The following is a 72,089-nucleotide window of genomic DNA, read 5'->3' as shown; positions in this document are numbered from 1 at the left end:
AGCAACAGAGCTGAAAATCACTCTCCTTAGTGCTGAGGACTGCTGCTGTTGCCAGCTGTGGTGAACTGCTCTAGTGCAGCGCGACCTGGCGTGCTGTTTGGCAGTGACCGCGGCTGCAACTCGCCGTTGGCTCCGCGCCACTTTTCCCTACAGCTGGCTGCTCAGCACTCAGCAATTGCAGCGAGCCGGTACTGCCCGGCACTTGGCGACAAGTTCGTTGCAGATCGCTGAACTACCTTGAGACACGAAGCTGCGCTGCGTACTGAGTCGATTCACTGAGAACCAGTCCCGCACCTGCACCCATAAATCTATGTACTTCTATTTTTATGACTACTCTGTGAAGTTCACACTTAAACGCCTGGCAGAGTGTTCCTCGAACCACCTTCAGATCATTTCTTTACGATTCCACTCTATAACAGCTCTGATGAACTCTGATTTCTTTTATTTTATTGTGATGATTTCTCCCCACGTAGGCTGGCGATAGTAAAGTATTTTCACATTCAGAGGAGAAAGGTGCTGATTGAAATTTCGTGAAAATACCTCCTCCCAACGAAAAAACCCGTTTGTTTCAATTACTACCATCCCAAGTGGCTTATCATACACGTGACATTCTCTCCCATATTTCGTGGTAATACAAAACGAGTTGCCCTTCTTTGAAATTTTTTGATCTCCTTCGTCAGTACTGACAACGATCCCACTCAGCATAGCCATGCTCTAGCAGAGGACACACATGAGTAGTGCAGGCAGTCTATTTAGTAGACCTGTTACATTTTCTAAAACGTAGTCTTTGGTTTGCTGCTTCACAACATTATCTATGTTATCGAGCCAACTAAAGTTGTTCGTAACTGTAATTCCTAGGTATTTAGTCGATTTGAGAGCCCCTAGATTTGTGTGACTTGTGGAATAGTCGAAATTTAATAGATTTCTTTTTGTGGATGACGTCACACTTTCCCTTACTGAGAAACACGCGCCAGCCACTTCTTGCACCATTCAGATGCCATTCCTAAGACAATCTGCATTTGGTTTTGATCTTCTGATGACTTTACTAGACAGGAAATGACAGCTTCATCTGTAAACAATCTAACAGGGCTGCTCAGATTATTTTCTAAATCGTTTATGTAGATTGGGAACAGCAGAGGTTTTATAACACTTCCTTGGTGAATTCTAGGAAATGTTTTACGCGACGATTTTCTGTCGATTGCTATGCACAGCGTTTAAAAGATAATGAATGTTCATTAAAAGTCCTACTTGCTGGTACCTGTTTGATAAATAGTTGACAGAAGACAATGATAATAATTTTGCTATCAGCATTTAACGATTTGGGAACCACCATGTCCAACAGAACAAATTAAAAATTGAATGAAGACAAGAATAAACGCTGTTCGTAGGGCGTCCTGATGCGAGGATGGATTTCATAATTTTGGCTACATTACTATCCAGGGCCAAACCAATGCATCCATCGTCTTAACCCTACATCGTTCATTATTGAAATAACATCTGTCTATGCAGAGTTTAAGTAGAATTATACCAGTGTCAAGTATTTGCTTGAACTTTCGAAAATCCACGAAAAGTAGTTAACGTTGCTTGTGCTTAAATCTAAGGTTGCAATTCCACGCTCACGAACTGACAATATTCTAATTGCAGATCACTATCAAATTTAAGTGCAGAACAGTATTTGTAAATGTAGACTACGTCTCCTAACCCGAAGTTATTCAGAGTCCTCACACTGAAAATATTTCAAAGTCTTTCTGACTGACACACGGGAAATATTACAAGGCCCAACGCAACTAGACCACCTGAAGCTAATTTTTCCAAGTACTCACAAGCTAAAAATGTCTCAGATCTCTTGATCATCACACGTGAAGTTTTTACATGTCCATGATCAAATACTTAGAAAATATTTTTGATACATACTCACACAAGAGGAGACCTGTTGTGACTCCGTCTGACTCTTGACTGCAAAGTGACCCATGCGAAAACGTGCACCTCTACTTATAACCTCACAATTACATTGGTTAAAGCGCGTACCCTTCCGACTTCCGAACACATACCTAAACTATAAATTTGATCTTATGTATACGTATTATACACGAATTTGTACCCAAATATCATCAGCTTTTAGGTGCTGATCGTAGTCTTTGTGTAAGTTTAATGGTTTAGTGTTTTTCTTCATACGGATGCTATTTTATCTCGTAACATCACCAGTAAATATTGAACAACTAATCTAATTACATTTATTTGGGAATACCTCCCAGATTTCACCATTTTATGTTTCATTTAGAATATACATTCCGGCCTGTAATTTAAACTACGTAATATTCACAGAAGATCTACCATAACGGTATAGAAGTACGCACTGAGCCCTATCTATAGACACTGTTTGTATGAATCGCTTTAGGCTTCAGTGAGTTACTAATTTTTAAAGATAATTTTGTATGTAAAACATTTAACATTAAATAACCTGAAAGCTAAATCCAGCATCGAGTTCGCGCCTTTACTTGTGATTGCTTTCTTTGTCAATGGTTTGGTTTAGTTTTTATTTTGTTTTCCTTTTTCGATTTTTTTTTATTCAGCCCATTTGGCCATGGCGGATACCATCCCACGTCCACTCAAACTTTCAGGATTTTCCAGCCGTGAGGTCAGAGCCTCCGCCAGCTCACCTGCACTCAGGATTTCTCGTACTTTGAGGTCTGCCAGTCATCGCGTCTCAAAGGTGGCGCCACCTAATGACGACAGTGCAAAGCTCGTCCAACTCAACAGGGGCGCCGCAGCTGCCAGAACTCGCTGAGTTGGCTGTCACAACACTCGCCGGTTCGGCTGCTAGCATTGCAACAGGACATACGCGGATCACCTCGTTCGTTGTTAAAGTTTTTTTGGCTCCATTCCTGAGATGTAGGGTCTCAAGGGCTACTACAACCTAACAGTTTTAAAAATCTTCTGGGTACTTATAAAAATACGACTTTCTTGCAGCCAGAATTGTAGATACATTCGATACTTCTTCCGAACCTACTTCTGGAGTAGCAAGTGGGATACTCGAGACATTGCAGAAATGTCCTGTTCTGATAAGTGAAACGGGGTGCTGGGAGCAAGTTTGGAAACAGGCGAGCATCATTTTCGAGATGCTAGCGACTGGAGATTTCTGATAATTAGCAAGTGACACAACTCTGCAATTGGCGGGGAATGAAAGGCCGTAAATTAAGCTAGGTAACAGCAGAGCGGTGGTAGTCTGGAGTGTATCTGTGAGGTGGGTAAAAATCCATGCGCTTAGCGGTGGCAGAATGCTGGTGGTGTTAGGCACCATCATGATGCAGAGTCAGTGGCCAAAACTTCATTTCACGGCCTCAAAATATATAAAATTGGAATTACTAGAGTTACTAGCAAGACAAGAACACCAAAGAAAAGCTAAAAACGTCACAAGAAAGAGCATCTAAACATCCACTCGGCAGAGAGAATAGTACTTAAGATAGTGCACCTCTTTGGTAATATGTATTGACTTAATAAATTATTATTATTCTCACGTCAGAAACGTACAGATACATGTACATACATTTTACACAGTTATGATTAAATTGCTTTTGACCAAAACCTGGCCACTTCAGTGCATTTTCTGTTGCTTGTTGAAGATCATCTTCTGTACAAGAGACTGGGCACAATCGACACCGAAACATGTGCCGAGCTGTCTGTTCTCCACAGTCACACCGTATACCATTTGGATCAGTGTATCCCCATCTTGCCAAGATAACTTTTGATCTTCCTACTGCGGATCTCAGTCTATTCAGGGAAATCCAAGTTTTCCATTGCTCTCCATGGCCTGGAGGTAAGTCTTCAACAACTCTTTTCCAACCAGGGCGAAGGCAGGTCGTAGCCCTCCATAGTTGTAACCTAGCTTTTCCAGCAGTGGTTTCTAAGTTCCTCTGATGTCCTAAGGAAACTCTTCCTTGACCCCATTCGTTGCAGATTCGGTTCATGCCCATACAGAGGATGGGTAATTTCTAGTTCACTGCCCTTCTTTTCTTGTTTGTAGCTATCTCTCTTCGAACAGGTTGTGGTGTTATTCGTGGTAAAATCGTTCGACTGGAGTGGTTTTCAAGCAACATGTTATAATTTTGCGTAGTTGGTTGAGAGTTACATCCACCAGCTTGACATGAGTTGAATTATACCAAACTAGACAGGCATACTCTGCAACAGAATAGCATAGTGCCATTGCAGACGTTCCGATTGTTTCAGGTTGACTATCCCACTGCGATCGGGCCAGTTTCCTGCTGGAAACATTCGACTTGCATTTCATGCAGTACTTTTTGAAAGTGAGAGATCTGGCAAGAGTCACACCTAGGTGACTTGTAGCGATCCAGTTCGACCCCTGACCATACTGTTTTCCACTTGCGAGAGGCTTCCTTCTTTCTCAAATGAAAAGCACACACTTCGGTCTTTGAGGGGCTTGGTTTAAGCTGGTTTCGTCAATATATAAGAAGCTCCTGGTGTTTGGGGCTATAGGTTGTTTGTTTGTGTATATATCAAACAGAATTGAAGCCAAAACACTTCCTTGTGGGAGGCCATTCTTCTCTAGTCTCCTTCGACTACGCTGTCCTTCAAAGTCGACGAAGAACCTGCGATTCTGCAGAAGGGAGGCGATGAGTCTGGTTAGACCTAAATCTTTGGTCAGAATGTAGACCATCATTAATAGTAGCTGATGATTGACCTTATCATACGCCACTGATAAGTCGACAAATGCCACTCCTGTCACATTCCGAGCTTCGAAGCCGTCTTCTATAAACTGTGTGATATTTAGCGGTTGTCCAGTACAGCTTTTAAAGTTATTAATCAAATAATAACTCGTCAAAACCTTAAGCGATTTTAATGAAGCAAGTGCCAGTAAAAAGAAGTTTTACAGCTCTGTCGAAACACAGTTTCCGAATTATAATTAAGATAATACGTTTCGTAATGTGTGGTCAACTGTTAATTCCGAGAAATAAGGACGTATTGCTTCGCAAAATAAATCACAAATCAGTAAACGTAGTGGAATTATAAATCAGTAAGTCTCAGTACCCATCCATGCTGATGTAAATTTCGTACTGCCCCACTGATTAAATTGTGAATGACAATGAAAAGAAGGATAGCTCCACCACTCTGGTAACAGACGAGCCAATCGGAACCGACCACCTACCACGTCATTCTCAGCCAGTGGCGTGATCTGAGTGTGGTATGGAGCTGCGTAGTGTCAACACACCAATCTCTTCATCTTTGTCGTTTTTCCAGACGTACGAGCTTCCTCTTCTCATTCAAGTAGTTGCTCAATTGACCTCACAATGCTGAGTCTGGGAACTGAACCCCGGTCCTCCACACGGGCATCAACCACGTTGACCATTCAGCTCGGGGGAGGACAAGAGAACTAAAGACCACAGCTATAATCTAACGACATCACACCAATGTTGCTGGTCTTTTATGCTAATTCTTATGTGATATGTATTCTAGCAAAAGGTTAATTTGGGAATTTCGTAATGACAGAATGCATTTACGGATGCGGTAATATTGGCTCTGGACAGGTAACTTGTGGAGTTGGCCGAGTAAAGAGTTATAGGTTTTTGAGTGGAATGACATTCGAATCTTAATGCCAGGTTCTCATTCAAAATGCTCGAAAATTCTATTTTATTGCTTTTTTTTGAACGGTATATGTGTCTAGAATGTTGGGACGGAACGGCATTTTAATCTATGCGTCACTGAATGTTCTACAGTCCATTGCTCGAAGTAGTGACACTTGTGCCGTTGGACTCTCTGAGCCAGAGGCGCGAGGCTCTGGTAGAAAATCTGTCGTGCCGTGACGCACGCTCACATAATGATTTATACTGCAGTACGCATGTAAACTTGTTCGCCGAAACAGCTGACGAATAATATGTGAAAGCTGCCGAATGCAGCATACCCAACTAAACGATACTGGCTTTTCTCGCCAAGAAGAGCGAGGTAATTGCTCTCCAGGAACAATTCGAGTCAAAGGAAGTGTTGACATACGGTCCTGAAATTGAACATTAAAAGGAAGTAACGAAAACACTTTTCTGGTCAAATTTTGGTCAAGATTTTTCAAGCACAATTTTTGGTCCGTCATACTGCAATAGTCATTTTTAATTTTGAAACTCTAGCTTTATATTTGTATTCGGAGACATCAAAATAGATAATAACATGTAGTTTTATGGAAAATGAAATATTAATACATGTAAATTTTTTCGCTAAACTTTAAACAGGTTTTTTATCGAGAAACAATTTTTGAAGTCTGTGTGCAGAATAAAGTAAAAACGGCTAAGGCTGTTAATTTCTACCTTTGAACACCGAAAAGTAAACAGATTTCTTCTGTAATATATGAAATTTACTAAGTTTTTTAACAAACCCTCAAAACGCGAACTCAGAGGTCGAGCTAGCACCGTATTGTTAAATTTAAGGCTATTTCATTGTTTTTAGACATAAGCTCGCATAAATTTCCTGAGGAGCTACACTGCACGCAGTCTGTTCATTTAAAACTTGCAGAGTATAATTATGGATGCCATTTTCTTAGGTTTTGTACGGAAAATCTTAAATAAAGGTCAAAGGTAATCCCCAAACAGATCCTTTGTATATCTTTTGAGAGTCTCAAAAAAATTCCAAACGTTGCCTATTTTTTGCTGGTTTGAATGAGAACCTGGCCATGTGTGATTGAGAATTTCAGGGCGACAGTGCCGCTGACTTCTAACACTTTACACGTGAGTTCTGAAAACTCAGTAAAGTTTCTAAACTTAGTTTATGGACTCTAACGCTGAGCACTTACCCAATTAGACTTGCAGGTACTTTGACAGCAGGGCGAGCCTTAACTTTTTTTACAGATACGCACCTGGCCTTTCATGCAATCTGTGCCGTAGATTTTACATCAGAGCTGTTAGTGTGTGGACTTGCTAATATTTCAGTAGGTAGCCTGGTGAAACGCTGGGACATGTAAAACTTTGTGACTTATATTTCAGCGAATATTATCTTTAAATGGAAGCGGGGTGGACTTGTGAATTTTTCAGCAGTTAACCACAAGAAAATTAACGTTTTACAGTAACACTGTGTGCAGTAATTGCTAAGGACTCTGTCTGTTATTGTGTTGCTTTCACATGAATATAGGTTTAATGAACAGTTACAGTTATAAACGTAAGCCGGTTTGTAATTTATTCACTGATTTCCAAGTTTTGCAACGGTTTCTAGGAGATAGATGAAAAGTAAAAAACACAACGCCTCATGGAGAAAGAACTCTCGGTAGTGGCGGCTAGCCAAGCTACAGCCACTCACAGTCACTCTCTGACTCGTACTCACCTTGTTGGACCGACCAGTCGCCGAGTTCAACGACGCTGCAGCCTGTAAAATTCACCTGCTACGCTTCCATTGCATAAGCCTTAACGTTGTCTGTTTACACATTCATAAATTCTGATTGAAATGAGAGGCCGGGAAAGAGGTCGATCGGTTAGCAAATACACTGGTGTCCAAAATTAAAGTAGCAAACGGAAATTTTGCAAGGTTGCGTTTATTTTGCCACAGAACACTGTAAAAAGGTAATAGTAAATTGTAAACAATGTAAAGAATACAGAATACAAACGACTGCTACATGCATAACGGTTTCTTCCAGCTCAATGGATTTGCACACACATTCCGACAACTGGTTAATGTGCTCTATATGGGGTGTGACCACCTCTGGCAGAAATACGCGCCTGACAACGATGGAGCATGCTGTCAATTGTCAAATTGTCATCAGACTTATGCTGAGGCGGTAACGACAATTCTTCCTGCAGAGCTGCTCGCAGCCTTGGAGAGTGGTTGGTGGATTCTGATGTGATGCAAGCCGTCTCCATAGTGCATCCTAGACATGCTCTGTAGGATTCAAGTCGGGAGAGCGAGCGGGCCACGCCATGCGTGCAATATCCTCCGTTTCCAAGAAAACGTCAACCACCCATGCTCTATGGTGTCGAGCATGATCGTCCATCAGCACAACGTCTCGGCCACAACACCTCGCAACAACTGCGGATGAGGTCCGAAGACCTCGTCACCCATATATATCATGACGAGGGGTTCGAGTGGCAAACATAACCTCTGCACGCATCATTACGGATCCTCCTGGATCTCAGTCGCTTTCCACAACTCGCGTTCCACGTTCTCTTCCGATGCGAATCGATCGAGAATCACTCTCCAGACTAAAAATGGTTCAAATGGCTCTGAGCACCATGGGATTTAACGTCTGATGTCATCAGTCCCCTAGAACGTAGAACTACTTAAACCTAACTAACCTAAGGACATCACACACATCCATGCCCGAGGCAGGATTCGAACCTGCGACCGTAGTGGTCGAGCGGTTCCAGACTGAAGCACCTAGAACCGCTCGGCTACAACGGCCGGCTCCAGACTAAATCGGGACTCATCTGTGAAAACAACGGTGTTCGACCTCCGAGGTGTCTTGTTGATGACTCCACTCTAGACGTTCTCTTCTGTGAAGATGCATCAGAGGTACACATACAACAGGTCTCTGACAATAAAGGCCATTCTGCCGTTTGCCTCGATATAACACGTCCATGGATGCCGCGAGTTCACGTTCCAGTTCCCGTGCAGTACTAAGGCGGCAATGTCACCCACTTACAGCAAAATAACGGTCCCCTCTTCTGAAGCCACACTTGGTCGGCCATGCCCTGGCCTTCGGAATACAATTTCGGTCTCTACAAACAGTCGCCACGTCTGAGAAACAAGAGACCGATTCACATTAAGCCATCGGTCCAAATCAGTTAGCGACTGTCCTGCTTCCCTTCTTTGTCTGGCCCTCCACCGCAGAGAGTCTGGTAGGCATCTAGTTTGTGCCATACTGCGCTGTCTGTGACTGTGTACACAGAAAATGTCAATGTGGGGCTACTGGGAAAACACTATCTCGTATCATAGGTGCCCCGACGTTATTGTTGGCATGGTTGTCCGTTGACCGGAATGCCATCTTCTACGCAGAACACAATCGTACGGACATCTGGTTGACGGTTTGTATGATTATATCGTGAATTAGACACAGAAAGGGAAAATAACGGTTTGTTGCTTTAATTCCGGACACCAATGTAAATGCCAAACTCACGCGGCAAAAGCAGACTATATTGTTGAGGGTCTGTGTCCTCGAATTAAATTCGTATTCAAAAGTACCACACTCATAACCGCAGCGATATGTGCACAACACCAGAATTCAAGAGTTCAAGGAACTATCACAAAGTCACAGAAGTCACTAATTCCGAGTCTTCCCAAAGTACTCTCTAGATCTCGCAACACAGCAGGGAGATAAAACACTCAGGTCACTATTACTCACACATATTCAACGATGCCTGAACAAAATATTCTGCAATGCGGGGCCTTGAACACCAAACGCCAGTATATTGAAATACTGCTTGGGACCATCCACCGACGGTTCTCCAGTTCTATCTCGTATACCCACTCAGTCGTGATCATTTACTTCATTTCTTGATTGCCTTCTTGGTGAGCAGGAAAGAGGTTTGTCATGTAAGGAACACTACAGTATTAAAAGTACGCACTTGTTGTTATTGGGTTCTAGACAGAACAGGTACTCATCTTAAGGACAAATCACTGTGGATTCCTGTGAATCAAGTATACGCATGTATAGACAGGTATAAGACTTTCTTTAGGCTTACGAGACAGTAGAGTGGCCTCTTAATACCTGCGCTGGCAACTTTGAAAGTAAGAGCTGTGAGTTTGCCATAAAGATGTCTGTAAGCATTGGCAGTTACAGCATCTGATGACAATCAGTTGATCATCAACAAGTTGTGGTGGACACACTTGAAATCTTTTATACCAGGGGTGTTCGGTAAGTAATGCAACACACATTTTTATCGATTCATTCGACAGAACGCAGAACCTGTTGCTGGATATCGTTGAATGTTCCCGCTTCAGCCCCTATAGTTTCATGAAATTCCAGTAGGTGGTGGCGCTATAGGTAACCTTCAAAATGGTGTCTGTAACGGATGTGAGTTCAAAGGAGAGAGCTGTCACTAATATCTTTTGGCGAAAAACCAAGCATCGTAGATATTCATAGGCGCTTGCAGAATGTCTACGGATACCTGGCAGTGATCAAAAGCACGGTGAGTTGTTCAGCGAGCCGTCTCTCATAGCGACAAGGTCGCTCGAAATCTGCTCTTCCTCATCCACCCTAAATCCCGGATCTCACACTTTCCGACTTCTCGCTGCTTTGCCCAATGAAGGATGCACACCACGGGAAGCGGTACGAAGATGATCGAGGACGATGCGGAGGTTATTGATGCAGCAAGACGTTGGCTCCAATGTCGACCAGTAAAGTGGTAACATATGGCTATATAAATCCTCCCAGTACGGTGAGGAAAGGCCTTCGCATTGAACGGAAATTATGTTGAAAAACACAGCTCTGTAGCCGAAAGAGTAGAGAATAATAAGGTGTATTGGGATCCAAAATAAAACTTACCAATTTTCAGAAAAAAATTACATTGTTTTTCGAACGCACCCCTTAGTATTAGATTTTGTTTTGGAAAATTTTGTGGTTTACATTCTGTCGAACGACGAATAAAAAGACGGCTTTCTATGTCCGCTAGTATTTTATTACAATATCAAAATCCCAGATTTATGCGCTACCCCAAAATGGATAGAAGTTCTTGTCTTCGGTGTTTCGATCCAACAACGCACACGGAAACCAGTGTTTTGCATCAGCTTCAATCCAGGTGCTTGCTAGGATTTTGAACAAAAATCATCAACAATGGCACCCGATCATTTTCGGTATAGGAAGTCACCATAATTCTGCCTTCCGCCTTATCAAGGAAGGCGGAAGAGGAAATAGAAGTTAAGACCACGCTCTTATCCTTCAAGTAGTAAAGTGTCCCTAATCACCGACAATCAACGGCATGCGGATTCAAAAGGCAAAGGAAATGGCTACATCAACACACTGTGATTCGTCTCCGCAGGAAATGTAGTCTAGAACTGAAGAGGAGTCAGGATAATCTATCCAGAGGAAAAATATTCCCGATTATTCTCCCATTAGGATACCTAGAAGGGGACTACAAAGCAAAGGGTGAGTATGAGAAAAAGAATTTAAAACGAAAGAGTTGGAGTGCAAAAGTCGAAATATAGAAAGGAAATAAGAAAGCCACACAAGGGAAATGTAGTGGCTCTGGCTAGATACAACTAGTCATTAAAGTTAAATGGAAAGAAGATAAGTGAGCCGTGGTGGCTCTAATCTTGGCGCTACGACATTCCACTGGCGCCGCTACCTACTTAGGTTGCCGATATCGATTCCACTGAGTGTCGCGAACGAAGGTCTTTGGTCGAGATGTGTGTGCGGTTGGTTAGGCGGGGCCTGAGGATCAGTTGGCTAAAGAGCACGTGACTGGCAAATTGTGGCTGTTTGGGGGCTCCTGCTGTCCGGCGAGGGTCTCGAGAAGCGGTATAAGGTTAAATCTGTCGGGGACATGCCCGGGCAGGTCCCTTAAGAGCTGGTAGCGCCGGGCGGCACGAAGAATGACGGACGTCGCGAGCAACATGCTCGTCAAGTTCCCGGCTTACTCTGCAAACTTGGGGTTTACGACACCTAGACGTGCGCCTATACGTGTTGGAGGCGGTAACACCCGGGCTGGAAACCTTCAAGGCACGTCTTCTTCACACCTGAGTGGAGTTAAGTATTGATCTCTTATTTTGTGTACTTGAAATTGTAAGGCCATGTCTGTTTTATATGGAATTTGACTTTAGATATTAACGCGCCTATGAGCGTTTGACCATTGGTCAGTGTCACTAATTGCAGCTTGTGCTCTAGCCCATTTGTCGTGCAAGTGTAAGAGTGTTCCCTGTGGTACGTTCCGTGAAGGGAATAAATTGTAGCGTGATCTGTGTGCGAGGCAAGGTAGTACATGTGTATGTTTGCACCAGCACACGCTGATATGATCACTTGTGAATGCTAGTAATTTTAGGAAATGTTAATTTGACCTGTTGGCCAACGGCCTTGCCGCAGTGGCAACACCGATTCCCGTCAGGTCACCGAAGTTACATCTACATCTCATCTACATCTACGTGATTACTTTGCTATTCACAATAAAGCGCCTGGCAGATGGTTCAATGAACCACCTTCAAGCTGTCTCTCCACCGTTCCACTCTCGAACGGCACGCGGGAAAAACGAGCACTGAAATTTTTCTGTGTGAGCCTTGATTTCTCTTTTTTTTATCTTCATGATCATATCTCCCTATGTAGGTGGGTGGCAACAGAATGTTTTCGCAATCGGAGGAGAAAACTGGTGATTGAAATTTCATGAGAAGATCCCCTCGCAACGAAAAACACCTGTGTTTTAATGACTGCCATTCCAATCCACGTATCATGTCTGTGACACTATCTACCCTATCTCGCGATAATACAAAACGAGCTGCCCTTCTTTGTACTTTTTCGATGTCATCCGTCGGTCCCATCTGATGCGGATCCCAAACCGCACAGCAGTCTCTTTGGTAGACCTGTTGCACCTTCTAAATGTTCTGCCAAGGAATCGCAGTCTTTGGTAAGCTCTAACCACAATATTATCTAAGTGATCGTTCCAGCTTAGGTTATTTTTAATTACAGTCCCTAAGTATTTAGTTGAATTTACAGCCTGTCCAGCTTGGCTAGCACTTGGATGGGTGACCATCCGGTCTGCGAGCGCTGTTGGCAAGCGGGGTGCAATCAGCCCTTGTGAGGCAAACTGAGGAGCTACTTGATTGAGAAGTAGCGGCTCCGGTATCGGAAACTGACATACGGCCGGGACAGCAGTGTGCTGACCACATGCCCCTCCATATCTGCATCCAGTGACGCCTGTGGGCTGAGGATGACACGGCGGAAGCAGTTAAATTTAACCTGTATTGGTACCTGCTTTACCATTAATTTATGTTTGTTTTACTCCCTGGCCATTCTTGTGAGAAGCTTTATTTGCGCAAGTTTGTTGGCAGGGTAGCTTTGGCGGAGTTCCTGTTGCCTGGGTCCAGAGCTGAGGCATGTTTGTTTGTTACAGCGGTGACACTCGCACCATAGCTCGACGTCTGGGTTGACCGGCAGTCTGCCACCCCTACCAGTCGCGTCGTGGTGGCTCAAGTAAAGTTGATCGTTTTACACGTGCCACGGAGGTTTGTCACCGTTTAAGCAGTTACCAGTAGCTGGATCTGTTTGGTGAATTAAAAGAGCTCTGAATGTGAAGGCGTGTTTACCAAACCTGAGATTCTTCCTCATTATACTTCTGTAACTGTTTGTTTAAAGCTGGCACTCTTATTACTACATCTCAGCGCCTTAAGCCTAAGATCTGTGACTTATAAATAGAAACTACCATACCTTACCTTGATCCACAGTCATTAGCTGTTACACTTGCCTTGAAATTTCGCTGTTCGTTACTTGTGGTCTGTGGTAGTCATCTGCTGCATCTCTCAGCTTACTTTGAATTATGTGCAATTGTATAGTTATTAAGGGCTGTGTCAACGTTTCTGCGGGTGTGTACCAGTTGAAGTACATTTGAATTGCTTGTACTTTCAACTTATCGTGAACTTTGGGCAACTGCACATTTATGGAGGGTTGTTGGAATATACGTTAGGGCATTTACGTTTAAATTTTATACCTTCCCAGTTGGTCTGTTTGAGGGACTATGTATTTTATTGCTTAAGTCATTTCCTTATTAAGGTTTACGCTTTGCTAAGCAGCTTTCCAACAGCTACAAACAGTATCATTTCTTGTGATCACTCCACTATTTGGATGAAAGTTGCCCAGTTGTGTGACGGTTACCTAGGCTAGCAATTTTGTTAGTACATTTAACAGCTGTTTTTGTAATTCATTTGGTTGGTAAAATTGTTTGTTGAACCTGTTTGCTGCCACGCCCAGTTTACGTGACTTTTCTTGTTTTTGGGATCTCTGTACTTCCAGTTTTCATGTCCTGCTCTTAATGGTACAATTGTTAAAGATTTTTTTAATGACTTGAGCCTATTCAAGCTTTACTGAGAATTCCGATTCTTTTAATAACATTTTAAATTCTAATATTAATGTTGTTTTTAAGTAATGAAGTGTATTACATGACAAAATATGTCAACCCACCTTCCATGTTTTTCCCTTAAATCTACCCCAAACCTAGTTGTGAGACATCAATAAGGGGTTCTGAAAATGGTATTATGGGAGTAGGATTCGTTGTGAGTAAGAAGATAGAGCAAAGACTGCGTTACAATTCAAATTTTATGTTGATCATTCAATATGAACTGATATTAACAACAGAAGCGACAGCAACCCAATAGTAACAGCAACATTTCAAATATGCATGCCGACATTACAAACAGATGAAGAAGAGACAGTGTGAGTATATGAGGGCGTGAGTGGGGAACTCAAAAAGTAAAATCTATTAATCATAGGGGATTGTAACGCCATAGTCAGGAAAGGAATAGAAGTTAGAACTATAGCATTATTTGAACCTGATTGTAGGAATGAAAAAGAATAGATTTCCTGAGCACCAAAGTAAATTTCAGCTATTAGCAGCAGATTCACTGTTCAGTAATCACAAGGAGATAAGGTAGGCTTAGAAAACGCCTGGGGGCTCTTCAAGACCCAGCTGTATTACATTAGGGTGAGGCAGAGATTCGCAAGTCAGATACTAGACCGAAAGGCTATGCTCGGGTTTTAGACACTACGATAAAGAATAGTACAATACACATTTAAGTTGAGCAGGACAATCCTAAGTAGGGCAACCGCAGAAGTGGGAAGACAAATGTATCTACTAGGAAGGTAACTGTAAATTAATAGTTGGGAAAGGAATAGAAGTCAAAATAATACTTAAGTTGATCGATGGAAGAGGAACATGTAGTAATTTCTTCTGTATGGGAATCGAAGAAACTGTGACGAAAACAAAATAAATCTGTAAATGAGAGATTTAAACTTACTGATAACAGTCGATGATAACTCTGCTATATTTTATGGAAATGTGGAAGAAGTACAGGAAATCAACAGTCTACTGAGCACAGAACATTAATTGAGGATTATACAACGAGAGAAGGAAGTCCTGAGGGATATCAAAAATGACTTTAATGATGAACATAACATCAATATCAGGAAAAACGCAGTAGCCGATGTGGAGTTATTCCAATTTCTACGAAGCAAACTAATGTAATAGGGACGATGAAAGGAATATGTACAGGGTCTGACTGGGATCAGCAAAGAGTGATTATCTTGGTTAAATCAGTCTACTAGTATAGAACGTGACACACAAATTTCAACAAATTTCCATCTAGAGCACAGATTTATGGAAGTGAGTCACGGAAGAGAAGGGAATCATACTGTTAGAAACGTGATATTACAGAATGAAGTCGACTGATAACATTAGAAAGAAGGAGGTCCTGCCTGGAACTGACGAGGAAAGGAATATGTGGAAACCACTGGCTAGATAAAGCTACAGGGTGGCATGGCATATTAGGTAAGTTTTTTAGTAAATTCATGAAGTTCGTCGGTTATCTCCGGGAACAGAAAGGAAATGATCTCCTACTATATCTCCTCTGGCTTTGCTGCTAGTTCAGACATATTTTTATGTTTAAAGCCTCAGTATTTACTTATTTACATTTTCTTTCTCTGACATTCAGACAAGTGTGTCGTGGAAGAAACGTCGCTTACTCGTATATACATGCCAGAAAACTGAAGTTTTAAACAGATTCTCACTGATTTATTGTGAACTGAGTGAGCCTCAATTTTCTTCCCGCATATAACTTTGCGTCAATAGTAATTCGTGAGTCAAAACTGTGCATAATGCTCGAAAATTTTTGTATGGTACAGCCAATCTACAGGAGTTCTTCCTGTAATTCCCACTGCCATTAGCTTTTGCGAGGGGCGTTCAATAAGTAATGCAATACTTCTTTTCCCTGAAAGAACATCGGCTTTATTCAATATTTAAGACAGCATATTATTGCCCACTCTTTTGGCTGCATACCCAATTTTTCAACGTAATCTCTGTTCCATGCGACTCCTTACACCACCTAACTGGGAGGGTCTGCATGGCTGTACTGTATCACCCTACTGGTCGACGTTGGAGCCAATGTCTTGCTGAGCCAATAACCTCACCATGATCCACGTACAACCTCCTGCAAAGTGCATCCTTCATTGGGCCAAACAGAGGGAAGTCGAAAGATGCGTGATCGGGGCTGTACGGTGGAACGCGTGTCCGTCACGAAAGCTATTTTAAAGGCTAAGTATAGAGCCATCATTATCTGGACTTCGTGATACTATAGTGGCTGAAGCGGAAATATTCCACGATGTCCCACAAGCAATCCTGAATTTTTTCATCTGAAACTGGGCGAGAAAAAAAAGTTGCATTACTTACTGAAGGCCCCTCGCATAATTCATATATACTCTGTCATCAAGTAGATCATGATAAATAAATTATAATTCGGTGGTGAGAATGTAACGAAGGTAAGGAATGAGGCGGATCTGCGCAGAATCAGAGAGGAAAGGAATATTTGAAAAACGCTGACAAGGAGAAGGGACTGGATGAGAAATTCGTGGCGGGCTGCGCCAAACCAGTCAGAAGACTGAGGACTGTCAGTTTTTTTTTTTTTTCAATGTCGCTGTTTCGAATATACTGATGACTGCTTCCCAGGAAGTACATCACTAAAGTGGATTCAGAAATGCTCCTCGGGCACATCTGTCTTCTCTTTTGGCATGCTCAAGCATTCCCTTCTTAAAGTGCAAACAGTCTTCCCTTCCTCTAAATTTAACAGCTATCCATTATCCTAAAAATGCAATACCCTCACGTTACCCAATGAATTCTGCTCATTCTTTAGGAGTTTCTCCACTATCGACGAGCCTTCCTCTTTATAATATTGGTCTTTTAACCTTACTTTAAAGTTTCGTCCCGTTTCCTGTACTTAATTCATTCCATAGTCCTGACACTTTATTTCACGAACTCTCGCTTTCCCCATCCAGTTCCCTCCTGTGCCAATCTTAAGCTTCAGCCTTGGTTCAAGTTTGTTACCCATCCTGAATCCAAGTTTCGCCCTTTCTTGTGAAATAACCTTACCGTTTTCATATGAAGTAACTCTACATTAAGGCATATCTCTATATTTCTGCGGTTTTTTTTTCCATCGTTTTGCTGGTTTATACGCCCTATGGCTGCATCCATTCAATCTATTATAGGTGAATCAAAACCATTTTCTACCGAAATTCACCTAAGTTCTATTTTTGTTCCATCATCCTTGTTCTAAGAGAATTAGTGGGATGAAATTAATGCTGTGCACAACATTTTTGAAGAATGGCACTTTGTGTTTATGGGGATGCCGTGAGGTCTTGTCAGTTGCTGCACCTGTAAAGGTATATTTCCTAAATATTCCTATCTCAAGCCCGTTATTCTTATTCTAGATCCTCTAAGCAATAATTAAAACCTCCCTGTTGTTCATGCTCTACTGTAAGTACTATATTCCTATGCATTTTGTTATGATCACTCACTGATTCACTTGTTTCTTCCTCGAATCCATGATACACTATAACCAAAACGTCAGCATATCTTCTGGACATACGTATTCAGTCATTGTACTTATCATTTTCCTTTAAGGAAACAGTTTCATACGCATTTGAAAACGATGACCTGCCCTGCTAATGCACAATCAGTTGCTAAACCGTTCTCCTGTAAATAAAATTTACCATTAAATTTAAAATGGTTGAATGAGAAGACAATCTTTAGTAATTCTGCAAATACATCTATTTCAACTTCTTTTAATTTACCATGCCGACATAAGCTGTTTTCCAACGTGTCTGTCGTTTCCTCAACTGACACAGATGTATACAAATTAGTTACTTCCAATAAAGCCAGCCTTGCGTCCTCATATAATTTGTCCTTTTGTATCGGTTGTGCCACCTCCCTACTATTCTTAACCAAAAGATTTCGTTGTAGCTGTGTCACTGTCGAAGCATCTCGCTGAACTGTTTAATTAATTTTCCTCCAGGTCCGCCTCTCCTACTTATAACTGGCCTCATTGGCCCCCGAATTTATGCGTCTTTATCCTATGATAGAAGTATGGAGCTTGGACAGGTGACAGCAACTGCTTTGAGAGTATAACACGCCAACATGAGATGTGCTGGGAAGTATTTTATGTTTGACTAAGCACGTTTGCTGCTGGATTTTTACTGTTGATGGTGCTTAATGAGATAGATGCCTTGAGATAGGTTACAATGCAGTACCATGTAAATAATTTATGTTCATCTCAGTACGTGTAAGGGTGCGATTTATCAATTTATTTCCTTGTTTGATAGCACTTAATAGTAGGAAAACCTAGTACTGAAACGTGTTGTGATAAAAATATCACACATTTGTTAGTTGGTGCGAAACGTTCTTAGTATCGATTCACGAAACAGTGCCATAATGTCTTCTCAACAGATAATAAATTAGAAATTTCTGCATAAAATGATGTGTAATTTTGCATATTTATTGATAAATATCTATGTACATCATTGTCTGTAGCCTCAGTGTTGTTGCCTCCAATTGGACATAGAGACTGTCAGTCGGTGGACAGCAGAGGACGGTGTTGTCGAGTTCAGCCCAGCAGGGCAGCCTTGGCATGCAGGTGGGCGGCAGCAGCCAGAGCTCCAGGGGCTCCAGCCACCACTGGACCGAGGGCGGCGATCGAGGGGGCGATGCCGCCGATCAGCGCGGGGGGACCGACCGCGTAGGTGGGGGCGGCGGCGATGGCGGCGGGAGCGGCGACAGCGACTGGGGCGGCGATGGCGGCGGGGGCGGCTATGGCCGGGGCTGCTAGACCAGCACCCAACAGTCCAGCCCCCAGGTAACCGGGCTTCGCCACAGCCACGGCCAGCACCACGCTCAGGATGATCTGTGGAACCCACGCATCCAGTGATTTCACCATTTATAGTTTGAGATAAAGGTAGACAAAACAAATAACAACCTACACAAGAAGATTGCACAAAATTTCAACAGTAGCTTACGCAAGAGGCTTGCACAAAGCTTCAACAGCAGCCTCTGAAAGTATTTCTTCGACAGTCTTTTAACATGAAATGTTTCGAAATCTGTGAATTGTTTCTGCCCATTATTGCCAACTCTATAAAGCCATTTTTGCGTAATTGAGTGGTGTAAGCCTAAACGAAAATGTTAATATAGTAACATATAGCGAGGAGAAAAACAGCCTGTTAATAAGGTCAGATCAGGATAGCGGATACTGGAACGAGTACAATTATTAGCCATGGAAACATAGGTTATACTTACACACTTCCTAGTGCTCATCATTGACAGTCGTTTAGACCTCACCTCCACAATGGTACATCTGTGACAAACGGCTATTTGGAAAATTATACACCATTCAACGTCTCCAACCCAAAATCTTTCGTTGAGGTAGTTATGCTTGTAGCTCCATAGTTATGTATTTCTGGCCTATGGCTATATGAAAACTTTCCTCTACTGTACGTCCCATATCCTGACCATAGCAGCAAGATATTTTTCTTCATCTTCTATAGAGTCTGTAGGTCAGGCCATAATTTGAACTCTGTGAGCACTCCATGCAGACTGCAGTGGCACGTATGTGTGGTTAAGAGTAATGCGAAAAAAGAAAGGTGGTGAAACCTCTACCTGTGCCATCACCCCAAGAAACCCTTCAGAGAATTCTGAAATCGAACATACGAGGGTTGTCCAAAAAGTAGGTTCCGATCGGGGTGTGTGTGTGTGTGTGTGTGTGTGTGTGTGTGTGTGTGTGTGTGTGTGTGTGTGTGTGTGCATGTGTTGGGGCTTATGGGCGCTCAACGTCGAGGTCATCAGCGCCCTGACACACATTAAAAGGAACGAATGTGGACAGACCTAAACCGATCGGTCGCGAAACGGAAACCACTGGGAAAAGCCGGTAAAGCTTTGCACAGATGTGTTGGGCAGTGTCTCTAGTATGCCCGTCCATCCTGTTGCATCTCTCTTTTCAGTTTTGAGTGAACAGTGAGCTCGTAAAGATGCGTAGAGAATAGCGTCTCCCGCCAGGTATGAGAGCCTGGTTAGAGATTTCGCCTGTGTCATGCAGCCCACATAACACAACTGTCGAGCAGTTCCTTCTTCATGCCAATTCTCGGCCGCACACTGCAGGGGCAATAAAGACGCTCCTGCAGCGTTTCCGATGAGAAGTGTTTGATCACTCACAATACAGTCTGTAATTGGCTCCCCCTGAGTCTCATCTCTGCTCACAAGAACCGCTGGCTGTGAAGACAAAAAATTTCCACAGACAACGAGCTGAAGGCCAGTGCAGATAACTGTCCGAAAGCACAGGCGGCTGCTTTCTGTGTCGAGGATATTGGAAAGTTCATACAACACTACGACAACACTCGAAGTTGGAGAGGCGACTGTGAAGGTGTACCTAACTGTGGCAAATAAAACTTTTCTGGTTTTCACTGTGGTTTCCATTTCGCGACAGATCGTAACTTACTTTCTGGACAACCCTCGTACATATTGGTCTGAAAAAGCTAAGTGCTACCTCCAATCCTCTTAATTGACCGGATTTTAGCCAGCATTCTTCGGATCTTAGAATTTATAATATCTGACCAGACAGCGTTGCTTTGTGATAGTGTACGCTTCTTCTTACAGCTGGTTCATACTTTATTTCTTATTGAATGCATCTCCCTTTTGTTATTCAGACCTAAAGGCTACCCAGTGAATTTGGGCCTATGTGAGTACATTGCTATGTTCAGTATATGTACTTCTAGTTACTTTTCATCTGCTTGGAAACGTTTATTCCTCTCAGTTGCATTACAATAGCTTATTGGTAGTATTCACCTTAAGAAGCATTTTGTAGAGTCCAAGGAATGCTTCTATTTGGTGAATTGTCAGTTTCCATTAATTCAGAGGTCATTATATGTGATGAGACACTATGTACCTAGTAACGCTGCGGAATAAACTTGCATACAACAAATGGTGGTAATTTTTATCAGTTGTAGATGGGAGTAGAATTTTCCTACTGCTTGAGGAAGTGGGTTACTACCGAACCGTCGTTTACAGTTTTTTTTTATAATAGAATTGCATTAGTGTAAAAATCGCCTTTTCATAGTGAATCGATTACAGCAAACGTTTACAGTAAAAACTGTTATATGTTCTGATGTTTTACAGCCTGTTTTACACACTGAATTAAATTTTCCATAATTTGTAATAATAATAATAATACGGCATTCAGACACACGCACGAATAGACAAGTACTATTGTTAAGCTGTGTTAGCTGTCAGGATTAACGTCTAGTCGCCGGAAAGATCGTTTGATCTTTGGCATTTCCGCTGAGAAGTATAAGATTCACTCTCTCGCTGAATTATTTGGAGGGGTTACACAAATTCTAAAAAATTCTACTTACTGAGGAATGATTCTGAACGACATATTTCTGAATTCGACTCTATCTCCACGGCACTGTGGTTCCTCGACAACTGCCAATAGGACCTGACCAACCATAGACTTGCATCTTTAAGGAAAATCTCAGAATTAAATGTTATATCATTATTAATGATCAGAAATGGAATCTCGTGTAGCCACTTAGTTTCTGGAACGAGAAGCAAACCATAGAAATCATATATTTATGTGATGTTGGGCTGCTGTATGAGAGTTTCTGTAAGCGGAAATGGACGTCCTACCTATTGTTCAAGAGAGCGGACGCTTGCACGAAGTAAGGTGTGTAGTTGTACCGGCCACGCACCTAGCTCAGCTGTGAGCTCTATGGTAAGCGCCTGCACTTACCAGGGTCTTCATGGTCGGCTAGGAGGCAGGCTGTTGCAGTTGCTCAACTGTCACTACGGTCTGCGTACTCGTGATATTTATACTCTAGTTCTACGGCGTGCTGCCGTGAAAGTACTAGCGGGTGTCCTTCCCCCATGTCTTCCTTGGGCGTTAACTGCACGTTGTGGCTGATGCAACACACCCTGCGTACAACTTTCACACTTTTAGTAAGGAAGTATACATCCAAATGAACGTACTATTCTTGTTTTAAGACGTTTACTACACGGTAGGAAAGTTTATCGACAGAAAATACTTCCAAAAAAAGTTATTACCACCAGTCATTTCCATAATACGAAAATTTCGCTGGAAGATATTACAAACTGATATATATATATATATATATATATATATATATATATATATATATATATATATATATATGTATGTATGTATGTATTTTATACAAACACCATAATTTTGAAGGTGGTAAATATTTCAATTCATTGTAGCTGACACCTTTAAAGAAATAGTTATTTAAATAAAAATCTTATGTATTATATAATATATCAAAATTATGGTGTTTGTATAAAATATTTGATTATGTCCCACTTCAAGACACAACTATTGGATTAATAGGTGTTTGAACGATTTACAAACATTCAAAATGATAAAACCAAAGACTGTTTCTTGCGCTTGCGGCTAATAGTAAGCAGCTAATGAGTAAGACTACGATCGTGAATGCATCCAGAGTATACTGACCTATAACATCTTAGTCAGTAAACGGTTATGAATTTGCTTTAAAAGCCAAGACATAACGATACTGAGATATAATTTATTTTATAGATTTCATTGTCACCTTCGATTGTAAAAATTATTTATTTTTAATTCCACGATTGCAGTTTCGACCTGTGGCCATTTTCAAATGGAACGTCGCGAGAATTTCGTGCTTTAGGACATGTCAAAATTTTTAAGAAATCTGACAGTGAATATATGCCGACAGCTTGTCAATCTTTAAAGGCTGCGGTTATAAGATTTTTGGGCCCTTAATTAGCGTCAGTTCGGCTGCTAGAATACACCAGAAAACTACTCACAGATAAGAAAATGTAATTTAATATCTCAGGATCATTATTCAAAACATTTGAACATAAGTAGTGTTTAAAATCAAACATACGTATCGTCATTACCGCTCATTAACAACTACCACTCTACTCGAAAATAGTTTTCGTTACCTATAAAAACCTGTAAGGATTTATTTGTGGTAAAACCGTTTATTAAATTAAAATTGAAACTGAATTTTTGTTTTGTTGAAAACAATTAATATCTTATGGAGATACTGACGATCCTTAACTATACAACTTGCTACTCACAGCTAACTGTTGTTTTTTTTATTTATTCTCAATATCGGCCATTGAATGTTTACTTGCCGAATGAGAAAGGAATTCAAGTTACTTTTGGATAATTTTAGCATGCTTGTCCTAATTACGGTGCCACTGCTGATTTTTGTGCCTGTGTTGCAGCTGGCAATGTATACGATGCTTTATTTTTCATTTGGAATTAATGTACTTGACCACTGGTTGAAAACGTACATACTACTTGAAAATGGACGACTAGAGATATGATAAAGAGTTATTATGAACATTTGTCATAACTAATATTTGAATTACCTCGAAAAGAACGGTCTAATCACACAGAGTCAACACGAATTTAGAAAACAACGTTCTTGTGAAACAAAACTAGCTCTGTACTCACACGAATTGTTGAATGTTACTGACAAGGGATTTCAGATTGATTCCGTATTTCTAGGTTTCCAGAACGCTTTTGACTCTGTACTACACAAGTGGCTTGCAGTGAAACTGCGTGTTTATAGAATATCGCCCACCTATATGACTGGATTCGTGATTTCCTGTCAGAGAGGTTACAGTTTGAAGTAATTGACTCAAAGTCATCGAGTAAAACAAGAGTGATTTCTGACGTTGTCCAAGGTAGTGTTATAGACCCTCTGCTGTTCCTTATCTCTGACGAGTCATCTTGAGTTGTTTGTAGATGATGCTGTCGTTTATTGTGCAGTAAAATCATCAGAATATCAAAACAAATTCCAAAATGTTTTAGAAAACATGGTACAAAAATTGAAAATTGTCCCTAAATAATGAAAAGTGTGAGGCTATCCACATGAGTGCTAAAAGGATGCCGTTAAACATTGGGTACACGATAAATCAGTGAAAGCTAAATGCCGTAAATTCAACTAAATATCTAGGAATTACTATTACGAACAGGAAAGAACTCATTGAAAATGTTGTGGGAAAGGCAAAGCAAAGACTAGGTTTTATTGGCAGAACCCTTAGAAAATGTAAAAGATGTACTGAAGAGACTGCCTACACTACGCGTCTCCGTCCTCTTTTGCATTACTGCTGCGCCGTATGGGATCCTTACCAGACAGAATTAACGATGTACATCGAGAAAGTTCAAAGAAAAGCAGCACGTTTTGTAGTATCTCGAAATAGATGAGAGAGTGCCACTGAAATGTTACATGGGTATGGACATCATTAAACAATGGCGTTTTTCGTTGCGGTGAAATTTTCTCACGAAATTTCAACGACCAGATTTCTCATCCAAATGCGAAAATATTTTGTTGACACCGACCTGCAAAGGGTAACGATCATCATAATAAAATAAGGGAATCAGAGCTCTCACGGAAAGATATTGCTGTTCGTTTTTTCTGCGAGCTGTTCGATATTGCAATAATAGAGAATTATTGTGAAGGTCGTTCCACGAACCCTCTGCCAGGCGCTTAAGTGTTATTTGCAGAATATGCATGCAGATGTAGATGTAGAGTATACACAGGGAACTTAAAAAGTAAAGAACGATTACAGAGAATAAAAAATTTTAATTTCATCGAATAGCTTCTTCCTCAGAAGAAAACCGAAAGCCACTCCATCGAATTATGAAACTTTCATTTGTCATGCTGCACAGTGAGGGTTCGTAATAATCATAATAATTTGAAACAAAAAACAAAATACAAAAAAAATGGCTCTGAGCACTATGGGACTTAACTTCTTAGGTCATCAGTCCCCTAGAACTTAGAACTACTTAAACCTAACTAACCTAATGACATCACACACACCCATGAGGATTCGAACCTGCGATCGCAGCGGTCGCGCGGTTCCAGACTGTAGCGCCTAGAACCGTTCGGCCACCCCGGCCGGCTATTGGAAACATCACCTTTATCTAGAATGATTGACAGATTAACGTGCATTCACATAGCATTTAAATGAGGTTCAAAGCCAGAATAAAAGAAAAAAGGAAAAGAGCTGACGTGCATTGGGAAAATCTGTGACTATTTATGAATCGCAACATACAGGGGAAAACAGCGGGCTGCAAAACAGATATTTTGTATCTCTTAATTTTCTCTCATACTTTCTTACAAAATTACGGTATACTGGCAATTTTTGCTTATGGACCGTCTGACAGCAACTTCATAAATTTATTCAGTTGCTGTCAGACGGTCCATAAGTAAAAATTATAAATATACCGTAATATTACACGCAACTGAGGAAGACAAGACTACAAAAGTTGAAGATTTCTAATAAAATGTTTTGTTACTTTCTAACTAGAGAGCGAAATACTGATTACAATACCAGATATATAAGTTACAACTGACGTCCAGTTTCAGGTTCAATATTGAACGTAACCTCTTTATCAAAATCTGAATTCCTTCATGCACCTACGAAAACAATTGTGACATATTGTACAGGTGAGTTAATGAGTATCGGAATTTAATTATGTATTTGGATCTTACTTTACTCATGTCTTTCTTTATCTCGATACGAAACGAAGCGTAAGCTATCCTCATGCGCTTAACATTATTTTAAGTTGTTTTCTATAAAATATGTATCAGCGAAGATTCATGATCTTCGAAATCAAGTTTTTGACTTACAGTCATGGAAAAGATCACAGAGTATTAGAGACTATATTGGTTCCAAAATAAAAGTGGTACCATAATCGTTAAATGTTCGAGCCTGACAATTGCCAGATTTGTTAGGCTTCAGAACGCCCGTGATGTATAGAATACCTTAGGGGTGTGGACAGCCTTATGTCGGGCAGATTAGCGCATTGTGCCGAGTGGCCCCCCCTTGCGACGATTTTTAAATCGCACCACCTGCCGTGTACGAGGTTGCTGTCAGAGTGACGCTCTCTGGCGGCTGCTCCCACGACCTAAGGCAATACAGCGACCAGAGGCGTTGTCTCCTTTCTCGTAACAGCAAGTGGTGCAGTGCGGAACTGCCGCCAGTATGCGCTGCCTTTAGCGGTTCTTGGATAATTTCCCTCGTTGTGTCGGGGAGGCGTGTAGTCACGGATGTAGAAGTTGTTGTGCCATGTTTTCGATCGCGCCGTTATAGGTAGCTGAGTCGAACTGCATTCTGTTCTGAGTTATTCTCGAGCGGACGCGTTTTCACTATTTTCCTCGGTGTTTTCCTTGTTTGGTTACTAAGTGGCAAACTAATTGAACATCGGTTAGAATGTCTACATTCTACCAGCAGCAGTAAGTCTTTAGTGCTGTAGTCTTCGGCATGCTGACGCAGCGTGCTTTCGCAGTGGTTTTAGTCTTCGTGTGTCTTTTCCTAGTCAGCTCTGCAGCATTCGGAAATTTGTGTTGGTTCCTCTGCGAGTGTTTTCGTAATGTAGATATAGATTAGGACAGAGAAGATTGTTTCGTACGCAAACCGCTTGCGTGTTTACAGAGTCAGTAGTATTTGTCGTTTGGACGTTGTGTACCAATCAACGTATGTGTTCACGGTTAGTTTAGGTACCACGTCAAGTAAAATTGTTGCTGGCTCTCTTTGTGAGTTTTCCACTCTGACGTGTGTTTACCAACGAATAGGTGACGTTTGTTGGGCATGTGAAGCGCAGGAGGTTTCGTTCTCCACAGGTACACTACTGTCCATTAAAATTGCTACACCTAGAAGAAATGCAGATGATAAACGGGTATTCATTGAACAAATATATTATACTAGAACTGACATCTGATTACATTTTCACGCAATTTGGGTGCATAGATCCTGAGAAATCAGCACCCAGAACAACCATCTCTGGCCGTAATAACGGCCTTGATACTCCTGGGCATTGAAACAAACAGAGCTTGGATGGCGTGTACAGGTACAGCTGCCCATGCAACTTCAACACGATACCGCAGTTCATCAAGAGTAGTGACTGGCGTATTGTGACGAGCCAGTTGATCGGCCACCATTGACCAGACGTTTTCAATTGGTGAGAGGTCTGGAGAATGTGCTGGCCAGGGCAGCAGTGGAACATTTTCTGCATCCAGAAAGCCCCGTACAGGACCTGCAACATGCGGTCGTGCATTATCCTGCTGAAATGTAGGGTTTCACAGGGATCGAATGAAGGGTAGAGCCACGCGTCGTAACACATCTGAAATGTAACGTCCACTGTTCAAAGTGCCGTCAGTGCGAACAAGAGGTGACCTAGACGTGTAACCAATGGCACCCCATACCATCATGCCGGGTGATACGCCAATATGGCGATGACGAATACACGCTTCCAATGTGCGTTCACCGCGATGTCGACAAACACGGATGCGACCATCATGATACTGTAAACAGCACCTAGATTCATCCGAAAAAATGACGTTTTGCCATTCGTGCACCCAGGTTCGTCGTTGAGTACACCATCGCAGGCCCTCCTGTCTGTGATGCAGCGGCAAGGGTAACCGCAGCCATGGTCTCCGAGCTGATAGTCCATGCTGCTGCAAATGTCGTCGAACTGTTCGTGCAGATGTTTGTTGTCTTGCAAACGTCCCCATCCGTTGACTCAGGGATCGAGACGTGGCTACACGATCCGTTACAGCCATGCGGATAAGATGCCTGTCATCTCGACTGCTAGTGATACGAGGGCGTTGGGAACCAGCACGGCGTTCCGTATTACCCTCCTGAACCCACCGATTCCATATTCTGCTAACAGTCATTGGATCTCGACCAACGCGAGCAGCAATGTCGCGATACGATAAACCGCAATCGTGATGGGCTACAGTCCGACCTTTATCAAAGTCGGAAACGTGATGGTACGCATTTCTCCTCCTTACACGAGGCATCACAACAACGTTTCACCAAACAACGCCGGTCAACTGCTGTTTGTGTATGAGAAATCGGTTGGAAACGATCCTCATGACAGCTCGTTGTAGGTGTCGCCGTCGGCGCCAACCTTGTGTGAATGCTCTGAAAAGCTAATCATTTGCGTATCACAGCATCTTCTTCTCGTCGGTTAAATTTCGCGTCTGTAGCACGTCATCTTCGTGGTGTAGCGATTTTAAGGGCCAGTAGTGTGTGTTTCTTTCTATCGACTTACCGCCGCTAGATGCTCCTGAAAACTTCGTTAATTGCTGAAACTGACATTATTGTCCTGCTATTGTAAGTTAATGCTAGCATACGAGCAGGGTGGCAAGCCAAACCGGTTAGAATTGTGGGAAAATGGTGCACTGGTCGATCAGAGAGTGGCTTTAGGTGGTTTTACAGGTTCTTTTAAGCAAACTCTGAGCTGAATTCCAAATTCTGTATCAGAAAAAGGGTACACATACAGTTAAAATACTGTATGTATGTGCGAACTTTGTTCTGTATTCTGTATGTTAGACAGATGGAATGTTTGACTACCCTTCCCTCTCCCCACTTAGGCTCTCACAAATGACCATCGAAACAGGAAGGTCATCCGTATACAAAGTTAAGGAAAAAATAAACTTGTCAAATCATGAATACAGCAGAGCCTATTCGAAAAGATCGCTGCGAATGAAAGGGAGAAACATTGTCTAATCTCGTTCCATATTGGCGCAAGTATTTCTACAGATTGACTGTTTCACCGACCTAGAGTGTTTTACTGTGAAGGCGTTGTGCTAGGTGGCCTTCCTTTGCTTTACTTGGCCGTCTAAACCGGACTAACGCTGAGTCAACGTAACCGAGTCACAAGACTTCTAAGTGCACGTAGAAAGGCACGGCCTTTGAGTTAGACATCAGAAGAGATTGTCACATTACATGCAGTGATACTAAACACAGGTGCTAATGTAACAGACACAAAAATAAACCACCGCAGAATTGGAAGATAGCTGCTGGGCCTGACCAGGTTTCCTTTAGATTGTGAATTGGTTCCTCTTCTAATAAGTCTGTATTAGTTCACCGGGACAATGAAGCGTACCTGGATACTGGAAAAAAGTGTAAATCATACCATTTTGAGTGAGGGATTGCAGGAATATTTTCAATGGTAATGAGGCAGGCAAAAAGGAATACAAACGTCTCAAAAATGATATCGACAGGAAGTGCAAAATGGCTAAGCAGGGATGGCTACAGGACAAATGTAAGGATGTAGAGGCTTGTATCACTAGGGGTAAGATAGATACTGCCTACAGGAAAATTAAAGAGACCTTTGGAGAGAAGAGAACCACTTGTATGAATATGAAGAGCTCAGATGGCAACCCAGTTCTAAGCAAAGAAGGGAAGGCAGAAAGGTGGAAGGAGTATATAGAGGGTTTATACAAGGGCGATATACTTGAGGACAATATTATGGAAATGGAAGAGGATGTAGATGAAGACGAAATGGGAGATAAGATACTGCGTCAAGAGTTTGACAGAGCACTGAAAGACCTGAGTCGAAACAAGGCCCCAGGAGTAGACAACATTCCATTAGAACTACTGATGGCCTTGGGTGAGCCATTCATGACAAAACTCTACCTTCTGGTGAGGAAGATGTATGAGACAGGCGAAATACCCTCAGACTTCAAGAAGAATATAATAATTCCAATCCCAAAGAAAGCAGGTGTTGACATATGTGAAAATTACCGAACTATCAGTTTAATAAGTCACAGCTGCAAAATACTAACGCGAATTCTTTACAGACGAATGGAAATACTGGTAGAAGCGGACATCGGGGAAGATCAGTTTGGATTCCGTAGAAATGTTGGAACACGTGAGGCAATACTAACCTTAAGACTTATCTTAGAAGAAAGATTAAGAAATGGCAAACCTACGTTTCTAGCATTTGTAGACTTAGAGAAAGCTTTTGACAATGTTGATTGGAATACTCTCTTTCAAATTCTGAAGGTGGCAGGGGTAAAATACAGGGAACGAAAGGCTATTTACAATTTGTACAGAAACCAGATGGCAGTTATAAGAGTCGAGGGGCATGAAGGGGAAGCAGTGGTTGGGAAAGGAGTGAGACAGGGTTGTAGCCTCTCCCCGATGTTATTCAATCTGTATATTGAGCAAGCAGTAAAGGAAACAAAAGAAAAATTCGGAGTAGGTATTAAAATTCATGGAGAAGAAGTAAAAACTTTGAGGTTCGCCGGTGACATTGTAATTCTGTCAGAGACAGCAAAGGACTTGGAAGAGCAGTTGAACGGAATTGACAGTGTCTTGAAAGGAGGGTAAAAGATGAACATCAACAAAAGCAAAACGAGGATAATGGAATGTAGTCAAACTAAATCAGGTGATGCTGAGGGAATTAGATTAGGAAATGAGACACTTAAAGTAGTAAAGGAGTTTTGCTATTTAGGGAGTAAAATAACTGATGATGGTCGAAGTAGAGAGGATATAAAATGTAGACTGGCAATGGGAAGGAAATCGTTTCTGAAGAAGAGAAATTTGTTAACATCGAGTACAGATTTAAGCGTCAGGAAGTCGTTTCTGAAAGTATTTGTATGGAGTGTAGCCATGTATGGAAGTGAAACATGGACGATAACTAGTTTGGACAAGAAGAGAATAGAAGATTTCTAAATGTGGTGCTACAGAAGAATGCTGAAGATAAGGTGGGTAGATCACGTAACTAATGAGGAGGTATTGAATAGAATTGGGGAGAAGAGAAGTTTCTGGCACAACTTGACTAGAAGAAGGGATCGGTTGGTAGGACATGTTTTGAGGCATCAAGGGATCACAAATTTAGCATTGGAGGGCAGCGTGGAGGGTAAAAATCGTAGAGGGAGACCAAGAGATGAATACACTAAGCAGATTCAGAAGGATGTAGGTTGCAGTAGGTACTGGGAGATGAAGGAGCTTGCACAGGATAGAGTAGCATGGAGAGCTGCATCAAACCAGTCTCGAGACTGAAGACCACGACAACAACAACAATGCATTGTCGATTTTTGGTTCTCGATAGCGAAGCACAAGTTTATTCAGTTCCTTCGAAACAGATCCGTCACCTTGTGTACTTAATAAAATGTTGCTTGCAGAATTTAGTAGGAAGGATGGTGATGGACTGAAGATTCCTTACCAAACATATCCCTGCACGTCGTTGTTAATAGAGGGACGAACGTAACGCCCGGTGCACCAAAAGAAACTGTGACAGGAACATTACCGAGCACCCCAGATGTAAACAGTTGACGAACATAGGTTTATGTTCGCCGTGGCTTCTCACGGAGCACATAATTATATACGAAGAGCTTATAACACTTCCATCCGCTACTGCTATGCCATAACCTCGAAGCTGGAGACAGTTTGTAAAATAGAACTATATTGTTAGAGTAATTATGGTATAAAGCAACAGAGCAGTGTTACCCTCTGAGAGGAATTTTGTTATGTTGACCGTGTTGTACCTAACGAAGGCTTATCGGAAATAAAAGTCAGAATTATGTAAATATTCGAACAGTAACAAACAATATTTTTGCCTTTCTACACTGATTAAAGAACAAATAAAGCGGTCGCCAGTGTAATTAGGCAAGAGAATGATTAACATTCTTGTTTAAGAAAATATTTATGAGTAACTTCAACGGACAAACACAACCTATATTTTGCCACACGCGAGTGCAATGAACTCTGACACCTGCATATGTTCACGGTTGAGATTGAAAGCTGACAGAGCAGGAAAGACTATTTGCATAAATATAACAAATAACGGAACACACTATTATCTTCAGGGCTTATTCAAACCGAATAAGTTTTATAGCATTACTATTAATATTCACTGCAGAATCATTTTTCAAACACTTTCCTAGTTGACATAAAATTATAAATGTAGTTCACTGCAAAATTATGATATGATCACAGGTTAAGCCTCTATCCAATTGAATACTTTTCTATTTAGAATGGAAGTTAAATGGAATTCACTAACGGGTTACTTCTCACTGTCTTTTGAATAAAGAAATTATTGTTTTCATAGATAGTGGTCTTCCCGTTACTTGTTACCCAGCATTAACACATAGACAATCTGTGGATCCTGTTATACTATTAATATGCACTTTCATTATCCAAAAGAAACAAGTACTTAGCAAGCATGAGTATATAACTTTTCACTATTGCAGTTTTCCACTTTTAGTACAGTGACACACAATGTTGACAAATTTGCAAGAAACTGACTCACCTTTTAAAATTTACTACAGGCAGCACTATGATCATTAACTAAGCAAAACCTTATAAGCCTCAGTTTCAAGAACTTTTAATCTTAAAAAAAAAAAACAGCGAATTGTCTTTATTGCCACAGTCTTCCACTTTCAAGTAAATGATTAAATAGGTGACTTTGAAACTCCACAAAACTTTAAATTAGACTGTTTCCATCACTGGGAGGTTTTGACAAAACTACATTTACAACTTCCCACAATTTCACTAAATCCACAGTAAATCTGAATACTCCCTACTTAACAAAGATCAAACTACTAGGACACTCGGTAATCATAGTTCAAATGGAGAGGAACCTGAGAGTTGTTGTGATAGGGAAAAATTCAAGGTAGGTACATGAATTCAGTTATAAGTTACCTTATATTTGTGCACACTAAAACATCCAATGAGCTGATCCTTCACTGTACATTACTATAGTGCTCCATTACGGTGATTGCGCAATGTAGTGGCGATTGCATGTTAGTAGTTGGAATTGCAGGTAGAATTGCTGGACTCCGTCATTTCTTGGTGGCGATGGTAGACATCAATTCCAGAATAGTTCCAGGTCTTTATCCATCCATCCGAGGCATTGGAACGTGGCAGGAAAAGCCTCTCTCGGAACCAGCACAATATACAAGGAACAAGAACCTAATCATATATTTCTACACGCACGACATAAACGTCCTTCCTAAAACTCTTCGAGCTCATGGTCATCAGTACCCAAACAGTCTCTAAATTTTGTTAGCATCCAACGATGTTGTAACGTATAAGCGACTGTACGAGTTCGTCAACAGTGCAACATGAAGATGTAGCTCCCTGTGCTGTTAATCTAATACTCCTGGTACACAGAATGCCAGGGTAACACCGAATATCAATTAACTGACTATATCCACACCTGCCACCTACCGAATATGGAACGCTCAGCTCTTCTGTACCTTCTATGCGTACTAGTCTGGATACCTGTGTAACTATATCTGTGGCTGTCATACCTCTTGTTCTTGTAAACTGATCTCTTATTCTGTCTAGATAGAACTCACAGACCTGTACAAATATTCAATTCTCTATCCGCAGCTTTTAAAACAATTGTAACAGGCCGTACGAAGAACTTTTGTTGTTAATTTAGACATACAGTCACTAACGCGGACTGAATCGGGAATACCTCAATGTTGTACCAACGGCGATTTATCATTTCTTACTGTGTTAACAAAAAAATGGTTCAAATGGCTCTGAGCACTATGGGACTCAACGGCTGAGGTCATTAGTCCCCTAGAACTTAGAACTAGTTAAACCTAACTAACCTAAGGACATCACAAACATACATGCCCGAGGCAGGATTCGAACCTGTGTTAACAGTATGATTTTTATAGTACACTACCAGTGCGTATCGCGTGTTCCACTTTCGTCTTGTTTAGTCGTTTTTGTATACTATTACTATGATTGTAAATCTTATTTTGTGATGAATCAGTCCTTTGTTAATTCTGTTATATCGTGCCAGGGGACGACTTAAACAATGTCTACCCCAGGAATTCTCAAAACCATTTACAGGATCACGTTTCCTGTGACTGGGTGACTGAAAGGGCAAGTTCCCAAAGCCAATAAAATAAAATGAAATAAAATAAAGAAGCCAACTTGAACATTGTTGCTAACTTAGCTTCCCGTGAAGCAGAACCGCAAACAAATCGCGTTGTGGGCATCAGCAGATTGCCATCACCTTCACGGAGACAGTGTGTAACATTTATAGAGCTGTTGGGAGCTGGACATCAGGAATGTCCCTAAGACACACTAGACAGTTCTTTGTCTACCTCATCCATGCAATGGAAAACATAGCTGTACCACAACGGCCGGCCGTGGTGGCCGTGCGGTTCTAGGCACTTCAGTCCAGAACCGCGCTGCTGCCATGGGCGCAGGTTCGAATCCTGCCTCGGGCATGGATGTGTGTGATGTCCTTAGGTTAGTTAGGTTTCAGTATTTCTAAGTTCTAGGGGACTGATAACCTAAGATGTTAAGTCCCATAGTGCTCAGAGCCATTTGAATCTTTTTTTTTTTTTTTTTTGTACCACATCTTTTCCTTATATGGTAAGGAGTGCGGAACGCGCGATTTAGGTAAGGTTAATGTCTAGTACCTGTAAGTGCTTCTCAATTTTACAATATTCAGTGGAAAATGAGAATATTTTAAAATAAAAAGAGGATGACAAGTAAATTTAACGTAACGAAAAATTGATATCACAAAGGAAAGTAACGTAAAATATGCAGTATAGGATTGTCTAGAACAGTATGTATATAGAAAAGCTCATGACCAAGATAGGAATAATAGATTAATGTAAAGTTTTCTAAGAGAAGAGGGAATGTCACCCAGCCAATGGGAGGCGAGTAGGACTGTTAAGATTGCACAGAACAGTGATAGAATGTTGTGTGCCCTTGGAGAAGGTAGACGTGGAGTTCATTCGCATCATGGAGTGGGCGCAAAAAGACTTGTGTGTGATTAAAATAGTTTTTTGCAAAGACAACACTCAGAAGTATAAGTATCAAATCAACGGTAGCGAACTTAAGTCGACGTGTGCGAGAAGAATATACTCAGTGTTCTGTAATTTTTCACTACAGAAAGATGTCGGTAAACATACATGAGTCGTGCGTAACTCATGTTGCATGGGTGAGTCACAATGAATGCTCTGTCGAGTAAGAGGTCCCATCAATAATTTTTTCTCAGGATAGACGTACTTAAGCCGACCCAGTGAGTTTCCTGTATTCCAAATTTGACTGACAAAATCACAAGACTACTCGTTTGACGTCTGACCTCGTTAGTACAGTGTATCGCTCGAGAGAACTCACTGTCCTCCCCTCGCATCCACTCTATTACAGGATCACAACATTCGACATAAAGATACGTTTTTTTCTGGTACTGCTTCACAATGGGCAGAAGGCGACTGTCCGCCACAGCACTTTTCTAACTGAGAGCGAGACCGCTCTGGTTCGTGCCATCACGCTACCTGCCTTCCCTTAACAAACGGTGCACCGAACAGAACGCTACAGCACATGTCGGCAGGGAGCAGGCTGGACAGACCTGTACAGTTTCCAAGATGTCACCAGACGTCACTAGGCGTAGCAGAAGTGAGTGATACAACTCAACATACTTCCATTCTAAAATGAATTTCCTCAGTTTACAAGATAAGCACTAATTCAACAAACAAAAACTGTGACGCGGACATTCGATTTACCTTGCTCAAGTATCCTCTTTGCTTGGTATATCGTAGTAGTCGAGTCTTTGGTTGCGACAACAGTTTATGCTAGAGGGGAGCGGACGCTCGGTAGCGCTTGCTTGGTGAGCGACCAGGAGAGAAAAACAAGCCTATGACGCTCGTTGAATGGCGAGAGCTCTGGTGCGCGACTACTGAATGCTGGGCACTTGCTATGAACTTGAGTGGCGAACGGATGGAGCACACCTGCACTGCCGTCGTGTTTTGAAGCGCGTCACGGCGAGAGGATTGGCTGACCTGGGGCATAGCGGACGGAAACTTTTACTGCAAGCCTTGAGAGGAGCAATGGCTGTTTTTACATGGTGGTGTGATGGTGGATCCTCAGTTGGATCGTGAACGTCCTGTCTCTACTACTCGATTTGTCCGCTTTTTCTGAAGACTTCATTTATTTAATGGTGAGCTCTGATAAATTTAGCAACGGCCTTGCCGCAGTGGATACACCGGTTCCCGTCAGATCACCGAAGTTAAGCGCTGTCGGGCGTGGCCGGCACTTGGATGGGTGACCATCCGGGCCGTCATGCACTGTTGTCATTCTTCGGGGTGTACTCAGCCTCGTGATATCAATTGAGGAGCTACTCGACCGAATAGTAGCGGGTCCGACCAAAGAAAACCATCGTAACGACCGGGAGAACGGTGTGCTGACCACACGCCCCTCCTATCCCCATTCTTAACTAAGGATGACACGGCGGTGGGATGATCCTGATGGACCACTTGTGGCCTGAAGATGGAGTGCTTTTTCCTGATGAATTTCCTTGCGAAGCTATTATTGTTATGGGGAAACCTTATCGCACTCTCGTTGTTTCGCATCGTGAAGTCTCCGAGATGTGATAAAATTAGTCCAGGTACTTGTGAAGTAATTAAAGTGTGCTGATCGCGGTCAAGTTTGATAACTGAGATTTTCACGTTGTATAGTAATTACCTAATTGTGTAAGACACTGGTCGGAGTTATTGATACATTTAAATACTTATTCTGAGTCGGTTCCTTAATCAGCACGAAGGTTGTTAAGTGCAGGTAGTTAAATTCTGTTCCTTTCTGGAAATCCGAAGAGGCTCCTTTCGACCAGTGTGTGTTCGTTTGTTCTGAGCCTGTGCTCAGATTTCATCCGTGTGTTCCATGTAACTCAATAATTGTGCTTGTAAATCCTTGAGCTTCTACTGATGGCTGAGGAGTGCTATGTATGTCACGGCTTAGTAGTCCCTTGACTCCACTACGCGTAATTATTCAGTCACCTGATGCCAGTAGATACGCCCGCTGGTTCTGGGCGTGATGCCTGGGTGTGTTATTACTGTAATTATTGAGACAACGTGCGGCCTTGTAAGTGCGTGAAGTTTAGTTCTTTAAGTGACTTAGGAAGTACCTCATTTAACAGAATGCTGTGTCAGCTTTTAACTGGTTTTCAACTTTCTGTCTTGCACTTTTACTTTGGTCACTAGTAAATTTTGTCACTGTGATAACTCTTTGCCTTGTAACTGCAATAATTTTCTGAAGTTTAAAGTTAACGGAGCGTTTCAAGATGAAATGAGAAGTTAGGACTGATTTTTCGTCTTTAATGCTTGCTTGCTTAAGTCCGTTGTGGACGTGATCAATTAAAGGAACAAGTGGTTCAAATGGCTCTGAGCACTATGGGACCCAACTGCTGTGGTCTTAAGTCCCCTAGAACTAAGAACTACTTAAACCTAACTAACCTAAGGACATCACACACATCCATGCCCGAGGCAGGCTTCGAACCTGCGACCGTAGCGGCCGTGCGGTTCCAGACTGTAGCGCCTTTAACCGCTCGGCCACTCTGGCCGGCAAAGGAACAAGTAAGATTCTATTCATCCTCTGGGAAATTTTATATGTAATAAATGTGTTTTACAGTATTATGCGTTTATTAGCTAACCCAGACCCTCACCACTCAACTAAGTGGCTCGTGGCTATCGTACCGTTACACAAAAAACGAAAATGTAAACTGCAAATCATGTAACACAATGAAAGTATTTCTACACACATTACCAGCACACATAAAACAAAACACACGAACATTTTGAATACACAAAGAAATATTACTGCACACAATATGACCGTTAAGAAATTGATACCGACAATAGTCAGTCATACTACAAGAAAGTTTCTACAGTCTCTCAAGGTGAGACAGTGCGCTACGACATTTTTGGTGTGAACAGCAGTTTGGCGATGGGCTTTCGTCGTGTACACCACGCAAACGACAGGGAACGCAATTTTTCTATAGGTTTCTTAATCTGCCCTTTTGCAGTTTTCGTTATTACACCAACATGCTCAACAGGACCGAGAAACAGATGCTCGATGGGACTCTGTCTCCACACCATCGGAGGAAATTTGTCCTCCCTGATCAGCAGATGTTCGTCGGTCTGCGGTTTCCATTCTCCTTTCAATGTCCATTCACTGCACTGCTGCAGTAGCTCAGTGTACCATCTCTTCCAAAAGAACTGGTTGTACATGTTGCCACCTGTATAGCCTGTTGGGGAGAATCTTAAGAATGGAGGGTTCAGAATATGCCCAAAGTGTGTCAGGAGTGACAGCAGATGGAGAATCTATGTCGTCAGAGAGGGCAGATAACAGCCTTGAATATAAGCATGCTTTAATCTGAGTTACCACTGTAGCTAACTGTTCGAATGTCAGTACTGTACTGGCAATGACACATTTGAACTGCATCTTCACAGATTTGATTCCTGCTTCCCACGGGGTAGCCGCTGAGGTCATAAAATCCACCTCTCTTTCAAATGTAGCATTATTAGAGAAAATCGTTGAAATTCATTGTGTACACCAACGAAAGTAGTAGATTGTTATCGTACATGTGGAAAAGTTTTCGTCTTCTCGCAATCAATCGCTTTTGTACAGCCAAAATTGAGCTGGTTCCTAATTCACTAACTCTAGGCGGATAGCCCTGGTTGCCGTTCAAATGAATAAATCAATAGCCATCTTGGTAGTAATACTACTCCAGCTTCCACCATGCTTTACACGAAAATCAAGTCCACAGAGCTGCAAAGGACGAGACTGGTTCAGTCCAGACTCCAAATGTGTGTGAAATCTTATGGGACTTAATTGCTAAGGTCATCAGTCCTTAAGCTTACACACTACTTAACCTAAATTATCCTAAGGACAAACACACACACCCATGCCCGAGAGAGGACTCGAACCTCCACCGGGACCAGCCGCACAGTCCATGACTGTAGCGCCAAGACCGCTCGGCTAATCCCGCGCGGCTCCAGACTCCAGGTCGATGGTTCCCAACATCGTGGTACTTCCCCGCTAAGGGGTAAAAAGGGGGAAAAACATACTGGCGCAACTACACTTCGGTCGCGAAGCTAAATAATCTTTAAAGGCCATTACCGTTATCACCATTTCGTAAGACTGTAGTTTCTATTACAAAAGTTACCAGCAGTTGCAATTTATTTTAAAATACTAGCGTTAATATGGGACACAGTTTGCCGGAGGTTACACGTTGTCAAACGAATTTATTAACAACATTTCCTTGGCATAGTCCAACAGCTAAAAGCACACTTTGCTTTTCGAACTGTACATCACACATACAGAAATTTCTCATTAAACTACGTTTTGAGAGCTATTGGCAGTTCCCAGAATAGACCAGAAATTGCTTCATCATGCAAATCGCGGCAATAAAAGATGTAATTGACACCCAAAAGTAAATGCACTTAGGCGTCAAAGTGATAGCAGTATGCAGATATACAGATGGCGTTAGTATCGCGTACACAAAGTATAAAAGGGCAGTGCATTACCGGAGCTATCATCTATTCTCAGGTGTTTCATTTGAAAAGGTTTCCGATGTGATTGTGACCGCACCACAGGAATTAACAAACTTTGAACATGGAACGGTAGTTTGTGCTGGATGCATAAGCCATTCGATTTCAGAAATCGTCGGGGAATTCAGTATTCTGGGATCCACAGTGTCAAGCGTGCGACGAGAATATCAAATTTAAGGCATTAGTTCTCAGGACAGACAACACGACACGGTATACACGCGGGAGTACCCCAGGGAAGCATCCTAGGGCCCCTACTGTTTAACCTCTACATAAACGATCTCCCAACCACACACAACACAATGATGGCAATCTACGCGGATGACACAGCCATCCTTGCGCAAGATTGGAAACCATCAAACATTACGTCACGCCTACAGACTTCACTCAGAGTGGCCGAGCCTTGGTTGGAGAAATGGCGTGTTAGAGTAAACGTCGACAAGTGCGAAGCCGTTCTGTTCACTAGAAGACCGAAACAACTGCGCAAACACCGCTACTGCAGACAAATAACTCTACATGCACGTCCAATACGTTTCCGCGAGAAAGTCAAATACCTCGGTGTCTGGTTGGACCGGAAATTACTCTGGGGGGACCACATACAACACATGACCAACCGAGCTAGCGCGAGGCTCAAACAGCTCTATCCTATGCTCAACAGGCGTATCACACTGAACAGAAGGGTGTCGAGGTCCATGTACATGACACTTATCCGACCCCTAATGACGTACGCAGCTCCTGTCTGGGGATACGCTGCGCCTACAAGCCTGCGCCGTCTGCAGCTCATACAAAACAAAGTACTCAAAATCATAAGCAATGCTCCACGATACACACGCATCGCGGACTCTCACCGGGAATACTGACTTGAGACTCTCACGGAGGTAATCCACAAACTCACCACAAGACCATACAGAAACTCCAGACATTCGCAGAACCCGTTTATTCTGAATCTGGGAAACTACGACCACAACCATAGATGGAAACATAAAAGACCAAAAGATATACTTGTAAGGACATAACATCTATGGCCAAGCATACGCAAACATAACGGCACAGGCGAGCCCCTGTTAATCAGACGCCATTACTGGATATCCAGCTGAAATACACTGTCGAATAACTGGCACCACACAGGGAAGCCGTACCGTACACTGCATGCAAACAAGCTCCACACATCCCCCACACAGTGAGATGGTCTATGGCCGATCTCCCACTACTGTATAACGATCTTGATTGTTCCAGGAATGTAGCAGCCGCAGCAACTGGGACACATCGCCATCGCTTGTCACGGTAATGATGCATGGTACCTATACTAACAAATCCAACCTTGCATGAGCTATCGCAGCTAGTAAGCCACTACTGCTCTTACTACCCATCCCACTGTCGCAGAGGTTTTTTTCCCACGGCACGACCCATGGCACTTTTTTCCCTCTGCTCTTCAAATCGCTACCCTCACTCGCGTTTCGTCCACTATCTATCACCTGATGGACCGTGTTAATGCGTAGCCTTACCCAGGCGCACGGACAACATCACAGCCCAGCATCCTGTGATCCACTTACTAGACAACTAACATGTTTACGGAGGTGACAGTAGAACTTTTGGTTTGGTCACCACGTTGGTGCGGGCGTGGAGGGGTCCCATCTCTATTTAAATTTAGGACAGACAACGCAGTGACGAACGGCCTTCACGTAACTACCGAGAATAGAGGCGTTTGTGTGGAGTTGTCAGTGCTAAAATACAAGTAACAGCCCGTGAAATTTTACCCACAAATTAATGTGTAACGTACGACCAAAGTTTCCATCAGGACAGTGCGGCTAAATATGGTGTTACCTTATGCCAAAGAACAAGCAGCTTTCACTCGGTTAATACTCGGTAGAAATCAAACCTGCATTTGGATCGGACTTCCTTAACTCTTGTGCAAAAAGGTGTGCAGTACACTGCTACATCCACTTTCAATAAGCTACAACTCGAATTCAAAAATCTTAGCAGTAATCCATGCGCTTTCAGATCGAAACTGAAGAGTTTCCTCAAGGTTCACTCCTTCTGTCGAGGTGCTCCTTGAAAAAGTAAGCTGATTCTTATTGTATTTCTGATAGCGTTTACTTAAACATTTGGACTGAGTTTTTCGGGTTCATGAACATTTATTTTTATCTGTTATTACTTTCATGTTGTAATTTCGTGTACTGACACGTTCCATGACCTTGGGGATTTGCTTCTCAAGTCCTACGCAACTTTAGGCGTAAATAAATAAGTAAAATATGGCAGCAGACGACCGACCTGAGTGCCTTTGCTAATAGTACGACATTGCCTGCCGGCCTCTCCTCTCCTCGGCTCGTGACCTTAAGGATTGGACCCTAGATGACTGGAAAACTGTGACTGATCAGATGATCCCCTATCTCAGTTGGTAAGAGCTGATGGTCGGCTTGTAGAGAGGCGCAGACCCCACGAAGCCATGGACTTAAGTTGTCGGCAAGGCACTTCACAAGCTGGTGGTGGCTCGATAACGGAGTGGGCTGTGTTTACATGGAATGGACTGGTTCCTATAGTCCAACTGAACCAACCATTTCCTGTTCGGCTGCTTGGAGACCGTTTGCTGCCAGTCATGGACTTCAGGTTCTTAAACAACGGTGGAATTTTTATGGATGACAGTGCGCCGAGTCGTCGGGGCACAGGTGTTCGCGACTGGTTTGGAGAAGTCTCTGTACAGTTCGGGCGAATGATTTGGCAATCCACGTCACCTGACATGAATCCCATCGAACACTTATGGAACCTAATCGAGAGATCAGTTCAGGCACAACATCGTGCGCCGTCAATACTTCTCCAATAATGGACTGCTATAGATGCAGCATCTCTTAATATTTCTGCTGAGGACTTCAGACTTGTTGGGTCCATACCATGTCGAGTTGCTGTACTAAGGCAAAAAAGGTCCGACACCGTATTATGAGGTAACCCATGACTTTTGTCACCTTACCGTACACCATAGCATCATCAGCAAACAACCACAAGTTACGGCCCTAACTGTCCGCCCAATGATTTATGTATGTAGAGAAAATAATAGCGGTACTTTCAACTTCCCTGGGGCGCTCCTGACAATAGCCTTGTTTCCGATGAAAACTCACCTTCGAGGACAACGTGCTGGGTTCCATAACTTATGAAGTCTTCGAGCCACTCACATACCTATGAATTTATTCCACATGTCCGTATCTTCGTTAGCAGCCTGCAATAGAGCACCGTGTCAAATGTTTTCCGGAAATCTAGAAATGTGGAATCTGCCTGAGGCTGTTCGTTCATAGTTCACAGTACATAATGTGAGAAAAGGGCAAACCGAGCATCGCGCGAGTGATGCTTTCTGAAACCATGCTGATTCGTGAACATAAGCTTATCGGTCTCAGGAAAATTTATTATATTCTAACTGAGAATATGTTCAGGGATTCTGTAGTTAACCGATGTTACGGATATTGGTCTGCAATTTTGCAGGTGCGTTGTTCTACCCTTATTTAGCCGCTACCGTGAAACTGTCGAGTGGGGCAAGCTGGACTTCAGACCCAACTGTACTGAGGCATACAAGTCTTCTTTCTCCGTGTGGGAGCTCGAATCAGCACTGTCTGAGCCTCGTGATGCTGCACTCGGTCACGACCAAATACGGTACTGCATGCTTCGCCAGTTGGCAGCGGCGTCAAAGGAAATCCTCCTCAAACGTTTCAATCTCATATGGCAGATAGGCAACTACCCGAAGTCGTGGAGGGAATCGGTTCTGATACCTCTACTGAAGCCAAGAAAGGACCGTATGTCTGCCAGTCGTTACAGGAGAATCACCTTAACGAGCTGCGTAGGAAAGACGCTGGAGCGAACGGTTAACCGTTGTCTGGTGCGGTTGTTAGAAACCGGACAACTCCTTAGCCACTCTCAGTGTGGCTTCCAGAGATTTCGGTCCACTGTCAACAACCCACCCCGCTAGAGGAGGCTATTCATCAGCCTTTCCTACTCAACCATCATTGCATCGGTGCATTCTTTGATAACTGTAAGGTATTTGATACTGAATGGAGACTGCATTCTCACACAATTGCATGGGACTTTCGTGGTCACCTCCCTATCTTCATGGGGTCTTTCCTGTCTCACCGGATTTTTAGAACCCGAGTTAGTGCCTCACTGTCAGATCGATTCGAATATGAGAATGGTATCCCTTAGGACAGTGTTTTCAGTGGTACCCTCTTTGCAACAGCTATCAACAGTATCAGGTGTACGGTAGGGAGCCCTGTATAGTGCTCCTTATTTGGCTGCTTTCTGTTCCTCCTCCAGAGTTGCCACAGCTTACAGAGCGGCGGTTACAGGAGTGCTCTGCAAAGACGCGTTTTCAGTTTTCTGTGGATAACCGTTTGTGTGTTCATTTAAATCGTTCTCGTCGTATTTTTAATTTACCTGCCTTGTAAGTGGTGTACACCATCCTACATTTAGAGACAGTGTGGTTTTCTGGGCCTCATTTTTGTCTCCAGATTGTCGTGGTTGCCTGCGAGACCTGAAAGTCAGAATCCTGAAGGTCCTCAATACCTTAAAGTGTCCTAGCCACAGGCCTTGGGGAGCAAACAGGGCGCGTCTCCCACAGCTTTATAGGGCTTTAGTGCGTTCACGGCTGAACTACCAGCGCACGGTATGTGGGTCAGCGAGACGCTCTTACTTGCGAATCATTGACGCTGTCCGCCATGAGGGGATTCGGCTGGCCACTGGTTCTTATCGGTCCAGTCTCACACCCAGCCTCTGTGCTGACGCATGGGAACCGCCACTTAGCACCTGGCGCCAGCTCCTCGTGGTGCAACAGTCGTGTAAGTTCCTAGCACTTCCGATTTCACTTTTTTCCAACCGTCCACGAGCCACAATGCCGTTTAGTATCGGCGTGCAGCGTGTGCTGGAGTCACTCGGTTTGGAGCCAGTGCGACTCCAGATCCAGGGTTTTAACAGCGTGCAGGCCAGGTTATTGGGGAGGCCCAGAGTGATTTTAGATTTGGTGCGGTACAGGAGAGATAGCACTCCTGCCTCCGTTTTTAATATTCTCTGACATATCATCTGAGCACCACGACTATGTCGCTGTTTTTACAGATGATTCGAAACAGGGGGTTTGTTGGTTTCTCTGTTGTTTTTCCGGATTGTGTCCTCAAGGTTAAACTGCTTCAGGTCTTTACTGTCTCTGATGCAGAATTGTATGCAATATTGCGGGCACTGGAGCAGATGAAACTTTCTTGAAGGACTAAATTTCTTGTCTGTTCCGATTTCCTGAGTGCCCTTCATTCTCTGAAACATTGGTGCCCAGCAGATGAAGTAGTCCAGACTATCCAGGATGGTCTCCTCCACCTACAACAGTCAGGGAAGGAGGTCTCTTTCTGCTTGGTACCAGGGCACTAGGGAATTGTGGGAAACGAAAGAGTGGATCTAGAAGCCAAGGAAGTGTGTCTCAAGCCTTTCAGTGTGGGATCCCCCTGAGTGGTATGACCTCGCTGTTGAGCTCCAGAGTCTTGCGTCACTGGGAGGATTGGAGGCTGGAAGTAACGAACAATAAACTCCGTGCCGTCCTTCCAGCCACGTCGACGGGACGAGGTCCTCCTCACTCGACTTCGCATAGGCCACCGCCCTATGACGCATTGCTTTCTGCTCCGGCGAGAGGACCATCCAACGTGTGGCGCTCGTGGCGTATGGATCACTGTGCCCCACACTTTATGAGACTGCATTTTATTTTCCGACCAGCAGGCAGCGGGTGATTTGCCGACCGATCTACTGTGTATATTTTAGGTAATGAACAAATGAATGTGGTTCGAGTTTTTAAGTTTTGCGAACTGTCCATCGTTCTTACCAAGATTTTATGGGGATGGTGTTAATATGTTTATGAGATAACTGGCTCGCCCATATTTTACTTGAGTCGCCAGCCAGTGAAATTTTATTGTGCCTTCCTTTTAGCTCCTTTGTCGTTTTACTTGTGTTTTAAATGGTTCAGATGGTTCTGAACAATATGGAACTTAACATCTGAGGTCATCAGTCCCCTAGAACTTAGAACTACTTAAAAGTAACTAACCTAAGGATATCACATACATCCCCACCTGAGGCACTATTCGAACCTGCGACCGTAGCGGTCGAGCAGTTCCAGACTGAAGCGCCTAGAACCGCTGGGCCACAACGGCCGGCGCTTGTGTTTTAGCCTTCTGTATAGCATCGTTTCTTCTTTCCCGTTGTCTTAACGTGTATGGTCAAATTTTACTACGTCCCTCACATTCGTCACTTTTAATAGGAGTAAGGGAGCTGATAACCTCGCCGTTGAGCGCCAGTAAGCACCAAACAAGAAATGTTCGAATGTATGTGAAATCTTATGGGACTTAACTGCTAAGGTCATCAGTCCCTAAGTTTACACACTACGTAACCTAAATTATCCTAAGGACACACACAGCCATGCCCGAGGGAGGATTCGAACCTCCACCAGGACCAGCCGCACAGTCCATTGCAGCGCCTCAGACCGCTCGGCAAGCACCAAACAAACACACAGACACACACACACACACACACACACACACACACTCACACACACACACACACATATACACATACGCACACGCACGCACAAACACACACTTCTACTTTTCTCTTATGCAGGAGTCACTTGTACTTTTTTCCAGCCACTTTGGACTGTTCGCTGGGCGAAATAGTCGCAATGAATGCCAATGCCATAGCGCACTCTTTTTGAAATCGAATAGGGATTCCATCCTGACATGGTGAATTATTTCCGTTCATAAATTTCAGTTCTTTCTGTATGCCGTGTACGATTGTTATTATGGCGTCCACATGGGAATCTGTTTCATGGTCAAATGAAATAGATAAGTAATTTTGCATGTTTATTTATAAAACATATGTACATTAATGTCTGTAGCCTCTGTGTTGGGGTGTAGAAGAATGGTCAGTAACATACGTAGTGTCACTCTGCTGACAGGTCGTTGTGCTCTAATATAAAGCTCTAAGACATATTTATATGTGCTCAGTCGACATAGAAGTTGTTGTGGAGTGCAGTTCAGCCCAGCAGGGCAGCCTTGGCCTGCAAGTGGGCGGCAGCAGCCAGGGCTCCAGGGGCGCCAGCCACCGCTGGTCCGAGAGCGGCGATCGAGGGGGCGAGGCCGCCGATCAGCGCGGGGGCACCGACCGCGTAGGCGGGGGCGGCGGCAATGGCGGCGGGGGCGGCGATGGCGGCTGGGCCGGAGAGGATGGCGGCCGAGTTGACGATGGCGTCGCGGGCCCGCGTCTGGGCGACTGTGGCCAGGTGGGCGCCACGCGCGGCAGCCACTTCAGGGGTGTCCAGGGGCACACCGCCAGGTCCGATGATGATGTTGGCCGGGGGCTGCGGGATCGCCGGCACGACGATGGGGGCGGCTGCGATGGCCGGGGCTGCCAGACCAGCACCCAGCAGTCCAGCACCCAGGTAGCCGGGCTTTGCCACTGCCACGGCCAACACCACGCTCAGGACGATCTGGAGGAAAAAAGACGTATATCTGAAACGAACGAATCGTTACTAATTTATATTCACAGTAGTCATGAATCCAGTTGTTTCACTTTAATCTCTGGTGTTTCAATGCCACTGACTCCACTCGTACATTTATTTGCCTACTAATAATAATACTCGATAGATGTTGCTGACTGAAGTGCCTCATTCAATAATGGCCACGTGTGCTTTATGCACTTAATCCACATCTACACGACAATACATGTGCGAGAAGCATGTAGATATATATTTTTGATGCAGACATTAGCAGCCTCGAAACTAGTTAGAAATGAAATACACTACTGGTCATTAACATTGATACACCAAGAAGAAATGCAGATGATAAGCGGGTATTCATTGGACAAATATATTATACTACAACTGACATGTCATTACATTTTCACGCACTTTGGGTGCATGGATCCTGACAAACCAGTACCTAGAACAACCACCTCTTGCCGTAATAACGGCCTTGATACGCCTGGGCATTGAGTCAAACAGAGCTTGGATGGCGTGTACAGGTACAGCTGCCCATGCAGCTTCAACACCATACCACAGTTCATCAAGAGTAGTGACTGGCGTATTGTGACGAGCCAGTTGCTCGGCCACCATTGACCAGACGTTTTCAATTGGTGAGAGATCTGGAGAATGTGCTGGCCAGGGCAGCAGTCGAACATTTTCTGTATCCAGAAAGGCCCGTACAGGACCTGCAACATGTGGTCGTGCATTATCCTGCTGAAATGTAGGGTTTCGCAGGGATCGAATGAAGGGTAGAGCCACGGGTCGTAACACATCTGAAATGTAACGTCCACTGTTCAAAGCGCCGTCAATGCGAACAAGAGGTGACAGAGACGTGTAACCAATGTCACCCTACACCATCACGCCGGGTGATACGCCAGTATGGCCATGACGAATACACGCTTCCAATGTGCGTTCACCGCGATGTCGACAAACACGGATGCGACCATCATGATGCTGTAAACAGAACCTGGATTCATCCGAAAAAATGACGTTTTGCCATTCGTGCACCCAGGTTCGTCGTTGAGTACACCATCGCAGGTGGTCCTGTCTGTGACGCAGCATCAAGGGTAACCGCAGTCATAATCTCCGAGCTGATAGTCCATGCTGCTGCAAACGTCGTCGAACTGTTCGCGCAGATGGTTGTCGTCTTGCAAACGTCCCCATCTACAGACTCAGGGATCGAGACGTGGCTGCACGATCCGTTACAGCCATTCGGATAAGATGCCTGTCATCTCGACTGCTAGTGATACGAGGCCGTTGGGATCCAGCACTGCGTTCCGTATTACCCTCGTGAACCCACCGACTCCATATTCTGCTAACAGTCATTGGATCTCGACCAACGCGAGCAGCAATATCGCGTTGCGATAAGCCGCAATCGCGATAGGCTAAAATCCGACCTTTATCAAAGTCGGAAACGTGATGGTACGCATTTCTCCTCCTTACACGAGGCATCACAACAACGTTTCACCAAGCAACGCCGGTCAACTGCTGTTTGTATATGAGAAATCGGTTGGAAACTTTCCTCATGACAGCACGTGGTAGGTGTTGGCACCGGCGCCAACCTTGTGTGAATGCTCTGAAAAGCTAATCATTTGCATATCACAGCATCTTCTTCCTGTCGTTTAAATTTCGCGTCCGTAGCACGTCATCATCGTGGTGTAGCAATTTTAATTATGATGCTGGTGTTAATGTCAGATTTCCGGAAAAATCACCAGATGTCTTGCGGTATCAGACGGGGGCAATTATTCTGTCTTACGCTCTTCGTAGCATTAATCCTTTACATTCTCCTATTAGCTTAAATCTTGGAAAATCTAAATGCAAATCAGTTTGAGCTGCATTTGACCAAGGACCTTATTTATTTGTAGTTCGGATACACATCGTCCTTTGTTTCCAGGTACTAACTTTCCGTGTACTTAGCAGCATTACATTAATCCACGAATGCCTCGGATCAGGTAGGTGTGGTCAGTATTAGAAGTCGTATTCTATGTCCTACTGTGTACAGAGTGTGAACTACCGACATTGCAACTCCATCGTATTTTGTGATGCGTAATGAAGTCATATTTATTGCCAGAATACAGCAGCACATCTCGTCGGAGCGAAACTGCAGATATGAGCACCATGTAGGTGATAACGATATGGGTGACGACATCCAAGAGGCGGCGCATCCGGAACTTCTGTGAACATCAGGGTAGACAGTTGCACTCACCAGGGTCTTCATGGCAGGCTTTGTGGTTTGTCGGCTGTTGCAGCTGCTGAACTGTGACTACGGGCAGCGCACCCGCGCTATTTATACCCTAGTCCAGCGACCCACTGGCGTGAAAGTGCTTGCGAATGTCCTTCCAGCCTCGTCTTCCTTGGGCGTTAACTATGCACTGCGGCTGACGCAATACACCCTACATGCGACGAAGGTACCCAGGTCGTTGCTGCTCGTATGATAAGCTATGAATGAATTTATTTATAGCTAGTAGAAGATACTTTCCATAGCTTTTCGCCATATTTCTATAGGAGAAATACAGTTAGAAGAATTCTGAGCTAACGCTTCAGTAGTAGCCTGATTTGAGTGATTTTTCTCTGCATTGGCGAAATTCAGGAATACAAGATACCAGAGATAAATAATTTCAGAGTTCAACGAAATGGACAGTGTCCTGAATATAGTTTATAAAATGAACATCAGCAAAGGTAAAGTAAGGATAATAAAAAATTATCTTATTAAATCAGGTGCTTCTATTAAAATTCGATTACAAAATGAGGCACGAGGCAGATGAGTTTTGCTATTTGGCAGCCAAATACCAGTGATGGTCGAAGGAGAGACAACTACACTGCAGACCGTCATTAGCAAGGAACGCGTTTGGAAAACAGATAAATTTGTAAACTTCGAATACAAATTTAAATATTGGTCTTTCTGAAAGTTTTTGTAAGAGTGAAGCCTTGTACAAAAGTAAACGATAAGAAGTACAGCAAGAAGAGAATAGAAGCATTTGTAATGTGGGAAATGAAATATATGGCACAGCTTAACTAAACGAAGGAATCTTTTAATACGACACAGGCTGAGTCTTCAAGGAATAGTCAGTCTGGTAGTGGAAGGAAGTGGGGAGGGGGAGGGGGAGGGGTGGCAAATTTTGGAGGGAGACTAAAGCTTGACCACACTAAGGAACTTCAAATGGATGTATACTGCAGAATTTATGCGGAGATGAAGAAGTCTGTACAGAATAGATTAGCCTGGAGAGCTGCATCGAACCAGTCATCAGACTGAAGACTACAACATTTAAAAATTCTCTCTTTAGGGTATTAAATCAACAGCACAATTTCTTTCATTAAGTTTTGGGGCAACATATGCAGACTATCTAGTACTCTCCAATGCATTATGAGTTTGCCTTTCACGAACAATTATGAAGTACCTCAGGAATTGGGCGGAATGACATCAAATGTCTCAGACTGTATGTCAAATCCTGAAGCTATTTACAAGCAACTCCCATGACGTGTAAACCACCACCTCGGGCATAGCTATGAATGAAAACTTAAGAGCACTGTAAAGAGTTTCGAAACCATTTTGCATGATCAGATCTCTTCCTTATGCTCATCTCCCCCTTGTCAGTCAACTCCCGGAGATCCAAACGTGGTACTAATCGGGAATATTTTCCCGCTGGAGAGATCATTATTACATTTTTCAATTACAGGCCACATGTCCTGTGGATGAACAGTATACGACGGTTGTGTAGAGGTTTCCATTGTGTTTTGCGTCTTCATTGCTGAATCTCCCGCCTTTCGTGGCAGTTTCCCACATAAGGGTCAAGAGAGACCTCTCCTACACCTACTTTGCAAGGTCGTTGGCCGAGTGGTGGTGACTTCTAATGCCGAAAATCCACGGCCGCCATTGCTGATTGATTTTTATTCAAAACTTAAGCGGTGGTTGAGTTCAGACTTCAGAAACATGACGTTTTGATTACGAATCAAAGATGCTACTCATAGAAAAAGGGTGCTTCGAAATTCTCCCCAAGTATAAAATGCTGAAACAATGTAAGGGAACGCAGCCGTGCGATTTCTTCGACAACTGCTGACATTTCGTCAGGTGAACACCCCATCATTTTCAAGGGACAAATGCGACGAGAGAATACTTCCCCCGTATGTGTGGCTACGCCGACCAAGAACTACAGTAGAGACATATTGATAAGGACGAGGTACACACACACACACAAACACACACACACACACACACACACACGCCCTCGTGCGCGCGCGCGTGCACACACACACACACACACACACACTGTGAAAAGCTAGCGCCCCCACGTAAACAAAGACGGCCAATGTTTATAGTTCTTGATCGGCGTACCCATGCATACCGAGGTGTTAAATGTAGTTTCCCAGCTCTCTCTTGCATTTGTGCTTCTAAAGTGACGGGTTCTTCAACTATCGAAATATCGGCATGTGTCGAAGACATCACGCAGCTGCGTTTCCGCAGTTTGTTTGAATAATGTTTAGTGTTTACCGTTAGTTAGCTGAAAAGTGGGACTTAGGGAAAGCAGGGAAGGTGTGGACGGGGCCTAATCAGTTACTGTTGGGTGCAAAGAAAACTCACTTTATTTGTAAAAGCAAAACTCTCAACAATCATTTTTAAAAGATTTTACTGCTCTGGCTCCTGACAGAGTAGAAGGATCGCAAGTTATCGTCGGCTGAAGGCCACAAGCAATGTTACACACAATCAACGGCTGAAGGCCTGATTAAGAAGGTTCAAAATTATTCGTCGGGTCAAGGTCAGAAGCAATTTCAAAAATACACAACTACTGAAGGCCTGTATTACCAATAAGGTGGACAATTACACTTTAAAAATACCAAAAACCCCTTAACAATCTTAATAACTGTACCACGTTATAGTCACGGCCGAAGGCCTTATCAAGACATAACTGAAACTATTTGTCGGCTGAAAGCCACAAGCAATGTTTCAAACAATTAACGGCTGAAGGCCAGCAGCAATTTCAGAGAACACAACGGCTGAAGGTTTGAATTATAGGTGAGGAAGCAGTTACTCATTAACAAATACTAAGATATTTTCTTCTTAACAGTCAAAACGGTAACAAGCTATGGTAATGACTGACGGCCTTATTAAGAAAAAATTGTAAATTATTGATCGTCTGAAGACCACAAACAATGTTACACACAATCAACTGCTGAAGAGCTGCTTAAGGTGCTTGAAAATTATTCGTGGGCTGAAAGCCACAAGAAATATCAGAATAGACAAGAGCTGAAGGCCTGATTTACAAATAAGGTGGACAATTACATTTTTTTTAAATACTAAAACCCTTTCTATTAATCTTAATAACTTGTCACAAGCTATAGTGATGGCAGAAGGCCTCACTAAAACAAGATTGAAAATTATTTGTCAGCTGAAGGTCACGAGCAGTTTTACAAACAATTAATGGCTGAAGGCCGGAATCACAGTTGGGAAGGTTCAAACGGTTCAAATGGCTCTGAGCACTATGGGACTCAACTTCTGAGGTCATCAGTCCCCTAGAACTTAGAACTAGTTAAACCTAACTAACCTAAAGACATCACACACATCCATGCCCGAGGCAGGATTCGAACCTGCGAGTTGGGAAGGCAATAACATGTAAATTTTAAACAATTATGACAACCTGTCCAAATAAGACGGAGTGATCCGCAGACAGTGCTGCCTGGATCAACCTGAGGAAGGTGATTACAGCTGTGTAAGCAGTGAGACAGGCAGCCAAAAGTTGTACTCACGTAACAGTATGGCAACTCAAACATTTAAGCGCCGACAGACCGACTAACCAATCCACCTAACGTCCGATCACCGGTACAACGACGGAATATTTTTAGGCAAGGGCAAAGAGACGGACAGCACCACGTCTTCAGAAACACACCCAAGACCGAAGGAAACACTAGAACCAAGGTAGACCTCCCAAAACATATGCACAGTACAATTCAAGAGGCTGTCGAACTACAAACTGTGTCGGACAGCATCAACACGACAAGGAAAGGTACACTGATGGGAAAGTACGCTAACCTCCAGGGAAGGTAACTGGGGCGTTAGCGGCCACAAGGCAGAAAATACCGATGGTTGCACTTCACTAATAAGGATAATACCAAATCCAAACTAACATCAAGGAGTAGAAGGTGGCTAATAACTTCCGCCAACCTGACCTATTCCACCAGTTGCTGTTGGTCTCACCGACTCTGGGAGCAGCAACATGCCAACAACAGCGTGATCTCAAACAGTGGAGGTTTCAGTACTGGACACGGTTGACTCAACTTCAAACGTCCTGGGTTCGGTCGTCGGCTACAGCCCCTCAGTCCGACAGTGGCTGCACGCCACCAGCGTTCCCAGCCTGCCCTCACGCTGCGGACCTCCTCGCTGCTCCGTCCGAAGCCCCAACTCATGTCTGTTCGCAACTCCTTTTAGATCCAGAACGCAGACAGCATTAAAATAACTGCTCATTCAAAGCACAAGATACACACGGATCCGGGAAAACAATTCCAGCAACAACTCTTATTACTAAAATCAGTCACTGTGAAACAACACGGACGAATTATAAGTCGGCACAAACACAAAGAAGCCAGAAGCGGTGAGAAGACCAAATGCACGTCGTCCTTTGCGACGACCAACCGAAGGACCAACCAACGATCGTCCCAGCTCAAGTCAGGCACGGGGAAGATCCCAGTATAAATCGTCGACTGACAACTTATTGCCATGAGGTCACTTCGACGGGCGAACACACACAAACACTACTCGAATATCACGCTCCATTCAATTAAAACTCGCTGAATCCGGTCCTTGATGTGATCGTGCACTCTCGCGACCACATCCTTCCGTCGGACAGTGCATGTGTGTCGCCAGCGATTGGACGAATACTGGCCGTCCGGACCTCGCTGCTGCTGTGTCCGAACGCCCCTAGCTCGACACACGACGACCCGGAAATACTAGAGGCCGCTCCAAAGATGATACCATAGTACGCACTATCGCTAAGCGCTGCTGCTGCCACTCACGGACGGACAAGGCGAGCAAACACAGTGGCGCCAGTGAACACACCAAGAAAACGAGAGGCCACTGTCGCTATTACAAGATGCCAAGCTATGAAAGGCATCAACGCGGGCCGCACACGGCTCAGTAGTTGAATGTGTGGTTTAGATATATTATTCTTGAACTAAGGTCTGGATGCCACCGACCAAAGCTACAGTTGCCGGGGATGTCACTTTGTTGCGGGCCGGCTTCTCGAAAATGTGGAATCCTTAAATAAACTGTCCTACTGCCGCTACCGTTCTTTTCGCTGCTGCAGACGGTATTGAGTATATTGTCACGACATGTTGGAATCGGTAGTGTATAGGAGTTAATGAAAAACGTTTGCAACACGTTCCAAAGTTCCCAGAGAATTTTCACGAAAATTTTCCCAGGTAACTGTTAATTTGTTGTTTCAGTTGCCTGTCCCACTACATGTGGATGTGCCTCTAGGTGTACTTCCTGTTAGTGGCCTTTGGATGCCAACTAGTTTCTTGGGAGTGTCTCTCCTGAAATACATTAAACTGATTTTCTACATTTAAAATTTGCATCAGTACCCTTTGGTTTTGTTCAGTGACACTGAGCACTTTGGGTAGATTTTCGTGTTCATCTAAAACAGCTTTTACATAATCGGCTTAGACTTGAGGAATTGTGAACCTCAAAGCGGTCCTCCGCCAACGAGTATAAAGGGTTGACAGGGGATAACTATGCATTAACCCCTTTTAAATTTAATCCCATAAGTATCGATTTCAGAGCACACATTTGTTAGAGATTAAGTAACTGAGTTTTTAAACCGAAACGGAAGGCTCAATTACTGCAAACGAGAACAAACATTGTGTTACTCCATTTTGTCGTACGTAATTGAGAAGTCGAGGAAATAAATGTAAAGTTGGGTGCTGTCATGAAAACGTTTCCTCGAGACTTACTATGAGCGTGAATTTGTAAACAGAAAATGTTTAAAGAAAAACTGCAAGAAGAAAATTAATATTGTGTAAACCCCACGAACCCGTTTTACTCCCGGAAAATTCAAAAGCACACCTCTATATGAGAAATTTCCGAATCTTGTTAAATGCTGATAACAAAGTACTTTGATATTGGAAAACAGTGAAACAATCTGAAGCTAATTTGATATATAATGACACAGCGTACTGTAATTTGGCTTACCAGTGACAGTTAAAACCAGATAAATTTCGATATAAACATGAATGAATGGGAATATGACATTAAGTGGCATGTAAACAAAGATCGCGTACTTTGACGACTGCCAGATTCAAAGTTCACTCCAATACGCTAACTTAAACCAGTGGCGAATAAGCTATTTATTTGTAAATGGTCAGTGAAAATAACTTCAATGGCAGATAACACAACTTACACGTTTGGCCACATTTCGCAGTGCAACACATAAAATATACACATTCCAAAAGACACATACAACGCATGCAACGACTTGTACAATTACAGTGAAAAGCAAAATGAATAAATGATACCAATAACTACACTTAGGGGTGGGGTCAAAAATCATTGAATGTGAACAGTCTTCACAATACACTACTTTTATTTACAGAGAGAAACATTAAGAGATTGTCTATTACAAGGCATAAAGCAATTAAATTGCTTACAATTGTGTTTCTCGAAGAGAGGAATGTTTTTGATTATTATCTGTTCTAGGTTGGCGTGATGTGGTGACGGTGGTAGAGGCAGTTTGAAGTTACTGATATGAATCCTATAAGTTCATCCAGGCAGCAGTAGCCGACCAAGACAGACGCAGCATCAGGGAAGTAAACGGCTTTTGTCATTTATAAGTTCCTAACCAGGAGCGAATTTCATTATACCATCTGTGTGCTTTAATGGATCACTTTCCTGTGTTTCTGCGTGTAAATTTAATATCTAATAGCCACAATTGTCGAGTTTTAGTTTGCGTCGGAAAGTAAACCGATTTTGTGGCATATTAGAAGTTCATAATCAGGGGCAAATTATTTAGTTTCACCTGAGTGCTTCGGTAGATAGGTTTTTGAATATCTGCGTTATACTACAAACAATTCGTGCGTTTTCATCAGAGTCTGCAGTAGAGTTATGCAGCACGCGCCGATAGTCCGTTTATCTGCATAGTTTAGTTTTCCACGGCCTTTAGTACGGACAGGGACTGCTATTGTCGTGTGCGGATGCGATCCGAGTTGCTCTCAGCTTCAGGCTGTGATGGCTTCGGTTACACAGCTTGAGGCTGCATTGGATGGGCACCACTGTTGTGGGCCGGCCGTGGGGATCCAACGGACTTCCAGCACCGGTGGCCAACCCAGTTACTGCTGGCACTGAGGCTGACCCCTCACCTGTGGTCGAGTGGGAGGTCGCCCCAGGGCGAAGCAGGCGGCGACAGATTTCCCAGGCGGCCGCACGTAAGGCCTCCACGGTTTGGCTGACAAACAGGTTCCAGGTGCTGTCTGTGGCTGACACTGTCGCTGAGCCAGATGCTGTCGCCTGTCCTGTTTCAGAGGAAACCACTCAGCCTGCAAGATCCGGGCAATCGCAGAGGGTGGGATTATTGGTAGTTGGGAGCTCCAACGTTAGGCGCGTTATGGGGCCCCTTAGGGACCTGGCCGACATGGAGGGTAAGAAATCCAATGTACACTACTTGTGCATACCGGGTGGAGCCATTCCAGATGTGTAAAGGGTCCTCCCAGATGCCATGAAGAGTACAGGGTGCAGCCAACTGCCGGTGGTTGCTCATGTCGGTACCAATGATGTGTGTCGCTTTGGATCAGAGGAGATTTTCTCTCTGGTTTCGAGCGGATAACATAAGTGGTAGAGGCTGCCAGTCTTGCTTGAAAGCAGAGCTGACCATTTTCAGGTTAATCGACAAGACCGATTGCGGACCTCTGGTACAGAGCCGAATGGAGGGTCTGAATCAGATGCTCAGATGGCTCTGCGACCGTGTAGGCTGCAGATTCGTCGACTTGCAGGAGGCGGCTACACGGGTAGCAGGGGCTGTGTGGCGTGGACTGGGCGGTTTTTTAGGTTAGAGGGTCTCGAGAAAACACAAAAAGGTCTTCAGTCACAAAAGGTGCAGGCTGAACACAGGAAAAACGTAGATACAGGAACCATTGGAATAACTGTTGTAAATTGTCTTAGCTGTGTTGGGAAAGTACCAGAGCTCCAAGCGCTAATAGCACTGATGCTCAAATCGTTATAGGCACTGAAAGATGGCTAAGGCCGGATATAAGCTCAGCCGAAATTTTTGCGAGTAATCTAACGGTGTTCCGAAAGGATAGGCTAAACACGGTTGGCGGTGGTGTGTTTGTTGCAGTCAGAAGTAGTTTAACTTGTCGCGAAATCGAAATTGATACTTCCTGTGAGGTAGTATTGGCAGAGGTCATTGTTGGCAACCGGAATAAAATAATAATCGGATCCTTTTACCGACCTCCCAATTCAGATGGTACAGTTGCTGAAAGGTTCAAAGAAAACTTGAGCCTGATTTCAAACACGTACCCGACTCGTACCATAATAGTTGGTGGTGACTTTAATTTACCCTCGATATGTTGGCGAAAATTCATGTTTAATCCAGAGGTACGCGTAAAATATCATCCGAAAGTATGCTAAACGCAATCTCTGAAAATTATTCCGAGCACTTAGTTCATGAGCCCACGCGAATAATAAACGGTTGTCAAAACACACATGACCTCTTAGCAACAAATAATCCTGAATTAATAACGAGCATTAAAACCGATTCAGGGATTAGTGAACGTAGGGTTGTCGCAGCGAGATTGAATACTGTAATCCCCAAACCCTCGAAAAATAAGCGAAAAATATACCTATTCAAAAAAGCAGATAAAAATTCACTTGACGCCTTCCTGAGAGACAACATCCACTCATTCCAAATTAATAATATAATTGTTGACCAGATGTGGCTTAAGGGGGGTAGGACGTCAAACGGGCCGACTTGGAGCAGGAGAGGCACCACAGGACATTTCAATTTCCACTGTCTATACTTTTACAAATAAATTCATAAAACTTTGTCAGCATGACCAGGAAGGATTCAGAATTTATACTCATAGCAGTGGAAGTTCTAAAACATAACGAAGTAATTTTTTTACGTGTGAAATTTCATCATTTTTTTTACTTATTAATGACAGCATTTGTTGCTATAGGTACACATTTCTTCATAAGTAAAAGAGATTCTTCGGTGAATTTTGCGCAGCATACAAACCATACTTAAAGGTGTATGAAACTCTAGAATTTTCCAAATATATTAAAAACTGTTATAAAAATTGATGTAATTAACTATAAAATTTGTGTTTTTTCTAAACATGAAGTTTAAAATATAGAGTTCCATACACCTGTAAGTATTGTATATATGCTGTGCAAAATTCATCGAAGAATCTCTCTAACTTATGAAGAAAAGTGTACCTATAGCAACAAATGCAGCTATTAGTAAGTGCAAAAATTATTAAATTTCGCACGTAAAAAAATTAATTTTGTTACGTTTTTAAACTTCCGCTGCAATGAGTGTGAATCCTGCTGATGCTGACAAAGTTTTATGAAGTTATTTGTAAAAGTATAGGCACTGGAAATTAAAATGTCCTGAGTTGCCTCTTCTGATTCAAGTCGGCTCGTTTGACGTCCTACCCCCCTTGAATTCAAAGAAATGGTATCGGCAGCAATTGAGAGATTTACATCAAATAAATTTACAAACGTCGGAGCTGATCCTCCTTGGTACACAAAAGGGTTAGAACTCTGTTGCAGAAACAACGAACCAAACATGCCAAACTTAAACAGACGCAAAATCCCCAAGATTGGCGATCTTTTGCAGAAGCTCGATATTTAGCGCTGACTTCAATGCGAGATCCCTATAACAGTTTCCACAACGAAACTTTGTCTCGAAACCTGGCAGAAAATCCAAAGAGATTCTGGTCGTATGTGAAGTATGTTAGCGGCAAGAAACAATCACTGCCTTCTCTGCGTGACAGCAATGGAGATACTATCGAAGACAGTGCTGCAAAAGCAGAGTTACTAAACACTGCCTCACGAAATGCCTTCACAAAAGAAGACGAAGTAAATATTCCAGAATTCGAATCGAGAACAGCTGCCAACATAAGTAATGTAGAAGTAAATATCCCCGGAGTAGTGAGGCAACTTAAATCACTTAATAAAAGCAAGTCTTCTGGTCCAGACTGTATACCAATTAGGTTCCTTTCGGAGTATGCTGATGCATTAGCTCCATGCTTAACCATCATATACAACCGTTAGCTCGACGAAAGATCCGCACGCAAAGACTGGAAAGTTGCACAGATCACACCAATATTCAAGAAAGGTAGGAGTAATCCACTAAATTACAGGCCCATATCGTTAACGTCGATATGCAGCAGGATTTTAGAACACATATTGTGTTCGAACAATATGAAGTACCTCGAAGAAAACGGTCTATTGACACACACAGTCAACATGGGTTTAGAAAAAATCGTTCCTGTGAAACACAACTAGCTATTTATGCACATGAAGTGTTGAGTGCTATTGACAAGGGATTTCAGATCGATTCCGTATTTCTGGATTTCCGGAAGTCTTTTGACACTGTAACACACAAGCGGCTCGTAATGAAATTGCGTGCTTATGGAATATCGTCTCACATGTGACTGGATTTGTGATTTCCTGTCAGAGAGGTCACAGTTCGTAGTAATTGACGGAAAGTCATCGAGTAAAACAGAAATGATTTCTGGCGTTCCCCAACGTAGTGTTGTAGGCCCTTTGCTGTTCCTTATCTATATTAATGATTTTGAAGACAATCTGAGAGGCCGTCTTAGGTCGTTTTCAGATGACGCTGTCGTTTATCGACTAATAAAGTCATCAGAAGACCAAAACAAACTGTAAAACGACTTAGAAAAGATATCTGAATGGTTCGAAAAATGGCAGTTGACCCTAAATAACGAAATGTGTGAGATATCCACATGAGTGCTAAAAGGAACTCGTTAAACTTCGGTTGCACGATAAATCAGTCTAATCTAAAAACCGTAAATTCAACTAAATACCTAGGTATTACAGTTACGAACAGCTTAAATTGGTAGGAACACGTAGAAAATGTTGTGGGAAAGACTGCCTACACTACGCTTGTCCGTCCTCTTTTAGAATACTGTTGCACGGTGTGGGATCCTTACCAGATAGGACTGATGGAGTACATCCAAAAAGTTCAATGAAAGACAGCATGTTTTGTATTATCGCGAAATTTGGGAGAGATTGTCACAGAAATGATACAGGATTTGGGCTGGACATCATTAAAAGAAAGGCGTTTTTCGTTGCGACGGAACCTTCTCACGAAATTCCAATCACCAACTTTCTCCTCCGAATGCCAATGTACACTCCTGGAAATGGAAAAAAGAACACATTGACACCGGCGTGTCAGACCCACCATACTTGCTCCGGACACTGCGAGAGGGCTGTACAAGCAATGATCACACGCACGGCACAGCGGACACACCAGGAACCGCGGTGTTGGCCGTCGAATGGCGCTAGCTGCGCAGCATTTGTGCACCGCCGCCGTCAGTGTCAGCCAGTTTGCCGTGGCATACGGACCTCCATCGCAGTCTTTAACAACACCAAAAACACCAAAAAGGTATAATACAAAAAGATGTATAGGACATATAAAACCAGTGAATTTTGTATCTGGAGGGATAATTAACCCTGCAGATCATACACAACAACGCATAACACCTCAACAACATAATGAAACACAACAGATGACCGTATGTAACGAGACATATAAGAAAAAGGTAGTAGTCCTTGACACAAACCTACTTACGGGTAATCACGATAGTGACGATGAGTGTACAGATAGTGATAGCAAAAAGAAAGGTGACGACAGTGCAATAGGTAGTGTAAACATAAGAAAAAGTAAAGGTGAAAGAAGAAGAGCCGCAGGTAACAGCTCATCAGCCTCACCACCATTGAAGGCGGAACAAGACACCACACCGGTGACATCTGCACTTCGAGATAAATATAGCGGAATCATCCCATATGTAGAAAAAGAGCAGAAGAGAAAAGTCGGCCAAACACCATGGCATGCTGACTACAACAATGTAGAACTAAACTTAAGACTAAGTAGGCTAGAATATAAGGATACTTTCATCACAGCACAAAGACTGCTAACCAGACTACTTCACCCATTAGGCAGCTATGTATGCTTCCCGACCACTGAACAATCTGACAGAATGACTTTAAAGACCGCAAACATACCTACAGACCCAGCAGAGCTAGAAAAATTAGTCATACTAGCGTGTAGTCGGAGGGGGGAAACATATAACCCACACCAAGTGTACAAGGACCAAGTGAGGGCACATGGCAGAACTGACTTTGACTACTCGCAAACAGGACACAAATTCTACCTTCATGTGAAACACCCATGAAAATAATACAACTTAATGCTAATAGAAGCACACTCGTTAGTGCAGAACTGCCGCGAGTAGCTCTGGACTTGCAGGCGGATATTCTTTGCCTGCAAGAACCTTATGTGACAACCCAGGGAAACTTAACTAACCTACCCTGGGACGCTGTCACAATCTCAGACAGACGAAACTACAAGGCTGCCATAGTTGTCCTCAACAAAACTTTAAATATCACTAAGATTACGCAGCTATGTAATAGTCATCTGGCCACAGCAGAAATAACTAAGGGTCGAGACACATGGGTGGTCTCATCACTATACGCACAGTACAGTGACGACATAGAGCCATACCTACATATGATACAAGACATTGCTGAATACTCTAGAAATAAGAACCTAATTATATGTGCAGATATCAACGCTAAATCCACACTATGGCACTCGGACAGAACGGACGACAGAGGACGGAAAGTCAACGACGTCATACAGGAGACACAACTACATATTATAAATGAAGACGGACCTACACCTACATACAGAGGTCCAGGCGGATCTGCCACCAAAATCGATATTACTCTGGCGAATGACAGAACACTAGGACGACTGCAAAGATGGACCATACACGACTCTCTGACCACAAGTGATCACAACATAATAGAAATAAGTCTCACAACAAACAATTATCGCACCACACACAATACAACACACTTCAACTTTAAAAGAGCGAATTGGGACAGACTACAACAAATTGTTCAAAATGAGAATATATACAACATACAGGGAAGCGTGGACTACAGAGCACACAAACTGACACAAATCATCCAAACAGCACAAGAAACAGCAATACCTACGCACACACACAGCAAACAACGGGAAACACCATGGTCAGACGAATTAACCAGACTCAAACGTGACATGACAAGGAAACGAAAACTATACCAGAGGACATGGATACAAAGAGACAAACTACTGAGACTAGCTGCATATAGGGAAGCCAAAGAACTCTTCAAAAAGACATTATTTCAGACCAGGAAACAACATTGGGAGAGCTACTTGACCACACACACACAACAGAATATCTGGGGGGAACAATACAAGATCCTGACAGAAAAAATAAAGACCCCATTGGCATTAAGCACGCTACGGCAGGAAGACGGCACAATGACAGTGGGATGGAGAAACACAGCACAATATCTGCTGAACAAACTCCTCCCGGAAGATGCCACAGACTCAGACACACAGGAACAGATCACACTCAGACAAGAACTTCATGAACAGTATAACACCGACGCCGTCACCTGTCCCTTTGCGCACGAGGAAGTTGCGGTAGCGATAAGAGAGCTAAAGAATAAAAAAGCACCTGGACCCGACAGGATCCATGCAGAAGTGCTTAAGAGGCTAGCACCACAGATCACCCCATACTTAACAGAACTACTAAACGACGCCTTAAGGCTAGGCCGTGTACCGACAGTCTGGAAAACCTCAAATGCAGTCATCATACGAAAATCATCAGACAGAGACCAATCAGATCCGAAATCCTACAGACCAATATGCCTCATAAACACCATGGCAAAAATCCAAGAGAGGCTACTGTGTGACCGCTTGCAGGCTCACAGAACCCTACTTGGAATGAATCCCCACCAGTTTGGATTTCGGAAAGGGAAAAGCATCGATGATGCAATAAACAGAGCTTTAGAAATCACACAAAACACAGATAAAACATACTCTTTGGCAATCATGATAGACATCGCAGGAGCATTTGACAACCTGTGGTGGCCAGCACTGTTTATGAGGTTACGCCAGATGGAAGTACCCGCAGCCCTATACAACAGTCTTTTAGACTACTGCAGAGACAGAATAGTGGAATGGCGCGTGGGCAACCGGAAGGTAATAAGGAAAATTACCAAGGGATGCCCGCAGGGATCGATCTGTGGACCCATCTTCTGGGACATAATTTTTGAACCTCTCCTGCAACTGCTGGAGGAGGATATGAGGACAGACGGTGCTGTCGCCTATGCAGATGACCTACTGGTGGTCATCTCAGCAAATACAAGAGCCCAGCTAGAGGAGAAGGCGAGTGGCACACTGCAGACAATAACACAATGGTGCAACACAAACAAACTCAAGATAGCGGGCAACAAAACAACATACACACTGCTCAAAGGGCAACTCAGACGCAATCCATCTATTAAAATACAGAACAACAACATAAAGAGAATGACGGTAACCCGCTACTTGGGCGTATACATAGATGAGAAGCTGAACTTCCATGAACATATCAGAATAACAACAAACAAGGCAGAAAAATTACTACATAAACTGGCAAGGATTAATTCAGGACAATACAGACTTCCTCTGTCAGTCACACGAACTTACCACTGCGCACTCTTCGAATCAGTGCTAAGCTTTGCGGCCAGTACATGGGCGCACAGACTCAACCTCGTCACAAACAGAACAGCGGTTAGGCGAGGGCAGAGAAGCGTCCTTCTGCGACTATCGGGAGCCTTCGGCACTACATCAGTTGAAGCACTGTGTGTCGTGCTAGGAATTTTCCCGATAGATATCACAATCAAATATCGGGCCGCTCTGTACTGGTTAAAGATGGGTAGACTAGACCAGGTCAACATATTGACTGGTTCCCCGCTGAACAATAAGCGGGACCTCAAAAAATGGAAAATCGACACATGGCAACAGGAATGGGGCACAAGTGATAAGGGACGGAGAGTCTATACATTTTTTCCGAACATAACGGAAAGATTAAGAATGAAACATGCCGATCCTAGCCGCGGCATGGTGCATTTCTTGACTGGCCACGGACCTTATCCCACGCACTTAAATCGCGTGAGTCTTAGAGACACATCAACGTGTACATGTGGAGGTATGGGAACCCCCGAACACACAATCCTATTCTGCGGGAAATACAGACAGCACAGGAACACACCTGGGATACAACACTTACAGACAGAGGAACACATATACGACGCGATCAGAACACCTGAACTTTGGGACATACTGAACGCACTAACAGACAAAATTTCTGACGAATGCCACAAAGAATACAGGAACAGAAGACCACACAGACAATAAACCTATATGCAGCACCCAGACAGACACCATAGTGTGGAAGAACTAAACTAAGTCTCAATATAAAACAACTGACATGCAATAGACTTACATAAGTAGACCTAAAACTGATAATAGATTAATGTATAAAATTAGACATAAACAGTGTCGGCGCACCGTCGCAATTGCCATCAGCTACCACGGCACTCTAAACCTGTATACAAGTGACCAGATAGAACATAAATAGAGATATCAAACGCCACAACTAGAATAGAATAGAACTTCCTAGGCTAAGGTTAGGGGACTGAGGATCAGAGGCTTGAAGATAAATCCCAAGACGCTCATCCTCAGTCCCCTACGGTGGTGGGACTATCATCTCTTCCTTTCCTATCGTCTTTTCTCCTCTTCAGACTAAACTATTCCTTGTATTTCCTTCTTCCAATTCAAAATTAATTTTTGTAAAATTTTTGTTAAATCGGTTTTGGGAAAGCTGCCAAAGTAAAGAAAAAAGAAAAGAAAAAAAAAAAAAAAAAAAAAAAAGCACAGACCCGCCTCCACGTGGCGGGACACGGGCAACGGTGCGACCGGATGCGGGAACTGGTGTGAGTTTCATCAACTACATCAGAGTCCGCACACCGGTCGTAGCGGCCAAGTGGTCAAAATAGACCCACCTTAAGCACTTAGGTGGTGGGTCGTAAAATCAGGGCGGCAAGTGAAAAAAAAAAAAAAAAAAAAAAAAAAAAAAAAAAAAAGTCTTTAACACTGGTAGCATGCCGCGACAGCGTGGACGTGAACCGTATGTGCAGTTGACGGACTTTGAGCGAGGGCTTATAGTGGGCATGCGGGAGGCCGGGTGGACGTACCGCCGAATTGCTCAACCCGTGGGGCGTGAGGTCTCCACAGTACATCGATGTTGTCGCCAGTGGTCGGCGGAAGGTGCACGTGCCCGTCGACCTGGGACCGGACCGCAGCGACGCACGGATGCACGCCAAGACCGTAGGATCCTACGCAGTGCCGTAGGGGACCGCACCGCCACTTCCCAGCAAATTAGGGACACTGTTGCTCCTGGGGTATCGGCGAGGACCATTCGCAACCGTCTCCATGAAGCTGGGCTACGGTCCCGCACACCGTTAGGCCGTCTTCCGCTCACGCCCCAACATCGTGCAGCCCGCCTCCAGTGGTGTCGCGACAGGCGTGAATGGAGGGACGAATGGAGACGTGTCGTCTTCAGCGATGAGAGTCGCTTCTGCCTTGGTGCCAATGATGGTCGTATGCGTGTTTGGCGCCGTGCAGGTGAGCGCCACAATCAGGACTGCATACGACCGAGGCACACAGGGCCAACACTCGGCATCATGGTGTGGGGAGCGATCTCCTACACTGGCCGTACACCACTGGTGATCGTCGAGGGGACACTGAATAGTGCACGGTACATCCAAACCGTCATCGAACCCATCGTTCTACCATTCCTAGACCGGCAAGGGAACTTGCTGTTCCAACAGGACAATGCACGTCCGCAGGTATCCCGTGCCACCCAACGTGCTCTAGAAGGTGTAAGTCAACTACCCTGGCCAGCAAGATCTCCGGATCTGTCCCCCATTGAGCATGTTTGGGACTGGATGAAGCGTTGTCTCACGCGGTCTGCACGTCCAGCACGAACGCTGGTCCAACTGAGGCGCCAGGTGGAAATGGCATGGCAAGCCGTTCCACAGGACTACATCCAGCATCTCTACGATCGTCTCCATGGGAGAATAGCAGCCTGCATTGCTGCGAAAGGTGGATATACACTGTACTAGTGCCGACATTGTGCATGCTCTGTTGCCTGTGTCTATGTGCCTGTGGTTCTGTCAGTGTGATCATGTGATGTATCTGACCCCAGGAATGTGTCAATAAAGTTTCTCCTTCCTGGGACAATGAATTCACGGTGTTGTTATTTCAATTTCCAGGGGTGTACTTCATGTTCTTTACTATAGAACCAAATGAAAAATATTCTACGTCATCAGAAATATATCTAAGGAGTACAAGGCAGTAAAAGAAAGGAAATAAAGTATATCTCGTTATTAGCCATGTCATCGCAGTGTCCTCGAAACAAACTAGGGTTATCTTGACTGTGTAAGTTGTTAATATGGATGACGTATGACGGGTGACATTGCACTCTTCTTACATTCTCCTGGTATAGTGGGTATTTGGCTTAGTATGTGATTGTTTAACGCTCTGGAATACGTCCTAAAATCGTAACTTAAGCACGTTGCTGGCCAATACTGTGGGCAACTACAACGTGTCTCTTTAGTGCTTTGGTTTGTGTGCTGCAAAAGACTAACATTTTGTTTACATTCAAAAATTCGTACCGGATTTGGATTACTTTCGTGTAATTAAAGAAAAAATTTTCTGGAGGATAGCTTGTAGCCTAGTGGTCCTGAGGATCTATGTTTCTGTGCGTTTCTTACTATAGGTGATATGTACATTAAAGTAAATGGTTTGATGAAAAAATGGCGTTGCGTATCCGGGAGTAGAACTGATGTAAGTCTGGGTGCAGGCAATGTTTCGTGTTGTTTGCCGGTGGTTTGGAAGACTAGAGATTCATTAACAAATCGTAAATATGCCGGTTAATGACGGCCTAGTAGATTAGGGTAGTCCCGGATAATTAAATTATATATTCAATTGATATCAGATCTAATAAGGTGATAGATCGAAAATTTCGGAGGAACATTTTATGCGTTCTCCCTTCCCTTGAATGACTGCCGACATCTGAATACGTGCATATCACTATCCCATGACTTGTCACTTTAGTGTATATCCTTCTAGCTCCCGTGCAATCTTACACTCCACTCTCTCGATGTTTTACTATTTTGTAGCTTCCACTGACTTGATAATTTTCAATGACGTACATATCCCTTGCAGGAAATTACATTGCTGGCCAATGAAATAGCTCCACCACTGACGATAGAAAAATATTAAATTTTACAAGTTATGCTATGCAATACGGAAGGAAAAATACTTTCTCACATTTCTTTGTGGTTTTTGGACATACAGATAGCTACACGGCCTCTAACCCGGCTTGACGTCGACCTAACGGAGCTTGAACGACAGTTACGAGTACACCATTCAACGACGCTACAACTCCGTGCCGAATTTCATCGGTTGTACTGGCCGGCGCGTGATGAAGTTAAAGTCTGTCAACAACCAGTGACCGTATGTTTACAGTGTTTATTGGATCTGGACAATTAGCTGGACAGTCGAAAACCCGCTGTGTAGGAGAATACGTCGAAACAACACGTGCAACATGGGTTCTTGGTGTTTCGATGGACAGATGACGGCACAGAAAACTCGACGATAGACGCAACCACCTGCTGCCGTCCAGCTGTGAGAAAGATAGATAATCATGAGAATAAAACTTAAGTCTTGATGATAATTCTTTATTATCTTTATACGTTTCGGTATTTCGTCAATAAGAAAATACCTAGCATACATGAGTAACAGAGCAATAATATTGCATAAAGTATGACAAGTGTACATCGAGTAAAAGCAATAGAATACAGTGAAGCATAGCAGAATTTGAACCTAGCGAAACTATGTCGAGACAATGTCTCTCGTCTGAATCATTTTCATAAAGTATTAGAGAAAACTGGTTGGACTGCACTTGAGACGGCGCACTGTGGACCAATTCGCTTCGAGACCTGGGTATAATAGAAAAATGGATATAAAATCCTACAACACTGTGTTCTTGTCAGATTCTTTAGGTCGCTGATTAGCAATCCGATGTCGGAATTAGTAAACTCGAAATGGTAGATCCTAATCGGTGCAATGAAAATTATAAATTTAGCGGATTGGAGCAAACCTTCGCGTATAAAGTATTGTGAGGTCGCCAGTAACGAATTAGAAGTTGAAACTGACAAATTGGAATGTTTTATTCGATATTTCCCAATTTGCAGTCTAAATCATAGTCACTTGTGTCATTACTGCTTTAAGAAGAATCGCTGGCGGCTTGTACACTCGGTGATGGATCGAAAAGCAGATCTTTAACCACAAATGATATTTATTCATCTTCTTCAGTTGTCATTTCCTAAACTCTCGACATGAATGTATCAAAAAGGCCAGATGCCGATGGAATACGATATGCATCGTTTTCTCACGGGAATATTTGCTTATAAAAGCTCCTCGGTAACTCAGAATATCCGTATTCTGAGTTTCCTGCGCGTCTTGAGATAGTCAACCAGTCCGGAACGGAGCAGCTTCGATTATGGCATATCCGTGCATCAAAAGAATGTGGACTGATGTCGGCATCGGGCACTATTCTGAGTTAAGTGGAGCTGGTACCATGCTTTCGAGAAATATGTTTTAGTTGTACAGTCCTCTGTACAAAATTGGAATAGTGGAACTTTGACGAGGGACTTTTAATCTTGTACAAAGTTACTTACCAAATTGAGAAGCAAAATTATGATCGCAATCCCGATTGGCTCCCCAACAGTTCTACGGAAAACCCGAGTGACGTATTTTGTGCATATAATACTCATTAGTACTGCGGCAGTGAAGAAAAATGAACGTCCACTGAAAACGTACAAATATGTGCTATGAAGGGGAAATATACGAGGCAAGGATTTCGGATAATATCGGTGGTAATTTAATTTTAAGTCGATATAGGCCGTGAAACCGATTAAGAATGTCATAAACACACCTTCAGGAGTGATACACATCTTATTTTAGCCTGACAGCTAGGCAGGGTAGATGTCATATATTACAAAGGCCACGCAAACAAAAGTTGAAAACGTGTTGCCCCGTTCAGTGGTTACCATCAACTGTCAGGGCACGAATCATATGGACTGGAGACTGGAACGACGCCGCAGCCTTAGACAAATACGAACCATCGATATCTAAACAAAATATCGCAAGAGTAAAGTCGGAAGAGATGCCTTATTATTTTTTTCTATTCTGTCCAGGTTTTGAAGCGAGTTTGACCACTTTGCGGCGCAAGGACTACACATCCAGCAGACAGCTTGAACATATACGTCTATTCTATACCCAGCGAATACATATTCATGTGCTACAAAAATACACTGAAATTTTACTGAGAGAAATTTTACTGTAGAGTGACTGCCTGCGCTTGCAACGAATACGCAATATTTCAACGTTTAAAAAAAAAAAAAAAAAAAAAAAAAAAAAAAAAAAAAAAAAAAAAAAAAAAAAAAAAAAAAAAAAAAAAAAAAAAACCTCATTCCGTAATATGCCAGACCAACAGCATACACACACATCAAAAAACGTTTTGTATCACCTCGGTTCCGAGAGTTCCGGGATCCGTACAGCAAGTTGGAATACATATCAACATAAACATCATCTCAGCCCATTTTATTGCTCATGAAAACCACACATTGCATGTTGCACCAACATACAGCGAGACCGTCAGAGGTGGTGGCCCAGATTTCTGTACACACCGGTACTTCTAATACCCAGTAGCACGTCCTCTTTCGTTGATGCGTGCCTGTATTCGTCGTGACATACTATACACAAGTTGTTGAATAATGCGGTTCGTGCAGCCACAGGACGTCGTGTTACAATTCAAACTGTACCGGTGTGTACAGAAATCTGGGCCACTATCTCTGAAGGTCTCGCCGTATGGTGGTACTACATACAATGTGTGGTTTTCATGAGCAATAAAAATGGTATAAATGATGTTTGTGGTGATATCTATTCCAATTTGCTGTACAGGTTCCGGAACTCTCGGAACCGACGTGATGCAAAACTTTTTTTGATGTGTGTACATTTCTTGAGACTGAAACGTTCAAACTGAGTTGGAGATGACACAGTTGATGACGCAACAATCCGGCGCCTTTAGTACTTTATCGTTAAATATTCTATTTTTTAAACTGAATCTGCATTTTCTAAACGAAGTCCGATAATCTTGTGTGCAAAGTATTTTATACGTGTGTAGTAATACTAGTCACTCACGCGGTCAAGTGCATCGAGTGAACTTCAAATGGTTCAAATGGCTCTGAGCGCTATGCAACTCGACTTCTGAGGTCATCAGTCGCCTAGCACTTAGAACTAATTAAACCTAACCTAACCTAAGGACATCACACACATCCATGCCCGAGGCAGGATTCGAACCTGCGACCGCAGCGGTCGCTCGGCTCCAGACTGTAGCGCCCAGAACCGCACGGCCACTCCGCCCGGCTCGAGTGAACTGCCGACCAGCATTGCACTTTGGCCTGTCCTATGTGGACCTGACAAAATTTAACAAAGGAGAATAACAGGAAATATTAAAAGAAAATCCTGTGTGTAAATGACTGCTCAATTCTGTTAAGCAGTGGAAGGCTGATCCACAGAATTCGTAAAGGTTTTCCTTTTGATAATGATTGTAAATTTCCACGCTATATTAAAACCTAATTAACGCACGAAAAGAAAGTTTCGGCGTAACCTTTTATCATACACAGAAGGTACTTGGATTTACTCTCACCTATTTTTGCAGTTTCTCCGAAATGCTAATCATTTGTAATTTTGATCACTTAATTAACAAATAATAAGAATATTTTTTAAACAAATATTCGAAATTCTTTAAACGTATAATTCATAAAACTGTACCTGATTAAGTAGACAATGTAGTCTGAAAATATGTATAGCAGATATACAACTAAATTCAATTGTGTCCAGCACCTTAATAATCACACTTGGCGTTCATTAGATCCATTTTTCATTGATGATGGGTAAAGGGGACAGGAAGATGGGAGGCGGAGTGGATAGGCAAGTAATACTGCGTGATATCAAAATGTAACAATGGTGATGTCTATTACATTTACGAAAATTCGCTAATCATTTCCATATCCAAGCATGCGCTAACTTTAATATCCATTTAACGTTTGTCGGATATCGCCTTCATGATGCTGAAATTTCAGTCGCCAGTTGTGTACTTTAGAAAACGGTTTTTCACACGCACAAGCACAAACAGTGCAAATCTGTGTGTACATTTTTTGTGTAGCTGTAGGGTTCTGATAGTATTTCATTGTTTCTAAATCCATTCAGCAAAACACGACATTCTTTGAGCCACACAATACCTCTTTCCAGGAGTAATTCATCTACGGGATGGCACAGAACGCAATGTAACCTGCCAAAGTCGAAGAAAAAGAGAAGCTGAAAATGGGGATAGAGGCTGGTACCCAGTACCTGGTGAGTGTGGGTATAGTGGGATTGGACATTTTTGGATATATACCGAAGGACATGGATCCTGGATTGTCGTACATTGTTAATCTTGCCCCTCTGCCATTCGCATGGACTCTTCTTGACAGTCGTTCGTGACACTACCAGTGAATTCCTCTCACAACTCATCTCGTGGTTACTATCTTCACCCCTGCAAAAGATCTAATAACAAGTATTATAAAAAAATGTTCTAATGTGTGTGAAATCATATGGGACTTAACTGCTAAGGTCATCAGTCCCTAAGCTTACACACTACTCAGCCTATATTATCCTAAGGACAAACACACACACCCATGCCCGAGGGAGGACTCGAACCTCCGCTGGGACCAGCCGCACAGTCCATGACTGCAGCGCCCTAGACCGCTCGGCTAATCCCGCGCCGCACAAGTATTATACAGGGTGTTTTTCTTTTAACTTGGAACAACCAACTATCTCGAAAAACACATATCGTACAAGAAGTGTTACAGATAAAAAATTAATATCTTCAAGGGTGACATCTGTTTGTCTTAAAACTGGCCACGCCGTAACTAAACCCCCCCTTCCATCCTCCCCAAGGAGAGGTGAACTTCCTATTTCCAAACAGGAACTCTCATTCTTTTTTTTGCAGATTTGGATTCCACGCCAAAAAATACCTAAAAAAAAATTTTCCATCCGTGGTAGACGGCGCTGATATCAACGAAACTCAATTTTTCGTATTTTGTAATGAAGAACCGACTCATTTGATTCTACTTTACATTTTCGAAACAGCTGATATTATTGTTAAAGATTAAACTTAGTTTTGGAAATTGAATTGTTGGGTAAAACGTTTACTTTTAAACATTATTTTTTTGAA

General features: G+C 43.1%; 2 protein-coding genes and 1 pseudogene across 2 annotated transcripts; 1 reads left to right on the top strand and 2 right to left on the bottom strand.

The window, feature by feature from the left end:
• Nucleotides 1-18,426: 18,426 nt before the first annotated feature.
• On the bottom strand, nucleotides 18,427-21,780 carry LOC124607032 (cuticle protein 63-like). Its single transcript, XM_047139201.1, has 2 exons — nucleotides 21,727-21,780; nucleotides 18,427-18,852 (listed from the first exon to the last, which is right to left on the bottom strand). Exons 1-2 carry the CDS (start codon nucleotides 21,736-21,738, stop codon nucleotides 18,556-18,558), a joined length of 309 nt encoding a protein of 102 aa, XP_046995157.1. The 5' UTR covers nucleotides 21,739-21,780; the 3' UTR covers nucleotides 18,427-18,555.
• Nucleotides 21,781-35,736: 13,956 nt separating this feature from the next.
• On the top strand, nucleotides 35,737-35,854 carry LOC124608100 (annotated as a pseudogene).
• Nucleotides 35,855-45,956: 10,102 nt separating this feature from the next.
• On the bottom strand, nucleotides 45,957-48,883 carry LOC124606992 (cuticle protein 18.7-like). The gene is made up of 3 exons (XM_047139133.1): nucleotides 48,835-48,883; nucleotides 46,134-46,595; nucleotides 45,957-46,073 (listed from the first exon to the last, which is right to left on the bottom strand). Exons 1-2 carry the CDS (start codon nucleotides 48,844-48,846, stop codon nucleotides 46,143-46,145), a joined length of 465 nt encoding a protein of 154 aa, XP_046995089.1. The 5' UTR covers nucleotides 48,847-48,883; the 3' UTR covers nucleotides 45,957-46,073; nucleotides 46,134-46,142.
• Between the last annotated feature and the right edge of the window lie 23,206 nt (nucleotides 48,884-72,089).

This window comes from Schistocerca americana, chromosome 3, assembly GCF_021461395.2.
Source record: "Schistocerca americana isolate TAMUIC-IGC-003095 chromosome 3, iqSchAmer2.1, whole genome shotgun sequence".
NCBI classification, from domain to species: Eukaryota; Metazoa; Arthropoda; class Insecta; order Orthoptera; family Acrididae; genus Schistocerca; species Schistocerca americana.
This window is presented reverse-complemented; position numbering and strand designations above follow the sequence as displayed.